This window comes from Bombina bombina, chromosome 4 (genome assembly GCF_027579735.1).
Source record: "Bombina bombina isolate aBomBom1 chromosome 4, aBomBom1.pri, whole genome shotgun sequence".
Lineage (NCBI taxonomy): Eukaryota > Metazoa > Chordata > Amphibia > Anura > Bombinatoridae > Bombina > Bombina bombina.
This window is the reverse complement of record NC_069502.1, coordinates 581,410,771-581,482,859: the sequence shown is the minus strand read 5'-3', so window position 1 is coordinate 581,482,859 and position 72,089 is coordinate 581,410,771. Positions and strand designations below refer to the sequence as shown.

Genomic DNA, 72,089 nt, shown 5'->3' with positions numbered 1-72,089 from the left:
TTCGTGAGAGGGCATCTGCCTTTTGTTTTTTTCCTGCTGGACGGTAAGTGATGAGAAAGTTGAAACGGGAAAAGAAAAGATTCCATTGGACCTGTCTAGCTGACAATGTTCTGGTGGATTTCAAATATTGCAGGTTTCTATGATCTGTGTAAATGAGTATTGTAATAGAAGTACCTTCGAGTAGGTGTCGCCAATGTTCTAGGGAGAGTTTTATGGCTAAGAGTTCTTTATCACCAATGGGGTAGTTTTGTTCAGCAGAATTTAAAGTCCTTGAATAAAAGGCCACTGGATGGAGAGGTTTTGTCATGTTTTCTCTCTGTGAGAGCACTGCACCTATAGCGAGGTTAGATGCATCTACCTCCAGTACAAACTGCAGATCAGGGTCAGGGAAACGAAGTATAGGTGCAGAAGTGAACTTTTGTTTGAAAAGTTGAAATACAGCTTGTGCTTCGTTAGTCCACCTGAATGATGTATTGGCTTTCGTGAGAGAAGTTAGAGGAAGAGCTAGTTTGGAGAAGTTTTTTTATAAATTTGCGGTAAAAATTTGCAAAACCCATAAAGGATTGGACTTGACGTTTAGTTTTAGGAGTGGGCCAATTTAACACTGCTTCAACCTTTTTGTTCTCCATACGGATACCAGAAGGGGAAATCTCATAACCGAGAAAGGATATGGATTGTGAGTTAAATAGGCATTTTTCAGCCTTAGCATACAGGTGATTACCTCTAAGCCTGGAAAGAACTTGTCTAACGTGTGAAATGTGTTCTTGATAAGATTTGGAGTAGATTAGAATATCATCCAAATAGATGACAATGAAGACGTCTAGTATATCTCTGAAGAGGTCGTTGATTAGATGCTGAAAAGTTGCGGGCGCATTACAGAGCCCAAAAGGCATGACAACCTACTCATCAACCACTCATCCCCAGATCTAATACGGATGAGGTTGTAGGCACCCCTTAAATCTAACTTGGTAAAGAATTTTGCGCCCTCTAACCTTTCTATTAGTTCTGGAATAAGCGGTAAGGGATATTGTTTTTTTACTGTAATTTTGTTTAATTGTCTATAGTCAACAATAGGCCTAAGTGTACCATCCTTATTCTTAACTAAAAATATTCCAGCGCTAGCTGGAGATGTGGAGGGGCGAATTAAACCTTTCCTTAGGTTTTCATCTAATTAAGACTTTAGATGTGCGAGTTCTGGGTTAGAAAGAGGATAGATATGCCCACTTGGGATCTCGGAACCTGGTATGATCTCAATAGGGCAATCATACTTTCTATGGGGCGGCAAGTTTTCAGATTCTGTTTTACTGAAGACGTCGGCAAAATCCTGATATACCTCAGGAATCTGTACAACCTGAGGGACTTCAGAGGTTTGTAAAACAGAAGCTGGAAAACAAGTAGTTAGACAAAAATTAGAATTAAAGGCAAGTGTTAAAGTTGACCAATCTACATGGGGATTATGGGACCGGAGCCAGTTTATGCCTAATACAATAGGTGAGATAGTGGAAGAAATGATGTTGAATGTGATGTATTCCCTCTGGTGGTCAGAAGATGTGACAAGTAGGGGAATTGTCTGGTATTCTACAGGACCTGTTGTAATAGGTTTACCATCTATCCCTCTCAATAAAACAGGAGACTTTTTTTGCACTAAAGGTATTTTATTTGTATGAGTGAATACACTATCAATGTATGAGGCTGTTGCTCCGGAGTCAATTATAGCGGAAGCGTTGACCCGCTGAGAGTCCCACTGTAAAAGAAGAGATAAGTTTAAGTAAGGAAGTGTTTGATCCTGAGTGGTACAACAAAAAGGTTGAGTGAGAGTCTTACCCTTATTTTGTTTCTGGAGGGAAGGACAGTCTCTGACAGTGTGATTCTCAGAAGCACAGCACAAACACAGGTTGTTGGACCTTCTCCTGATCTTCTCCTCAGGGGGGGGACCCTTTATAAAGCCTATATCCATAGGTTCGGGAGTACTTTTGCTTGTGGAAGGTACATGTTGTTTCTTAGGAAAATTCTCATGATAAGACCTCTCCTGCTGCCTCTCTCTAAGCCGTCTGTCTATAGTGATGCTAAGTGACATTAACTCTTCAAGAGTTTGGGGTAGTTCAGATCTGGACAGTTCATCCTTAATTCCATCTGAAAGACCTAGCCTAAACTGATTTCTCTGGGAGAGGTTGTTCCACTGTGAGTCTTTAGCCCACTTTTTAAACTCTGTAATGTAGTCTTCAACTACTCTTTTCTTTTGTTTCAAAGCTCTCATTGCATTTTCAGCGGTGAGCTGTTTGTAAGGGTCCTCGTAGAGCTGACCCATGGCATTAAAGAAATTCTTCAAAGAGTTTAATATATCATCATTATTCTCAAAATATGTGTTAGCCCAGGTACGCGGCTCACCCCTTAGATAGGAAATAACAGTAAGAACTCTTGCTCTATCATTAGGGTATGTATGGGGTTTGAGGGAAAACATAAGCAAACAGGCATTTTTGAAATCTCTATATTGAGACCTATCTCCACTAAATTTTTCTGGAGTACTGACCTGGGGCTCAAGTATGGGCACCCTTTTATCTACAACATCCCTAATATATGCCTTCATAGTGTCATTTTCAACCTTAAGGGCATTTAGAGCATCAGTTAATAAATCAACCCTCTGCGTAAGATTCTGCATATGGGTGTTCATCCCAGCTGGGTCCATGTTCATATGGCTTAGTATTATGTCAGGCACAACAAATTTTGGAATCTAGAAAATATGAACAGGTTCAGTAATATGGACCTCAACTGCTGGGAGAATACATATAAGTAAAGATTGTTTGCATGAGTGAAAAAAAGGAGTAACATAATGAACCTGGGCAACAATGTTAGACCAGAATCACAGAATGCAAGAATTTAATATACAGGAAATGTTTGCATTTGCATCCTATGGCTGCCACATGTGTCTGTAGAGGCACTGTGTAAAAATAGCAGCAGAGGTAAATACAAACTGGCCTGAGGAAAAAGTAAGCTAAAGGTAACAAAATATGTTATCAAATATGCTTCGGTAAAAATAATGAAATAGTTAACAAAATGAGAACACAGCAATGTAGCTATATGCGCACAAGGAAAATTAGCAAAAAAGAAACAGTACAGGTCAGCGTGTCAGATGAGATAAGACCTCCGTTGTAAACTTGGTCGGCATAACCCTAGGACAATATACAGACTGAGGCTGAATATGGCAGAGAAATAGAAGGCTTACCGGAGGGAATTATAGAGCAGTTCAAGCGGTAACAGTGTAAGCAAGCAGGGAATGGAGGCCTGCAGTACACAGCAGAGAGTCGCAGCTGGCGGATGACGTCACCGCGTTCCAGTCCGTCTAGGAAGTTAGATGTCAGGACAACAGAGCAGAGAAGCTACAAGGAATCTGGTAGTAGCTTAGAGGTAAAGGTAAGTCTCTCGAAGCTGAATCAGGAGAGCGAGCATAGAACAAATATCTGTAGAGAGTAGACATTCTTCAGACGAATTAGGGTTAGTTAATCCACTTCTTTTGGAGGAAATAAGGCAGTAGTGAACAGCGTTCCCACACACAGGAGGCTCACAGTAGATAAGTGGGAATCTACAATACTAAGCAATGAAAGAAGGCAAGGAGGAGCTTTAAATAGGGAGAGGAGATAGAAGCTGCAGGACTTAAAGGTACAGCACCAATGCACCAGAGTATAAGGATAAGTGTAATACCTGACACATATAGAGCTGCCTCAAGTGGTGGCGAAGAGTGTTACAACCAGTCCATTGTGAAAATCCCCAAAAAGTAAAAGAAACGGGTAAAGACTGGGATGTAAAATTACTCTAGTCCTAATGGCATTAAGAGCAACTCTAAGTAGTGCTACTAAGATGTCACCTTTTGAATTGATGACTGGTAGAAGAATGGTTCTACCTCAACATCTACTGTACCGTACATCAGACCAAAACTTGATAAATGCTGCCAAAGGAACATAGAAAAGTCTGCAACTGCCACTAAAACCTATTATGATCTCAAAACTTTCAAAAAGGAATATGAAATAAATGAAAAAGTTTATCTTTATAATTTTTGAAGAGATCAGGTTAAGGAGAAGAAATTTTGTCCATCATAGAAGGGTCCTTTTGTCATTACTGACAAATATCTCTAGTTGCCCATAAAATTAGGATACCTAAAAATCATACTTTTATGGATAAATGTGTCCATATTGATCAGTTGCGAGCGTGCCACCCTATATCCCAACTACAAGTCATAGAGGGTGAATGAAGTGTCATATCCCCAAATGCACTAAAGAAATATTGTAGTTAAAGAGGCCTAGCTAACAAGCATAAATATAAGGATCGAAAAATAAGGGATTCTCTTCATAGAAAACTGTCTATGATGCATGATGCCAAAACACTCACCAAGTACCACTGACTTGAAGCCAATTCAAATACATGTGTCCTATATTTATTTAAAATTGGAAGGGGGAATTATGTCAGGGTATCTGTGAAGTAACCTTAAATAAACTACAGATGTATCATAGAATCGAATATTTAATTTAGCTAATATCTACTATGAATTGATTTAGCTGCATTGCGAACAAACACTGGAATGGGTGATATCAACCCCTCCCTTTTGCTCTCAACTACAGACTTGTAGTACAAAAGAAATAGACAGGACTTCTAAAGAAAAACAAAGATTGGTCCCAAATTATGAGAGATAATGTCACATCTAAAGAGCCTTTGATCGCGGTCTCAGAAGAGAGATAACTTCTAATGAATTATTGTTGAATAGCCTTCCCAGATTGAAATCTCTAAATTAATTTAACCAAAGAAATTAATTGCTTAGATCACATTCTCCCTGTAAGGAACAGACGGTCCATCTGTAATAGGGGAATATACAAATGTACTCAGAGGATACAGCTGTTCTCATCCAAGTGTTAAATTGTCCCTGCTGAGACCTAATTCACATTCTCAGTTGAAAAGGCTGTTTGCTCAGATAAACAGCACATGAGAAACTAGGTCTCAGATAAAGGAATTGTGCCTAATTTCCATGTAGTTTAAGATACTCAAATGAACATATGTATTCAGACAACATATTAAATATGAAAACATGAATCTGGGAGATTGTCTATGCCTAAGAAGGGCAATATGGGAAGCTGAAAACCTAAGAATCAAGATTTCAACATGTCTTAACCTATGTATTTTTGAAAACGTAGAAGTCTTAAGGATTCGAAGTTTGGACAAATCATATATATAGTTTTCAAACATTAAATATATGCCTCAGACTATTAAATAATAGGTACAAATATATGGATATGAAATTGTCTGTTTGTATAATATTAAATGTGAATGTCTACTAAATGAAAAATATAAATAACATCATATGTTTTTATACACTCAGCAAAAGATGTACAGATATGCAATATTTATATTGATATGGGAAAGTAGTCCAATATAAATATAATTATGTGAAATGGCATCTGATTGCTGATCTCAAGGTATGTATGTGATATTAAGATGATAACTGAGATATTAATTAGATCCATGCTAAAAGTATTAAAATCCTTTTAAATACCCATATATTTTAAATGTATAAGAATTACTTTCTATTGTGGGAAGTGTATCATGTTTAATATTGATGAAATGCCCAGATTAAATAATATTAAGTGATCCTATACAAATTCCTATATAATTGTTTTCTGAGGCAAGAAATAGTGAATACACTAAATACACAATGTAAAAATATATATGAATCTATATTAAACTGTATAGCAGTGTTGAAAATGAAACTGTCTTGTCTGCTGCCCCCAATGGCCTTAATCTAGAATTACAACCAAAAGACATTTGGCTGTTAAAATTACATTTCCCAGTAGCCAATTAGAGAAGAGCGTGTATCCAAATCTATTGAATGATTAAGAGATGAGAAGGAGGAGTTTTGTCTCAGACAAAAACTCTTTGCACACAGAAAAAGGGATCTTGGTGTAAAAAATTAGGTGGGTGACTGTTTGCAATCCTGCTGTTGCCACTTTTGCTTATAAGAGAGACCAGTGTGTGAACACAGTTTTCTGTAAGACAAATACGTTGGGACACTCTTTGTGGATAAGAGACTATCAAGATTAATTCTCTTACAAATGTGCATAATTCCCCTAGAACATATGACGATAGACATATTTGGATATTAACTGAATTCTCAAACTAGCGATCTGATAAAGTATAAGAAACTGTTAAATATATATAATATTTAAATCAAAGGCATTCTAAGGCTATAGTTAGATTACAGCTGGTAAATTTAAAGAGCATACTTTGCATTTTAAGCTTGTGTTCATAGTCCTGTGTAGTTTAAAACATATTTAGTCATATTTATTTAGTCATATTTAATGCTAAGTAATTTATATTTGCAACTATATATTTTAGAATTTGCTTTATTGTAGCGAAATAAGATTTATCTCAGCTCAGATACATATGCATAGAAATGGGCTGTTAAAGTATCTTGTTATATTGTTTAACTAGGCACTGTTAAAGTTAGTGGTCCATATTCTGGTATTTTATTGTGATATTTTAATGTGATTCATTGTGAATAAGGTAAAGTTTAAAGGTATATTTTTTATGATCTTTGTATAGAATATTGTAAAATTTTATGTGTGTATTATTTGATTCATAATCTGGTTTGTATAAATATAATTCAATGTGTTTATAACCTTAACTAATCTTAAAGAATTTAGGAATAAATATTGATTTTAATTGTTTCGTATATATGCATTTTAATTGGAGGTTATTTTAAAGAATAATAATTAAATAAATTGTATTATAACCCTGCCATATACTGACATTTAAATGCACTCTAAATGATTCCTGCACTTTACATCCCCTATATGCACTTTTAATTAGTGTTCTATTTATATAGGTAGCCCTCAGTTTACGCCGGGGTTAGGTTCCAGAAGGAATGGTTGTAAATCGAAACCGTTGTAAATTGAAACCCAGTTTATAATGTAAGTCAATGGGAAGTGAAGGAGATAGGTTCCAGGCCCCTCTCAAAATTGTCATAAGTAAACCTAATATATTATTTTTAAAGCTTTGAAATGAAGACTTTAAATGCTAAACAGCATTATAAACCTAATAAAATAATCACACAACACAGAATATATAATTAAACTAAGTTAAATGAACAAAAACATTTGCTAAACAACATTATAAAATAAACACAACACAGACTTCACTTGCATTTTTCGGCAAACAGTTCTTTCTATGCATTCCAATCTGGACTGATTTATAGACAGGAAGATCTTGTTCCTTTGAAATCTGCTTGATAGCTCAAGTCTGGTTAAACTGATTAATTTCAGCTTGCTTGGCTTTGCTGCAACACAAGCGGACAGCTCCACCTAAAGGCTATTTTAATAAATGGCACAGTGTAGGTCTGTGTGAATAGCGCACAACTCACCACTCCAGATTAGAATGCTAGAGGGGGTGGAGATTCTGGTCTTCCTGTCGGCTCAATGGAGAGTGGGTAAGAATTGCAAACTCAGAAAGTCCCGTTATGCAGCCCCAAGACAAGTCTGCCAACTTATCAGGTAAATACAAAGTAATCCAGAGATAGGGCGCACCACAGAGACAGTCAGTTCATGTAGATAAAATCTTCAGTTTATTAGGCACAACGTAAAAAACATAAATAAGCTCACAGGCCCAACAGGCTCACAGGTAAAAAAACCACAGGTGTGTCAGTTAGTCTTGCAGACATGTTTTGTGAGCATGCTCACTTGTTCACTGCATGTAGAGCTAGCCTGACACACCTACACTTATACCTCAGATTTAAAGGTACAGTATGATTATAGTGTGGTATAATAGACATTGGGCCATATCATGTAAACAGGGCTTTTTAAACAGCTGCAACAAAAAATCTGGAATTAGCTCAAAATGATCTGTATATATATAGAAACAAAGGCAGTTATAAGATCCAACAATAACATTATTTTAGTATTTTACAACAACAATATGTTATTAACCTCTTAAGGACATATGACGGAATTTTTCTGTCATAAAACAATTGAGCAAACTGAAAGCTGTGTCCTTAAAGGGTTAAAGGTTATTTAGCTCTCCATAGTATACATGCCAATATCACATAGCAATTATAGTATACAGCCTCATTAAAAGGAGAAAAAAAAATTGAATGATAGTTAATATTTGAAAAACTTAATTTTTTAATTTTACAGTTTAAGGCTTTATGTAAATTTTGTTTTACTTGATACAAAATGTACAATTAGAGATTTAGTGAATTTGAAACTATGTGTTTCATTCAAAAGAACCAGCTAGTCAAAGGGGGGAGGAGCACACATAGGCCAAATGTAATTCCATATAGAAAAGAGACACAACCCTTAAGTAAATAGATCAAGATCCCTTCTCATATTCAACCCTTGGGGGTTACTAGTCTTAAGCGAGAAGATCCAAAAGACCTCTCGCTTGTTCAGTTTATCTTTCCTATTACCCCCTCTACTCCAATAGGACACATGATCAATCCCTTGCAGTATTAGACTTGACATGTCAGAGTCATGTAGACTCTTAAAATGTCTAGATATGAGAGTGTCAGATTATTCATCTTTCCCTGAACGTAAATGTTCCAAGAACCTGTCCTTAATAGGGCGCTTTGTTTTACCCACATATTGAACATTGCAAATATTGCATGTTAATAAATAAACAACATGGGTGGTGTTGCAATTGATGTAGAAATTTATCTTATGAACATTTTGTGTAGTACTTGAATGAAATGTGTCACCCTCTGAGATATGTTCACATGTCATACAATCCTTTCGTCTGCATCTATAGAAGCCCTTTTTTCCTCTTAGCCAGTTAGTATTAGTTTTATTCATCATATCAGATGGTGAAAGATGATTAACTATTGTTTTACCCCTTTTGTTGCACTATCTCCTTTAGAATTGGATCAGTGTATAGGATAGGAACACTTTCCCTTACTATATCACAGATTTTATAAAAGTCTGTGCTATAGGTAGTTATAAATTTAGGTGCAGTGGTCATAGATTGCCTGTTTTCTTTCTTTCTATATTTAAGGAAGTGCTCCATAGGTATATCCTTTACGCTTTCTTTAGCTGTATCCAAAATTTTGTCAGTGTAACCTCTTTGTTTCAATCTCTTGGTGATTAGCTTACTATTTTCCTCAAATTGTTCTTCATTAGTGCAGTTTCTCCTAGCTCGAATGTACTCTCCCTTCGGTATGCCCCTTAGTACATGTTTGGGGTGGCAAGATTTAAATGACAGGAGAGTGTTGCCTGCAGTAGGCTTCCTGTAAAGGCTGGTTTCAATTCTGTCTTCATTTCTATTGGCAGAAATTTTTAAATCTAAAAAGTTGATGGTTTCTGCACTATTCTCTCCTACAAATTTAATCCCATCTGTATTTTGATTCAAAAATTCACAGAAAGAGTCTGCTTCTGACGCACTACCCTCAAAAATAAAAAACAGGTCATCAATATACCTATAGAAATGCTTAATTTTACTCCTAAAGGGATTCCTCTCTCCAAAGACGTGGAACAGCTCCCACCACCCCATAAAGAGGTTGGCATAGGAGGGGGCAAACTTAGCCCCCATTGCTGTTCCACGTCTTTGGAGAAAGTATTCATTGCCAAACATAAAAAATGATGTGTCAAGAGATTTTCAATAGCAAAATAAAGATTTTAGTAGCTGAATCATATTCACTATAAGTGTCAAGAAAAAATTCTATGTCAACCATTCCTTTGCTGTTTTGAATACAGGTGTAAAGAGAGGTGACATCCACCACTAAAAACCTGAAGCTAGATTCCCACTTCACTTTGTCTAATTTGGTTAAAATTGCAGTTGTGTCTTGTATGTAAGTTAGAAGTCCCTTCACTAAGGGTTGTAGAAAAGTGTCTATCAGGTCACTAAGAGGTTCATTCAGGGAACCAATCCCGGCAATAATGGGACGCCCTGGGGGTGAGACTGGATTTTTGTGTATTTGGGGGAAATAATGGAAGATGGGGCAACAGGATGAGAAGGTATAAGTGCATCTTTAGTAGCAGCACTTATTATATTGTTATGCTTAGCAAAGAGAACAATACCCACCAATTAATTCTTGTACAGTTTTGTGGGATTAGTCTGTAATTTGCTATATACCTCTTTATCATCAAGTTGCCTCTTAGCCTCCACTATGTAGTCTGTTTTATTAAGGACGACTACATTACCCCCCTTATCTGAGGGTCTAATGAGAATTGACTCATCATCAGATAGACTTTTCAATGCATGTTTTTCACTAGATGTTAAATTAGAAAAATTGCTGGTTTTCTTTGAATTTTTTTCACTAAGTATTTTCACTAAGTATAAATGCACTGCTTCTCAATGCTTTTCAATAGCAGTCACATGACTTGAAAAAAAAGGTTGTTATTCTGAAACGGTGTAAATTGAACAGTTGTAAAACGAGGGCCACCTGTATATATATATATATATATATATATATATATATGTTCTGTTTCATTAAGGTGCTATGTAATATCGCTGATTCTATGCATCAGTAATACTCTGATATGCACCATTATGGTATAAACCTTGTATCTGTTTATGTACAAAACATAGGAAAAGAGAGAGAGAAGGCGGTCTTGCTGATAAAAAGTTCCTTTATTATTTAAAAAATCCATGCAGATTCAAAGTGCAGAAAGAGGTTGAAAGCACTAGACGGTTGACATGTTTCGGCTGTGGGCCGTAATCATAACTTATGTACAAAACATAACAATGGAAATATAACATCCTAAGGACAATATCAGTACTAATCAATTTGTACCCCAATTAATCTATCAAATTTAGGCTTTAAAAAGCACCATTTGCCATCAGTAAGGACAGAACTTGAGAAAGGCCATCAGCCGAAACACGTTGCTCTAATTTTTGCCCTGCCAGAGCATCCGTAGTGTATATGCTCCTTGCTATCATAGCGGACATTCGAAATTCACCGAGTGAAAGGTTCCAGCATACCAAAAGGAGTCCTGAGAGAGGGGCTAGCCGTAAAAGGTTTGCTGCATACCCAGAGTCTGCCACCTTAAAAAGGTAATCACCGATGTAGGACTGCATATGAAAGTTACGGTATAAGTACCTAATAACACCTGGATATTACAACTGCTTCCATACTTGTGACAAGGATGTCCTGTCTCACTACAGGAATTGTGGATTGTCTCCTTCATCTGTATATTTGCTTTTTGCTATAATCCTTGTACCCCAGATTGAATCTTATACCTTATCTGCCACGCTCTAACTTTGATCTCATTGTTTTATCTATGATCTTAACCCTATGTAATGGATCTATACATTAGGCCCTGTTGTTGAGGTTCTGTGTGTGCGGTAGCACATATGCATTTGTATTCTGCTTTCATCAGATATTTTATACCTTGAGCCGGTATTATATTGTAATACATGAATTCATGTTTTATTCTGTTTTATTTTGTTTAATTCATTTTTTAACTCGATTACAATAAATTGTTTTAAATATTTTTACATATTTTTACATATTCTTCACTCCTAACTATATTTTACTTCAACACTACAGTGAACCAGCTGTTTTAGCGCCCAGGCACAGAGATTTTTGTGTCTTCACACTTATTATCTCACTCACATGCTATAACTATTCCAGAAGGAATCCCAGGGGAATCTTCTACACCGGTGGCTTTGTTTCTCTGTAGTTACACTCAGCGTATTATATTTGACACCCATTGTTTGGTTTCTTAGATGGTGTTATTATGAGAGTACGTATACTTTGTAATGTATTTGTGTTTTGTGAAACAGTTAAAGGGACACTGAACACAAATTTTTTCTTTTGTGATTCAGATAGAGTATGCAATTGTAAGCAACTTTCTAATTCACTCCTATTATGAATTTTTCTTCGTTCCCTTGCTATCTTTATTTGAAAAAGAATGCATCTAAGCTTTTTTTCGGGGTTCAGAACTCTGGACAGCACTTTTTTTATTGGTGGATGAATTTATCCACCAATCAGCAAGAACAACCCAGGTTGTTCATCAAAAATGGCCCGGCATCTAAACTTACATTCTTGCATTTCAAATAAAGATACCAAGAGAATGAAGAAAATTTGATAATAGGAGTAAATTAGAAAGTTGCTTAAAATTGCATGCTCTATCTGAATCGCGAAAGAAAAAATTTGGGTTCAGTGTCCCTTTAAAACCCTTTGAGTGCTAATGACGGCTCTGAGCCATCACAGAGTTTCCCACTCTGGTGCTAATGACGGCTCAGAGCCGTCACTAGCACTCTCCCACCTTGAGGGAGATCTGGGGGCTCCCACCCGTTCCTACCCCGGCGATCATGCCTGTAGAGTGACAGGCATCACCGGGGCTTCCCGTTTTGTGTGGTGACGTCACGCGCAATAACGTGATGACGTCACCGCGCAACTTTATTTGTACTTAACAATGTTAAGTATAGGAGCAGGGGGCATGCTGCTTAGAAGCCCGTATCTCAGGCATCTAAGCAGCTACAGACCTCCAAGACCCACCATTGGAAAGGTAATCATCTAACCTTTCCAACAGTGTATAGAGAAAAAAAAAAAAGTAAAAAAAAAATTTGTTCAAAAAATAAAAAAAAATTAAAAAACATTAAAAAAGCTTAGCACACAGGTGGGGAAGTGCTTAGCACTCAAAGGGTTAATCACATCTCTGAGTACACGCTAAGCCGACGAACACTAATTTGAATTGTGCTCAAGTGATTGTGTTTACGATCGCGAAAAATATTTGCGCTCCACTCGTAATCTGGCCATTTATCTTTTAAATGTAGGCTTAGCATATAGGTCCATAAACCACAGATATGGCCTGTAGGCTTTTGTCTTGGCAGCCCTGCTTTAGATGATGATATTTAATTTGTGAACATTACACCATTTAAAAGTGTGGTGTGAAGTTTACTTTTATTTCGTTTTTTATTTCTATTCGGTTAAACAAAAACACAATCTGGTTTATTAACTTATGAGCATAGACAAGAACTTTAACATTGGCAAAAATGAATAGCAACCAAAATGTTACACTGAAAACAGACACAGTTTTCAACTGGTTAAATCTGAAAGAATTTAAAAAAAGAAGAAGCTGAGAATGTTTTTATTAATTGCAATAGTGATGTCAGATTGTCCTCATGCAAGAAATGTTTGCTACATTGTAAAATACAGAGATGTGTAACTTTTTTAAATGTTTGTTCATAAACATAAGATATTCCACTTTATGGGAAGGGACATGTAAATTATATTACTTCACCAGACAGCATTATTCTTAGCGTTCTAGAGCGTTTAAAACCTATTACAGATTAAGATGTAGATGATTTGCTTTGAATCACTGCAATCTGATTATTATTACCAAGCGCAGCAACGACACCACTAATCCACCTTAAGCGAGTAAAACAGGAAATAGAAGTCAGTAGAGATGTTCGGAGAGTAGTGTTTAGTCATTTGTCCGTACGTTCTAGATCAGTAAGCGTTCTCGGCAGGATCTTGGGGTAACATGCAGTGACCAGACATGGGGGGCAATATTACCCGTGTGTTTAGGAACTTTAATCTGGAAAATCGCGCTCATAGGGTTATAGGGGAAAAAAAAACAACCACAGCTCCGCTGCATCCGCGCACAAAGGATGCAATACAGGCGGTGATAAGCGGTGAGTTCTGACAAACTCTACACCCTGTATAATATATGTCAGTAATGTTATTGTCATTTGTAGTGTAGCGGCCACGTTCCCCTGGCAAGCAATGTGTGTGTCCTTTATCTGTCACATGGCGGCGGGTGAAGGGCACACATTTGTGCGTGCTAGATTTTTTTTTAAAGTTTTTAAGTCTTCTTACAACGTTAAACGCACAGGCCATGGCAGAAATGCAAAACTGATCGATTTAAACCTGTGACTGTAAACCTCAAGCTATAGTAAATGGTCAATATGAATGCACTAGTATAGTATAGTATTCGAATGCTTATGTAATATGATGTGTCTGTTAGTTTGATTCCCACCCGGAAGTATATTGCCATGTTTAACAATTGCTTGGTGCTTGCTGGGATTTGTAGTCATGTGGATTTACCACGCTAGGCTAGGCATTTTATATTGCTGAATGTAGTACAATAAATATATACACAATATATATATATATATATATATATATATATATATATATATATATATATATATATATATATATATATATAATGTGTGTGTGAAACTATTTTACCGTTCCTTTCCTACGTTAAATTACAGGTATATTCGTGTTTATGATCAAGCACTTAGCATCATGGCAGCTATAATAAACAACCAACATTACTTACATTTTTTATTATTAAAGTAGGAAAAACAGAACAAAAAGTATATTAAATGTAAATGGAGTGAAAGTTGGAACAGATGCACCCATCTAGGGCCCACGTCTATATTTTACCAGAATATTATTTATAATGATGTCTAATCTAGGCAGCGACTATACTATGAAAATTGAAAGCATACACCTGTTATTGGCAATGGATAGGATTGAAATACCACTGTGCAGGAGCTGTACTTAATTTTTTATATATATATATATATATATATATATATATATATATATATATATATATATATATATATATATATATACATGTTTGCAAACCAGTTCATTTAATTTAAATCTGCAAATTGTAGCTTTCTCACTGCTCCAGAGTACGCATACCTGCTGGAATTAAAGGACCACTAACCCCACCAAATAATGTTATATAATTCTGCACACAATGCAGAATTATATAACATTACCCTAGCGCCAGGTTTCTAAAGCAGAGTATTGCAAAGATATTTACCTACGAAAATCTATTTTTCAGAATGCCACTCTGGCTTTTTTCTTTTTTTTCTTTGTTCTCTTGGTATCTTTATTTTAAAAAGCTGGAAAGTAAGCTCAGGAGCTGGCCTATATTTTGTTTAGCACCTGGGTAGCGCTTGCTGATTGGATGGCTACATTAAGACACCAATCAGCAAACGCTATCCAGGTGCTGATTCAAAAATGGGTCGGCTTCTAAGATTATATTTTAGCTTTTTAAAATAAAGATACCAAGAGAACAAAGAAATTATGGATACTAGGAGTAAATTAGAAAGTTGCTTAAAATTGCATGCTCTGTCTGAATCATGAAAGTTTAATTTTGACTATACTCTCCCTTTAAAGTGATGGTAAACTTTCCACTTTTCATAATCAGATCCTGTATGTTAGTGATATTTTAGATGGATTTTAAAGGGATACTAAACCCAATTTTTTTATTTCATGATTTAGATAGAGCATGCAATTTTAAGCAACTTTCTAATTTACTTCTATTGTCAATTTTTATTTGTTCTCTTGCTATCTTTATTTAAAAATCACAAATGTAAAGTTTAAGAGCCGGACCATTTTTGGTTCAGAACCTGGGTATCGCATGCTGATTGGTGTTTATTCAGCACCTGGGTATCGCATGCTGATTGGTGTTTATTCAGCACCTGGGTATCGCTTGCTGTTTGGTGTTTAAATGTAGCCACCAATCAGCAAGGGCTACCCAGGTGCCGAACCAAAAATGGTCAGGCTCTTAAGCCTAGATTGCTGCTTTTTCAAATAAAGATACCAAGAGAACAAAGAAAAAATTATGATAGGAGTAAATTAGAAAGTTATTTAAAATTGCATGCTTTATCCGAATCATGAAAAAAAATGATTTTGTGTCCCTTTAATAAGTCTGTGTTGTGTTGCTGAGGTTCTCATGCATTGATGGCGTATTTTACTTATTGTTAAATGGAAAGTAAACATTAAACTTTTATGATTGAGCGCATGCAATTTTAAGCAACTTTCTAATTTACTTTGATTATCTAATGTGCTTAAAGGGCCAGTAAACCTAGGAAATAATGTTATATAATTCTCCACTATGTGCAGAATTATATAACATTAGCATAGCTCCAGATTTCTAAAGTGAAGGGTTAAATGAATATCACGCAAAGAAAACAGAACGCTGCTCCTGGCTCTACTGAGCGGGTCTGTTTTCTTCTGCTAAGCGCATCACAGGCACGCTGTCTATTCACAGCGCGCCCGATCGTGCTATTAAAATCAATGTAGCTCGCTCCTGCTCTGGTCTGGTAGCGGGAGCGAGTTACATTGATTTTAATAGCGCATTTGGGCCGGCAGTGATTAGACAGCGTGCCTGTGATGCGCTTAGCAGAAGAAAACAGACCCGCTCAGTAGAGCCAAGAGCGGTCTTCTGTTTTCGTTGCGTGATATCCATTTAACCCTTCACTTTAGAAATCTGGAGCTAAGCTAATGTTATATAATTCTGCACTATGTGCAGAATTATATAACATTATTTCCTATGTTTACAGGCCCTTTAATTCTCTTGGTATCCTTTTGCTGAACAGCATACCTAGGTAGGCTCAGAAACAGCAGTGCACTTCTGTGAGCTAGCTGATTATTGCTGGCGGCAAAAATATGCCTGTAAAAATATGCCTGTTGCCATTAACTTGCCGAATGTATTCAGCTGGCTCCATGTATTGCATTTCTGCTCCTTCAGTAAAGGATACAAAGAGAACAGAGTAAATTTGATAATAGAAGTAAATTTAAAAGTTGTTTAAAATTGTATGCTCTGTCTGAATTGTGAAAGAACATTTATGAGTTTCATGCCCCTTTAATATAATAAAAATTAAACTTGGAACAACAAGGGCAAAGTTGTAGATGTAGAACCAAACAGGAGGCCGTACAAAATAATAACACCTATATGACCCTGCAGATGTTCATTTTACTACCTTTTTGTTTTGTTAGAAAATCCGTACATTCAGGAAAAAATTAACAAAAAAGATGACATTCTTCTGTCATACCTGAAAGAAGTTTATGTTGATTCCTCTGACCCACCAGTGGAGGTAAGTGCATCCATAGGAACTTTTTATACTGAATAAAAAGAAAACACACAGCTACCAATATACCTTTAGCGTAAATGGACACTAAACACCTTGATATTTGAATATAAAATGGTGCAAACTTACCCTAAAACAATTTTGTTACAAATGTTATAAAACACTTTTGCCGTACATACTTCATGTAGTTTTAGCTTTAAATTTTTTTTTATATTTTTCAAAGCAGGAAATGCGCCTTGCTTACTTCTTAAGGCTAACCCTGCTACACAACTTTCCCTAACTAGCTTTAAAAGACAACTAAAAACAATTCACTAACTTATTGACCAATGTGGGTGGAGTTTGGCTACTGAAAAATAACAAGGTGTTAATTTTGTTTAGACTTGACTGATATGGTATTCTATATCAAGACAGCAGAAATGTCTTGTAATTACAGGGTGTTTAGATGTTTTATTGCCTGCAGTTTCATTTAGCCACATGCCCACATCAGGAATCAGTGCAAACCCAAAGCTTTTAGCTAAATGTCTGCATCAGACCCATGACCCAGATGACCCTCTCAGTGCCACATAACAACATCAAATCTCAGATTACACTCTGGTCATCAGATCAGAGCCTTCACCCTGCAGCTGCTCTTTTAGCCCTGCAGCCCCTTTGTCAATCACATACACTCATACGATCAGAACCTTCACCCTGCAGCCCCTTTGTCAATCACATACCCTCATCAGATCAGAACCTTCACCCTGCAGCCCCTTTGTCAATCACATACCCTCATCAGATCAGAACCTTCACCCTGCAGCTGCTCTTTTAGCCCTGCAGCCCCTTTGTCAATCACATACCCTCATCAGATCAGAGCCTTCACCCTGCAGCCCCTTTGTCAATCACATACCCTCATCAGATCAGAACCTTCACCCTGCAGCTGCTCTTTTAGCCCTGCAGCCCCTTTGTCAATCACATACCCTCATCAGATCAGAGCCTTCACCCTGCAGCCCCTTTGTCAATCACATAGCCACATCAGACCAGATCCCTGACCCTACACATAAGGGTACGGGGATAATACCGGTTATTTGCAGAACCATGGATGGCCCTGCCATTCCTTTGCCAGCAGTATATTCACATCAGATTAGAACCCTAGTTCTACAGCTCGTCTGCTGCTACATGCCCATATCTGGCCTCAGATCAGACCCAAGGCTCAGAAGATCTTTACACCACATGCCCACATCATATTTCAGAGCAGACACCAAGGCCCAGGTTCCCCTCTATAAACCATATTCCCTTAAATGTATAACTAGTTTAGAGGAATTATCGAACAGAAGCATTGAAAAAGTCAACCAGAGTTGATTAGTTCTCCTGATTAAAAATAAATAAATACATCAAGTAGAAATGCAAATGTGCAAGTGTTCATTAACTGCACAATTTCATGTATATTTTCATACTTATCACAAAACTGAATTTACAGTTTCACATTTTGGTTACATGTCAGGGCGGCAGATCTTATGACAAAACATTTTATTTTCTCAACGTTGAAATCCCAGTAATTAAATCCTAATAGTTCTTGGACCCCAGCAGGACATTAGCATACAGAATCCATAAGCAGCCTACAAAGCATCCGCTTGCAGGCCACTTTGTCTTTAGCTAGTCAGAGCAGTATAGTATACATACAGCTCAAACCAGGACACAATTATGGCTTAGATATTAACTGAGTTTAACTGTACAAAATAGAATAAAGATCATAACGAGCCATTATAGTAAAACAAATCACATGCTCTAATTCATTAGAACATGCAGATTTAAGACTAGAAATTTATGCACCTTTATGTGTTTAACCCCCACATAGTGAAGTACAGGTCCTGAGAGGAAACTGCCACTGATCCAACCAGCAGCACCAGTTACACAGCAGGGTTGTGTGTGATTGGGTCAGTTGCAGTTTCCGATTGGAACCAGCAGTGCTCTGTGGTGCTTTTGCTATTTGTTTAACCCATTAAAATTACATGCTGTAACAAAGAGAATGTAATTATAATAGAAATGTGTCTTCAAAAATACATATCTAAATAGATTATTTTTTCCAAGTAGGCAATCAAGATAGAACTATGTTACATTGTTGTACTCTATCTGGCAGTATTGTTCCGTAGTATTTCATGGCATGGACTGGACTTTCAGAGGCTAAAATAACGGAGGCAATCAAATATCTTTTAGTATATGGCACAGCGAAAAATTGAAGACCAAATACAAAATAAACACTGGTAAAACATAAAAAAATATCTGAGACACAATATAAATACCCCAGATTGATTTATTAGATTTATACAAAAGCAGCAGGGTTGCCAAGAGTGCAAAGTCCATTCATGGGGCATATTTACCAGCACTCTGCCGAAATCTTCCCAAAGGAGAGAACAAGGTTCCTTGTGCCTAAATGAAAAGGATGAGCTTCCTTTCATCCTCTCTGTCTTATGCAAGAAACATCATATCTAGCAAAGTAAGTTTAGACTAATACTGATCCAGGGCTTTGGAAATTATAGAAGGTGGCTCAGAATGAATGATATGCTCCTAGTCTCAGAGATACAGTTAATATATATTTCCAGACCATTGCCTCTAAGCAGCTTTAAAACAAAACATCTACCATTTCACTGCCAAATCTAACTAACTAGGAATCGTTGCACTGTGCTGTGAGCACATCCAGAACATTGCAACCTGCAGTATTGACATCACGCCTCGAAGAAGCCTCCAGCTATCAGCTTTGGTAGTAAACACATGGGACTATAAAAAAGTTATAAGGGTTTAAAAAGAGAGTTTTAACGAGATATATACACGTCTGAATATGTATATATATATATATATATATATATATATATATATATATACATACTGTATATGTCAGGGTGGGTTTGATTTAAATCACCAGTCAGAAGCCATGATTTATTTAAATTATGGTTTTCTACATAATAGTTTCTCTTTTTAGAATAATAACTTTCCAGATTATTTTTTTTTTTTTTTGATACCCAAATGTTGAAACACTTGAAAGTGATGCAGCATAGCTGTAAAAAGCTGACTAGAAAATATCACCTGAACATCTCTATGTAAAAAAGAAAGATATTTTACCTCACAAATTTCTCAGTAGCCACATCCCATTGTAAAAAGACTTTAAGCAGAAAATCAGTATGTCTGTCCCGTGCACACTCATCTTATTTCCCTTATTAGTTTAAAGGGAAAGTAAAGTCATAATTAGATATTCATAATTTAGACAGAGCATACCATTTTAAACAACTTCTTTCTTTTGTTATCCTTTGCTGAAAGGCTTATCTAGGTAAGCTCAGGGGCAGCACAGATCCTAGGTTCTAGCTGCTGATTGGTTGGCTGAATATATAAATACCGATTGTCATTGGCTCACCCATGTGTTCAGTTAGAAACAAGTAGTGCATTGCTGCTCCTTCAACAAATGATACCAAGAGAATGAAACAAATTTGATAATAGAAGTAAACTGGAAAGTTGTTTAAAATTGTATGTTCTACTTAAATCATGGAAGAAATGTTTTGGGTTTCAAGTCACTTTAAGGAAGTTTACTATGAAATCTCATGAGAGTTAAGTGAAATCTAATGAGATCACAGTAAAAGAGTTCATAACCTCAGCACTGCTGATGCTGATTGGCTGCTGTTCATTTCTTCTTCTTTTTTTTTTTTTTTACCTGTATCTGGGAGCAGCTGAGCATAACGTTTTACACAGAACTTACTCTGCTGAGCTGAGGGAGTTGTGAGGTAAAATATCTTCCTTTTTTACATAGAGATGCTCAGGTGATATTTTCCTGTCAGCTTTTTACAGTTATACTGCATCAGTTTCAAGTGATTTAGCATATGAGTATTATGTCCCTTTAATAATAACAATTTAAATAGTTTTATTTAACTAAAAAAAAAAATTCCCTTAATAATAACAATAACATTATACAGGGAGTGCAGAATTATTAGGCAAATGAGTAGGGCTGCAACTAACGATTATTTTCATAATCGATTAATCGGCCGATTATTTTTTCGATTAATCGACTAATCGGATAAAAAGAGAATCAATAATAGTTTTCTATGTTTTAAATAAAATCCACATAATGAGTGTTACAAATATAAACTTAAGACTAAAACTTTACATTAACACAACCGTTTCTTCAATTTTTAAGCAGCAGAGCACAGTTTTATAATTAAACAAAACAAAACCACAAACTGTTTTAAGAGGTAGAACTAGAAAGAGTTAGACTATCACTGTTAATAACATTCTGTTATTCACTCTTTCAGAAACTTTGCATTGAAATGCAAAAATCTCAACATGTCCACATGCTTCTTGCTAAGGCTGGTTCTCTGTTTGCAGCTATATTTCCTGCAGCAGAGAAAAGGCTCAATAATGTAACCCTTGACTTCATTCTAACATAAAAATATCTTGAATATCTATATGCAATGGTAAATAACCAGCTATAAGGTTAGGGGAAATATCTAGTCCGCGCTAAAAATAACGAATATATACTTTTAAAGGTTGAATCTGGTACATATTATCACAATTTATTAAAAAAAAAAAAGAAAAAAAAAAGCGCTAAGGACTGTATATCAATAACAGAACAAAGCCTTACACATTTATTTATACAGTACATATAATCAGCAATAGCAAGCAATACGCTAATAATTGTGCAAACAGAATAGTGCACAACAATTTAAATGTCTGTGAAAAGAAAGCAAAGACAGGCGCAGCCCAATTCAAGTGTAGTATTCTTTAATTCAGTGTAAGTGCACACATACAAATGGCTACTTACAAGAGGCACAAATAAAATCTGCATATAAAGGTATCTTTACATCCAAACTGTGTTATGATATAACATACAGCTATGAAACAAACTCAGATCAAGCAAATCTGATTGATTTTGGGTCAATGTATTAGTTAGAGTCACCCCCGTGTCTAATTCGTTGAGTGTCGCCAAAGCAGATTGGTCAGAATGGTCCAAAGTGATGGGTAATGTTGGTGTGATTCTGGGTGTGTTTTTTAAAAAATACCTTTTTAGGGTCAGGTTTCTAATATATTTTTGTATATCTATGTAAGTCTGAAATTTATTTGGGGCTTTTTTGGGGGCAAAATTGAGGCCTTTCGCCAAAAGATTAATTTCTTTATTGCCCAATGGTACAGTGGAAAGATTGAATATATTAGCTTTATTTTTATCTATCTCATTCTTTTTGTGTTTGAGAAGTTGGATCTTTCTCCCCCCTCTACATCCCCGCTTGCTCTTCTTCTTTTGCCTGGCAAAAGCCTTGGGTTTTCTATTGTGTTTTCGTGTGTCTGGTTTCGAAATCTTCCTGTTGGGGAAGTGGCGAGATCTAAAAAATGCAATTGGTGGCTTCTATTACCTTGATTGGATGTATTATGTGTTGAATGTGTGAACTTAGGTTTCGCCCCCTGTATTTGCCAGTTGGGCTTTAGAACTGTATTTGAGTTGCCATTTCCTAAGTGCTCCAAAGTATTGAATCTATTTGTGGTTGGAATGTTGAATCTAGATTCTTTAAGATATGGTGGAGTAAAGCAGCTGGAATTATTTCTGCTTCGCCAGGATTCCTTCCTGGCAGTGTGGAAGCCTGTATTTGTAGTATGATGTGTAATGTGGTTTCCTGTGTTGGAATTTCTCCTAAAATTGCCATTTTTATTATCACGATAATGATTGTTGTTAAATTGATGATTATCATTTCTGTGTTCTGTGTTACCACCTGTATGGGGGACTGAAAGGGGCCTATTGACAGTGTTAATGTTTTGATTTCTTTTACTATTTGATGGGTGTGAGCTTGTATTAAAACTCTGTTGTCCATTGTGTTGTATAGTTTGTTGATGGCCTTTATTGTGATTTTCAGTTGAGTGTCTATTGTAGTTTTCATTCTGTTGGGTCTGGTATGTATTGCGATTTATGTGTGGATTTCTAGTGTAATGATTGAGAGGTCTTTGTTCACATATGTCATTTCTAGTATCATTCTCAGATATGGTATGAGTGATTTCTTTTGTTTTATAAGTGTGGACCCTATCATTTTGATAGTCTTCCATGTCTCTGCAAAGTTTTTTATATTTTGCACTCATTAGGTCAGACCCATATTTATTATTTCTTTCTTGAATACTATCATTGAGTTTCTTCCAATGATCAATATTCTGAAAGTTCTGAATTTTAGGGAACAATTTATCTAGATCTAATTTAATTTTGTCCAGTTTATATTCTCTATATTTGATGAGGATTTTAATTAAGGTGAGTGAGCAGTCATGGAACGCTTTGTCCCACTCCGTGCTAAATTCTACCTCCTCTAGTTCGAAGGCTGGTTTCTTATACAACCTAAGTCCCCTGGGGACTATGTCATGTAAGACATAGTTATCAAGCAACACTAGGTCCTGCCATTCTCTGGTATCATTATTTAGTAGTTTCTCTAGGTCTTTAAATAAGGCATTTGGGTCAAAGTTTTCAGAATTAGTTGAAACAATGTTAGTCTGATTAAGTAAATTCAGTGCCCTCTTTCTCAGATGTCTATCCGGGCAGTCACCGAATTCAAAATTATTCATGGCTGCCTGGAGGTGTCTAACTGCAATGTAGTTGATTATTGAGTATCTAAGAGATGCCAATGATATGATATATGAGGAAAACTGAACACCCGTGTGAAATATGTGAAAAACAGATAAGTTTCTATATGTACCTGTTAGCAATTTGAACTTCAATATGAGCTACCTGGGCTTTTCCCCCTATTTGTATTTAGTATGGCACCAATAAGTTGGAATCTGCAAATTATATACTTGTATGAAAACAGCTGAATGAGGGAATACTGAATTAAAAAGGCTTATTCCTACCTAAGTGTTGGTTTCAGTTGGCACTATACAGTGATAATAACAACAAGACTTATGTGCAACCCTCTGTTAAGATGAAAATAGATTAAAATTGTTCAAAGTTAGTTGAAGTAAATAAAAATGTAAATAACAAATACAACATGAAATGACGAATAATCGCCACTACAAAGGAATATGCACCTTATTAGATCCTGTTCTTAGGTACTAGTACGTGACTAAAAGCAGGGTACTCACTGAGCGATGCAGCAGTTGTGTACTAAAGGAGCGATTAGGCTCTGTGAGCAGTGACCGCAGCACAAACAAACCAAAATATCAGGGATGCTGGATCACTGCGCTATACACAAGCTCCTGACAAACGGTCCCGACAGAGCAGGTTGAATATACGAGTATCGGTATATTCAAAATACACAGGTATGTGACAATTAGGATATGCAAGTGGTGACCGCAGTACAAGGAACCAAAAACTTAGAAAAGAGAAAAACGCTGGATTATTGGTACATTTACACTAAACGTAAATTCTCAACGAGCGGTTCCAACAAAACAGAACAGATATGCAAGTGTTAATATAATCAAATTACAAAGGTATAATAGATACGCTGAAAGAAGAAATGTGTTATATTGAAGGCATAACAAACTTGCCACAATTAAAGTTCGTGATGGACAATGTCTGCCAGTATATACATAAAGTTCAGTCACTTGGCATTTAGAGGTATACTCCCAGGGAGATGTAGCAGCCCCAAAGGACTAGGAAAAAGTTAGTGTAGAAACCTAAGTTCACACATTCAACACATAATACATCCAATCAAGGTAATAGAAGCCACCAATTGCATTTTTTAGATCTCGCCACTTCCCCAACAGGAAGATTTCGAAACCAGACACACGAAAACACAATAGAAAACCCAAGGCTTTTGCCAGGCAAAAGAAGAAGAGCAAGCGGGGATGTAGAGGGGGGAGAAAGATCCAACTTCTCAAACACAAAAAGAATGAGATAGATAAAAATAAAGCTAATATATTCAATCTTTCCACTGTACCATTGGGCAATAAAGAAATTAATCTTTTGGCGAAAGGCCTCAATTTTGCCCCCAAAAAAGCCCCAAATAAATTTCAGACTTACATAGATATACAAAAATATATTAGAAACCTGACCCTAAAAAGGTATTTTTTAAAAAACACACCCAGAATCACACCAACATTACCCATCACTTTGGACCATTCTGACCAATCTGCTTTGGCGACACTCAACGAATTAGACACGGGGGTGACTCTAACTAATACATTGACCCAAAATCAATCAGATTTGCTTGATCTGAGTTTGTTTCATAGCTGTATGTTATATCATAACACAGTTTGGATGTAAAGATACCTTTATATGCAGATTTTATTTGTGCCTCTTGTAAGTAGCCATTTGTATGTGTGCACTTACACTGAATTAAAGAATACTACACTTGAATTGGGCTGCGCCTGTCTTTGCTTTCTTTTCACAGACTACTACCTGCTGGAGGTGTTTGGAGAATACACCCCCCTTTGTCTCAGGCAGCGCTCATCACTACAGTGACACAGGAAGCAGACTATCACTGACACCTGCAACACGCTATTACAGTGGATCTACTTCCTGCTCAACAGAGCAACCGGCTTTTTCACAGCTCACAGACTTAACCCAGGAACGTAAGCGCCCCTCTGCTTTTCAGTTTCTCTGTTTTTCTACAACAATTTAAATAACTCCCATCAATCTAGGGGCAATGTGCAAATAACAAGCTCAGCACTATATCATGCAAAGCATAGTTCCAAATCACCAAATTTAATATAAAAAATCCAAATGATGACTATTATATCTGGGTTGCACATAAGCCAGGGCACACAATACCATGTGCAGGAGTTCATTGGAGTGAAGCAGCTGGTGTTGCACACAGACCAACTAATTGCAAACCAACTAATCGATTAATCGATTATGAGATTCGTTGACAACTATTTTCATAATCGATTATTATCGATTATGACGATTAGTTGTTGCAGCTCTACAAATTAGTATTTTGACCACATCATCGTCTTTATGCATGTTGTCTTACTCCAAGCTGTATAGGCTCGAAAGCCTACTACCAATTAAGCATATTAGGTGATGTGCATCTCTGTAATGAAAAGGGGTGTGGTCTAATGACATCAACACCCTATATCAGATGTGCATAATTATTAGGCAACTTCCTTTCCTTTGGCAAAATGGGTCAAAAGAAGGACTTGACAGGCTCAGAAAAGTAAAAAATAGTGAGATATCTTGCAGAGGGATGCAGCACTCTTAAAATTGCAAAGCTTCTGAAGCGTGATCATCGAACAATCAATCGTTTCATTCAAAATAGTCAACAGGGTCGCAAGAAGCGTGTGGAAAAACCAAGGCGCAAAATAACTGCCCATGAACTGAGAAAAGTCAAGCGTGCAGCTGCCAAGATGCCACTTGCCACCAGTTTGGCCATATTTCAGAGCTGCAACATCACTGGAGTGCCCAAAAGCACAAGGTGTGCAATACTCAGAGACATGGCCAAGGTAAGAAAGGCTGAAAGACGACCACCACTGAACAAGACACACAAGCTGAAACATCAAGACTGGGACAAGAAATATCTCAAGACTGATTTTTATAAGGTTTTATGGACTGATGAAATGAGAGTGAGTCTTGATGGGCCAGATGGATGGGCCCGTGGCTGGATTGGTAAAGGGCAGAGAGCTCCAGTCCGACTCAGACGCCAGCAAGGTGGAGGTGGAGTACTGGTTTGGGCTGGTATCATCAAAGATGAGCTTGTGGGGCCTTTTCGGGTTGAGGATGGAGTCAAGCTCAACTCTCAGTCCTACTGCCAGTTTCTGGAAGACACCTTCTTCAAGCAGTGGTACAGGAAGAAGTCTGCATCCTTCAAGAAAAACATGATTTTCATGCAGGCAATGCTCCATCACACGCGTCCAAGTACTCCACAGCGTGGCTGGCAAGAAAGGGTATAAAAGAAGAAAATCTAATGACATGGCCTCCTTGTTCACCTGATCTGAACCCCATTGAGAACCTGTGGTCCATCATCAAATGTGAGATTTACAAGGAGGGAAAACAGTACACCTCTCTGAACAGTGTCTGGGAGGCTGTGGTTGCTGCTGCACGCAATGTTGATGGTGAACAGATCAAAACACTGACAGAATCCATGGATGGCAGGCTTTTGAGTGTCCTTGCAAAGAAAGGTGGCTATATTGGTCACTGATTTGTTTTTGTTTTGTTTTTGAATGTCAGAAATGTATATTTGTGAATGTTGAGATGTTATATTGGTTTCACTGGTAAAAATAAATAATTGAAATGGGTATATATTTGTTTTTTATTAAGTTGCCTAATAATTATGCACAGTAATAGTCACCTGCACACACAGATATCCCCCTAAAATAGCTATAACTAAAAACAAACTAAAAACTACTTCCAAAACTATTCAGCTTTGATATTAATGAGTTTTTTGGGTTCATTGAGAACATGGTTGTTGTTCAATAATAAAATTAATCCTCAAAAATACAACTTGCCTAATAATTCTGCACTCCCTGTAGGTTTCACATTGATTTTTAATTACAGATTAGTCAGAGGCGCTAGTGTTTACACCTAAGCTACGTTCTCAGAAATCGCACTCCTCCCAAGTGTGATGACATTGGTGTATATCGAAAAAGAGTATTTACAACGGGTGCTAGAAAGCTAAGGTGGTAGGCTATCATTTTTTATTGATATCTAGAAAACAGATATGTAGGTGTGTTAGTCTCGAAGTGGGGAAGCCGTTATAAAATGAGTGTATATATCTCTCAAGATTAAAAATGTGGTTGTCTATACATAATATCTTATTTGTATATATAAACAAATATATTCCTCTATGCAGTTCTCAAATTAAGATCAACAAAATATTTCTCAGAAAAATATTTATCTATACAAATATATTTTATTTATAAAACCAATGCATTTCCGCTTTGCGGATCTGAATGTGGTGATCAACAATAAAAGTTCTCAGAAAAAGTCTTGATTCATAGGTACCTTACGTGAACATAAAATAGTGTCCGTTTATGACAACTCACTGTTATGTGTGGCGTTTAGCCTCCTTGTGTCTGAACAGAAATCAGATATTATCCTTATATAACTGAGATGACTCACTGTTAATTCTTGCATTCAGTGTGTAGCCTTCTTGTATGTTCAGAAGTGTTATCCTCTTGTGGCAGAGAAGATTCCCTGTTGCAGTATAGTACCTTTAAGAATCCTATGTAACTTGAGATTAGCAGCGTGTGCCTCCTGATGCAGATTCACAGCCTCTGATATAAGGAACAGGCAGCTCTTAAAAGATAATGTGTAACATAAATTTGTCAGCGTGTCTCTCTTGCAACAGATTTACAGTCTGTGCTATAGAGAGCAGAGCGCTGCAGATCTCTAAAATTTTTATAGATGTAATTTTTATGTGTATCTTGAGATTGGCAGCGTGTGCCTCCTGATGCATATTCACAGCCTCTGATATAAGGAACAGGCAGCTCTTAAAAGATAATGTGTAACATAAATTTGTCAGCGTGTCTCTCTTGCAACAGATTTACAGTCTGTGCTATAGAGAGCAGAGCGCTGCAGATCTCTAAAATTTTTATAGATGTAATTTTTATGTGTAACTTGAGATTGGCAGCGTGTGCCTCCTGATGCATATTCACAGCCTCTGATGTAAGGAACAGGCAGCTGCAGATCCTAAAAATCATATTTAACATAAAGTTGTCAGTGTGTCTCTGCTGCAACAGATTCAGTCTGTGCTATAGAGAGCAAAGAGCTGCAGATCTCTAAAATTTTTATTCACAGTATCTGTTACAAACAGATACTGTGGCGTCTATTTATCAAGCTGTCAACTTACCTGCATTCGACGGCACCAATGCGCTCGCCTAAGATCGCCTAACATCGCTGCCGCGGACCTGAATACGTTCTCCAAAATGATAAAAAAAAGCTGTCAAAAGCCAAGTACGGTACGATGAGCAGCAGACTGTTGTTAACTAACAGTCATCGATCTTGCTGCTCCTCGGCTTTTTCCCAGCTTTATTGGTACCCTGTCACTAAACACCCACACTATACTGTTTACCCCCTATCCTGCCGCTCCCGGAGGCCACCGCAACTCTAATAAATGTATTAACCCCTAAACCGCCGCTCCCGGAGCCCGCCGCAACTCTAATAAATGTATTAACCCCTAAACAGCCGCTCCCGGACCCCGCCGCAACTAAAGTGTTTAACCCCTAAACCTCTGCTCCCGGAGCCCACCGCCACCTACATTATACTTATTAACCCCTAATCTTCCGCTCCCTACACCGCCACCACCTACATTATACTTAGTAACCCCTAATCTTCCGCCTCCTACACCGCCACCACCTACATTATATTTATTAACCCCTAATCTGCCCCCCTACACTGCCACCACTATATTAAATTTAAACCCCTAAACCTAAGTCTAACCCTAACACCCCCTAACGTAAATATAATTTAAATAAATCTAAATAAATATTCCTAGCATTAAATAAATTATTCCTATTTAAAACTAAATACTTACCTATAAAATAAACCCTAAGATAGCTACAATATAACTAATAGTTACATTGTATCTAGCTTAGGGTTTATTTTTATTTTACAGGCAAGTTTGTATTTATTTTAACTAGGTAGAATAGTTACTAAATAGTTATTAACTATTTAATAGCTACCTAGTTAAAATTACACCTAACACTACACTATAATTAAATTAATTCCCTAAATTAACTACAATTAAATAAAATTATCTAAAGTACAAAAAAAACAAAACACTAAATTACAGAAAATAATAAAAAAATTACAAGATTTTTAAACTAATTACACCTAATCTAATCCCCCTAACAAAATAAAAAAGCCCCTCCAAATAAAAAAAATCCCTGCCCTACACTAAATTACAAATAGCCCTTAAAAGGGCCTTTTGCGGGGCATTGCCCAAAGTAATCAGCTCTTTTACCTGTAAAAAAAAATTACAACCCCCCCCCAACATTAAAACCCACCACCCACACAACCAACCCTACTCTAAAACCCACCCAATCCCCCCCTTAAAAAAACCTAACACTAACCCCTTGAAGATCACCCTACCGTGAGAAGTCTTCACCCAACCGGGCCAAAGTCCTCACCGAAGCTGGACGAAGTCTTCATCCAAGCCGAGCAGAAGAGGTCCTCCAGACGGGCAGAAGTCTTCATCCAAGCCGGGCAGAAGAGGTCCTCCAGACGGGCAGAAGTCTTCATCCAGACTGCATCTTCTATCTTCATCCATCCGGCGCGGAGCGGGTCCATCTTCAAGACATCTGACGCGGAGCATCCTCTTCATCCAGAGTCTTCTTGAACAGTGACGGGTCCTTTAAGTGACGTCATCCAAGATGGCGTCCCTTCAATTCCGATTGGCTGATAGAATTCTATCAGCCAATCGGAATTAAGGTAGGAAAAATCCTATTGGTTGATGCAATCAGCCAATAGGATTGAACTTCAATCCTATTGGCTGTTCCGATCTGCCAATAGAATGCGAGCTCAATCCTATTGGCTGATTGGATCCGCCAATAGGATTGAGCTTCAATCCTATTGGCTGATTGCATCAACCAATAGAATTTTTTCTACCTTAATTCCGAATGGCTGATAGAATTCTATCAGCCAATCGGAATTGAAGGGACGCCATCTTGGATGACGTCACTTAAAGGACCCGTCATTGTTCAAGAAGACTCCGGATGAAGAGGATGCTCCGCGTCGGATGTCTTTAAGATGGACCCGCTCCGCGCTGGATGGATGAAGATAGAAGATGCCGTCTGGATGAAGACTTCTGCCCGTCTGGAGGACCTCTTCTGCCCGGCTTGGATGAAGACTTCTGCCTGTCTGGAGGACCACTTCGCCCGGCTTCGTTGAGGACTTCGGCCCGGTTGGGTGAAGACGTCTCACGGTAGGGTGATCTTCAAGGGATTAATGTTAGGTTTTTTTAAGGGGGGATTGGGTGGGTTTTAGAGTAAGGTTGGTTGTGTGGGTGGTGGGTTTTAATGTTGGGGGGGGTTGTAATTTTTTTTACAGGTAAAAGAGCTGATTACTTTGGGGCAATGCCCTGCAAAAGGCCCTTTTAAGGGCTATTTGTAATTTAGTGTAGGGTAGGGCTTTTTTTTTTATTTTGGGGGGGGGGGGCTTTTTTATTTTGTTAGGGGGATTAGATAAGGTGTAATTAGTTTAAAAATCTTGTAATTTTTTATTTTCTGTAATTTAGTAGGGTTTTTTTTGTACTTTAGATAATTTAATTGTAGTTAATTTAGGGAATTAATTTAATTATAGTGTAGTGTTAGGTGTAATTGTAACTTAAGTTAGGTTTTATTTTACAGGTAACTTTGTATTTATTTTAGCTAGGTAGTTATTAAATAGCTAATAACTATTTAGTAACTATTTTACCTAGTTAAAATAAATAAAAACTTGCCTGTAAAATTAAAATAAACCATAAGATAGCTACAATGTAACTATTAGTTATATTGTAGCTATCTTAGGGTTTATTTTATAGGTAAGTATTTAGTTTTAAATAGGAATAATTTAGCTAATGCTAGGAATATTTATTTAGATTGATTTAAATTATATTTAAGTTAGGGAGGGTTAGGGTTAGGTTTAGGGGTTAATAAATTTAATATAGTGGCAGCGGTGTAGGGGGGGGGCAGATTAGTAGTTAATAAATTTAATATAGTGGCGGCGGTGTAGGGGGGCAGATTAGGGGTTAATAAATTTAATATAGTGGCGGCGGTGAAAGGGGGGGCAGATAAGGGGTTAATAAATATAATGTAGGTGGCGGTGGGCTCTGGGAGCGGCGGTTTAGGGGTTAATAAGTTTATTAGAGTGACGGTGGGCTCCGGGAGCGGCGGTTTAGGGGTTAATAAGTATAATGTAGTTGGGGGCGGTGTAGGGGGGCAGATTAGGGGTGTTTAGACTCGGGGTACATGTTAGGGTGTTAGATGTAAACGTTCCCATAGTAATCAATGGGATATCGGGCAGCAGCGAACATAAGCTTTTGCTGCTTTCAGACTCCCATTGATTCCTATGGCATCCGCCGCCTCCAGGGCGGCGGATTGAAAACCAGGTACGCTGGGGGGGAATATTGCCGAGCGTACCTGGTAGACATTTGAAAACTAGCAAAAGTAGTCCGATTGTGCCGAATTTGCATTCGGAACATCTGTAATGACGTATGCATCGATCTGTGTCGAACTGAGTCCGGCGGATCGTATGTTACGTCACAAAATTCTACTTTTGCCGGTCTGTAGGGTTTGATAACTAAGGGGAATCAGGCTCGCCACAAATACGCTGCGGAATTCCAGCGTATTTGCGGTTGACGGCTTGATAAATAGATGCCTGTGAATCAGCAGCAGAAGACACACACTGCCATTCTCAAGTTACACAGGATCTATAAAGATTTTAAAGATCTGCAGCTCATTGCTCTCTATAGCAACAGGGAGTCTACTCTGAAACAAGTGGATAACACTTCTGCACATAAAAGGAGGCTAAACGCCAAACGCAAAAATTAACAGTGAGTCATCTCAGTTATATAAGGATAATATGCGATTTCTGTTCAGACACAAGAAGGCTAAACGCCACACATAACAGTGAGTTGTCATAAACGGACACTATTTTATGTTCACATAAGGTACCTATGAATCAAGACTGGTTTTATCTGAGATATTATTATACCACTAAGGGAGACGTCCCTACTTTTTCTGAGAACTTTTATTGTTGATCACCACATTAAGATTTAAAAAGCGGAATTGCATTGTTTTTACAAATAAAATACATTTGTATAGATAAATATTTTTCTGATAAATATTTTATTGTTGATCTTAATTTGAGAACCGCATAGCGGAATATATTGGTTTATATATACAAATAATCTATTATGTATAGACAACCACATTTTTAATCTTGAAAAAGATATACAATCATTTTATAACGGCTTCCCCACTTTGAGACTAACACACCTACATATCTCTTCACGTTTACTGCTTGCCCCTCCCTCCTCACACTTAGATCCTTATGCAAATCTATTTGAGTCCAAATAATCTTATATTCATTGATCTTTTTGAAACATAGTAAGGGATTGATTCTGCGCACATAAAATTGCAGGTGAAAAATGGCATTAATGGGACAGTAAAGTCAAAATTAAACTTTTCATGATTTAGAAAGAACATTCAATTTTAAAAAATTTCCAATGAACCTCCATCTAATGTGCTTTTTTCTCTTGGTATCCATTGTTGAAAAGCATACCTAGGCAGGCCCAGTAGAGCATTTGCTGTCCTTCAACAAAGAAAACCAAGAGAATGAACCAAAATTGATAAAAATAAGTAAATAGGTTAAGTATTGATTAATTAACTCTAAGCAAATGGATTTTTAATAGAAATTTGTTTGTAATTACACTATAGTCTAATATAATATTAGTGTAATTTAACTCTGCTAGTTCTTAAATTTCTATATCCAATGTTTTATCTTTCTTTATCTTATTATTCTTTTTTTCCAGAATTTTTATCTTATTCATTTTTTTGTGTAAATAATAAATTGTTCAAAACATTATGGAAATTCAGTCTGGTCCTCCCTCTCCATGCCGTTTTTTTTTTTTTTTAAATACTAACATTGGAATATAGAACTTTGGAACAAAACACATAATAAAATCATCAATAAATAACCCTTTAGTGGCTGCTCCAACTTAGGCCGGTTCTCTACTTACCAAGAGAAAATGAAAAAGAAGGGTGGGCGTTAGAGACGGGGGGGGGGGGGAGGTAAGAAGGAAGCAAAAATGAAAAGTTATATTTTTTCATGTGACCTATATAAGTGACCACAGTCTGCTCGCAATAGAGCTTCCAACATACTCACAATAGAGCTTCCAACTGTTTGCAAAAATGCACCTTTCATGGGAGAACTTCAATAAACTAGTGCCATTTATAAAGATATGTGGCTAATCTATTATTAATATCTACTCTGGCATCATACTTTTCTATTAAAATCTGAGGTTGTATTGTAGCAGTTTAGCTTTCTTTATTCCTACCAAGCACCATAGCACCTGGGTTTGTGAATCTTGAAGCTGTCGCCTACCACCTGCAACCCAGTTTTGCTGGCTGCGGTTGTAGCAGGTAGCCTACTGCATCTGTGCTAAGCTGATTCTTGGCATTAGAAATGCTTGGTGGAATGCATTAAATAGTAAACTGTATCTTCCTAGTTCTCTGCAGGGAGCCCAGTAATGTGCACAATTGCAGCACTATATCAGCTTTATAAGTCCCCTTAGGGCCAGCCTGCTTTGGGACCCAGCAATGAGCTTGATGCACCTGATTAAGGGTTCCTCACAATGCTAGTCAGCCTGTAGGCCCTGTATTGTGGTTGATTGCTGCTCTATTTCTTTTACTGGGCCCTTTTTATATTGCTGCTGCAATAAAAGAGTTACTGGCGTAGCTTTACTTAAATGCCGTGCAGCTGATCTATCATTACTGTAATGATATAGCAGGGACCTTTTTTACTTTTTTTGATTGGACAGCAAACAACCAAGATAATTCTCATTAAAAAGCATTTATGTAAAGCCCACAGGTGTCATCTGAGACACTTCTATTTTTATATACACATGTGTATATAAAAATAGAAGTGTCTCAGATGACACCTGTGGGCTTTACATAAATGCTTTTTAATGTCATTTCTGGGGGAAGTAACCCCTTCTTCATGATACACCATGTGGTTGTCCATATATTTCTGTCTAAATAACAGCTGTTTTGTCCTATATTGTTTGCAGACAATGATTTCACTTCATAAAAAACAAACCCCCAAAAAACATAATTTGTTACCTGTGTTGCTTTTATTTGTGAATTGCTCTGTAATCCTTTGTCCTCAAAGATCCCTGTTTGAGACCCATTAAAGTTTGCTCTCCTGTAGGCATCTTGAATCAGTTTGCATGTCCATGAACAGATCTCTTGCTGTTTTGAGTAAAAAATAAACATAAAAGATTCCCGTTGCATTTGTCAATTAGCATGCTGTTTTCACAAGGACACCGAAACGTTTATGTGCCTGCAATCATTTTTCATTCCTAAAATATACTTTTTGTAAACATATTTCCTAATAATTTCCTTTACGTTCTGCTTACATTTTATTATTTCTCAGTTTCAAGAGGAAACACATTTTCAAAACTTTGATATAAACAAAGCAAACAACCTTAATTTTTATACTAAAATGTAAATACAATTAATGTAAGGAAATACAATGTAATCTGTTAAGTGAGTGCTTCAAAAGGCTATTTCTTTACTTGGTATTTGTCTCAAAGATGTAGGAATTAAGACAGCTAATTTGTGAAATCTAACTTTTTCTATTTACTCGGCAACAAGTTTACTTTTCTAAAGCAAATTTAAAGCGGTGTTGTTGGAAAGCATAGGGACACTGAATATTATAGCATTTGTATGTAATTTGGCTTCTTCAGTTGCATTACAAAAATATTCTTCTAATTTTATGTAGAAAACATAAACCCCTCACATTAATCTTCAATTCCAAAGATAAAATACAGAGATAGGGAGCACATTGGAAAGGTTCAAGGGAATCTATACAAATATAGCTTAAAGGGACATTAAACCCAAACATTTTCTTTCATGATTCAGATAGAGAATACAATTTTAAACAACATCAGTGCCTGCTCCCAGATAACTTCACGTGCATGAGCACAGTGTTATCTATATAAAACACATGAACTAACACCATCTAGTGGTGAAAAACTGTTAAAATGCATTCTGAAAAGAGGTGGCCTTCAAAGTCTAAGAAATTAGCATATGAACCTCCTAGGTTAAGCTTTCAACTAAGAATACCAAGAGAACAAAGCAAAATTGGTGATTAAAGTAAATTGGAAAATTGTTTAAAATTACATGCCCTATCTGAATCATGAAAGTTTATTTTGGACTAGACTGTCCCTTTAAGTAAAACTTAACAATTTATTTAGGTATGAAAACGGATATAAAAGCAATAACAAAAGGGAACCCTGATGTTTAAAAATAATGTCCAAATAAAGAAAAAATGTCTTAAAAAAATGGAAGTCCGAAAAAGTAAAATGTGATTAAATGAGTGTCCAAAAAGAAAAAGCAAAATGTCCTGATGTGATAATCCAAACATTTACAGTATATACGGATGTATCCCACCCTCAAAAATGTGTAGGGAATCGGAGATGTGAAAATGGGTGTGTAGAGTGTCCAATAATAATTATCTGTGTATTCCAAAAAGTGATATCTCTATATATGTAGAAAAAACCCAATAAGAAGAAATATAACATGGTATCTACACATTAGCCCACTAAAAGACAAGGCTTACCAAGTGTCCTAGAAACTAGAGAGCATAAAAATAATCAATTGATGGGTTTCGGCCATAGACAGGGGCCTTTTTCAAGAGTGTTGACATTGGACACTGTACACACCCATTTTCACATCTCCCTACACATTGTTTGGGGTAAGATACATCCCTATATACATTTTTGGGTTACCATATTTTTAGATTATTACATCGGGACATTTTGCTTTTTCTTTTTAGACACACTCTTTATGACATTTTACTTATTGGGACTTCCATTTTTTGGTCATTATTTGTTTTTTTTGGACATTATTTTTAAACATCAGGGTACCCTTTTGTTAATGCTTTTATATCTTTTTTTCATACCTTAATAAATTATTACATTTTACTTAAAGGGACATAAAACCCAACATTTTTCTTTCACGATTCAGATAGAGAATAACATTTTAAACAACTTTCCAATTTACTTCTATCGTTTAATTTGCTTCCTTCTCTTATTATCCTTTGCTGAAAGGTTTATCTAGGCAAGCTCAGAAGCAGCAGAGAACCTAGGTTCTAGCTGTTGATTGGTGGCTGCATTTATATACCGATTGTCATTGGCTCACCCATGTGTTCAGTTAGAAACCATTTGTGCATTACTGCACCTTGAGCAAATGATACCAAGAGAATGAAACAAATTAGATAATAGAAGTAAATTAGAAAGTTGTTTAAAATTGAATTATTTATCTGAATCGTGAAAGAAAAAAATTGGGTTTCATGTCCCTTTAAGCTGTATAAGTATAGATTCACTTTAGCCTTTTCTATGCGCTCCCTATATCTGTATTTTTTCTTCAGTTTTTAGGTCTTAGGGGGCTTTCATTTGTAGGTGCTATAATATATATTTTCCATTTATATACATTCACTTTCAATTCCCCTGCAGTGCTTTTGTCGCCTGTGGTCTCTAGTTCATACCATTTGTGTTTTGGCTCATTCTAAATTGATTATTAAAAAAGCTGCAAATCTTGTATTTCTTTACAAAATATTTAACAAATATTTTATTCATTAGTGTGTGTGTGTGTGTATATATGTATATATATTCTTACTTTTTAGTTCTCTTGGGCATTAGATCTGTTCAAGTATTGGTGACCTGTTCAGTTACTTCTACAATTACAGAGCTGGTTGCAGTTATTGACCAAATAATTACGTTTTATAGGTTTGTATTGAATATTTTGAATAGTTCTGTTGTCATAACTGCATAGGTTAATTAGTCCCTCTGTTGTTATAACCAAATAAAACCATTGAAAAAAAGTTGCGTAGCAGTCCATCAGAAAAAAAAATCACAAAATACTTTATTTAAATCAGCATGTTAAAAAATGTAGGCAGACTACAGAACAAAGGGTAAGAGATCAAAGTCTGACCGGTTTCGGCCACAAAGACCGTAGTCATAGACATAAAACCATTCCTGAATGAAAAACGCACTTGTCTTTACCAAACAAGCTTGCCATGAGTTCTTGTATTTTTGTACGTTAGGCCCCTAGGTAAAATAAGAAATATCTTTCAATCTCTTTTTCTCTCTCTCCACAAACACACACACACACATGCAAACATTATATATATATATATATATATATATATATATATATATATATATATATATATATATATATATATATATATATATTTGTGTATATATGCATACATACATGTATGTAATAAGATAAAATATTGTATTTGACTGCTGTGAAGCCTAGAAAGGATTGAGCTGCCCAAAGCTATATTTTAGGTGTGGTTGGTGGTGTAAGGTACCCATGGTGTCTTCACTTTAGTGTGACCATTTGGTTTGAAATATATTCTTATTTCATCAAGGTATCCACTTTATTTCAATATTAGTCCTCAGGAATCTGTAATAGAATTCAACTAAAGTATATTCTGCTCTAATGCTGAAAATGGATCATATGACATTTACTTTGATTTTTCTCTGCTCAAGTATGAATACCTTAAAGGGGCAGTAAACTTACAACTAATGTTATATAATTTTGCACATAGTGCAGAATTATATAACATTAGCTTACCGGGCACATTTATACTTTAAAGGATTGCAGAGAAATTGTAACTAAAACCTCCTTTTACCAGAACGCCGCTCCTTGCTCTACTGAGCGGGTCTGGATTTTAAACAGCGCATCGCAGCAACATTGTGTGCTCGGTCGTGCCATTAAAGTGACTGTAGCTCGCTCCCGCTACTAGACCAGAGCAGGAGCGAGCTACATTAATTTTAATGGTGCGACGGGGCACACAGTGTTGCCGAGATTCGCTGTGTAAAAACCAGACCCGCTCAGTAGAGCAAGGAGTGGCATTCTGGTAAAAGGAGGTTTTAGTTACAATTTCTCTGCAATCCTTTAAAGTATAAATGTTCCGGTAAGCTAATGTTATATAATTCTGCACTATGTGCAGAATTATATAACACTAGTCCTAAAGCCCGTATACACGGGCCATTTTTTGCAGTACAGCGGTCCCACCCCTTGCTCAATCTCTATCCCCCCTCTCTTTTGCTCTCTCTTTCTCCCCTCTCTTTTGCTCTCTCTTTCTCCCCTCTCTCTTGCTCTCTCTTTCTCCCCTCTCTCTTGCTCTCTCTTTCCCCCCTCTCTTTTACTCTCTCTCTCTCTCTCTCTCTCTCTCTCTCTCTCTCCCCTCTCTTTTGCTCTCTCTCTCCCCCCTCTCTTTTGCTCTCTCTCTCTCTCCCCTCTCTTTTGCTCTCTCTCTCCCCCCTCTCTTTTGCTCTCTCTCTCCCCTCTCTCTTTTGCTCTCTCTCCCCTCTCTCTTTTACTCTCTCTCTCTCTCCCCCTCTTTTGCTCTCTCTCCCCCTCTTTTGCTCTCTCTCCCCCTCTTTTGCTCTCTCTCCCCCTCTTTTGCTCTCTCTCCCCCTCTTTTGCTGTCTCTCTCCCTCTTTTGCTGTCTCTCTCCTTCTCGTTTGCTCTCTCTCTCCCCCTCTTTTGCTGTCTCTCTCCCTCTCTATTGCTCTCTCTCTCTTCCCCCCTCTCGTTTGCTCTCCCTTCTCTATTTTGCTGTCTCTCTCCCCCCTCTCTTTTGCCGTCACTCTCCCCCCTCTTTTGCTGTCTCTCTCCCCCTCTCTCTTTTGCTGTCTCTCTCCCCCTCTCTCTTTTGCTGTCTCTCTCCCCCTCTCTCTTTTGCTGTCTCTCTCCCCCTCTCTCTTTTGCTGTCTCTCTCCCCCTCTCTCTTTTGCTGTCTCTCTCCCCCTCTCTCTTTTGCTGTCTCTCTCCCCCTCTCTCTTTTGCTGTCTCTCTCCCCCTCTCTTTTGCTGTCTCTCTCCCTCTTTTGCTGTCTCTCTCCTTCTCGTTTGCTCTCTCTCTCCCCCTCTTTTGCTGTCTCTCTCCCTCTCTATTGCTCTCTCTCTCTTCCCCCCTCTCGTTTGCTCTCCCTTCTCTATTTTGCTGTCTCTCTCCCCCCTCTCTTTTGCCGTCACTCTCCCCCCTCTTTTGCTGTCTCTCTCCCCCTCTCTCTTTTGCTGTCTCTCTCCCCCTCTCTCTTTTGCTGTCTCTCTCCCCCTCTCTCTTTTGCTGTCTCTCTCCCCCTCTCTCTTTTGCTGTCTCTCTTTCCCCCTCTTTTGCTCTCTCTCTCCCTCTTTTGCTCTCTCTCTCCCTCTTTTGCTCTCTCTCTCCCTCTTTTGCTCTCTCTCTCCCTCTTTTGCTCTCTCTCTCCCTCTTTTGCTCTCTCTCTCCCTCTTTTGCTCTCTCTCTCCCTCTTTTGCTCTCTCTCTCCCTCTTTTGCTCTCTCTCTCCCTCTTTTGCTCTCTCTCTCCCTCTTTTGCTCTCTCTCTCCCTCTCTTTTGCTCTCTCCCCCCTCTCTCTTTTGCTCTCTCCCCCTCTTTTGCTGTCTCTCTCCCTCTCTTTTGCTCTCTCTCTTCCCCCCTCTCGTTTGCTCTCCCTCCTCTATTTTGCTGTCTCTCTCCCCCTCTCTCTTTTGCTGTCTCTCTCCCCTCTCTCTTTTGCTGTCTCTCTCCCCCTCTCTATCCCCCCTCTTCTGCTCTCTCTATCCCCCCTCTTTAGAGCTCTCTGTCTCTTAGCAGCCCCGCCTACGTTGCACCTGCCCGGCCACGCCCACTCCACCACACGACGCCAGGTGTGTTTGTCCTCACACGCAGTCTCTACTGCGCATGACAGCTTCGGACAAACACACTTTGCCTTTTATTATATAGGATTAGTTTGTAAGTTTACTGCCCCTTTGAAGGAATTTGAATTTCAACATTTTTCTTTCATGATTTAGATGAAGCATTCACATCTATTATCAGATTGTCTTCATTATCTTGCCATCCTTTGTTGAAAAGCAGGTAGATATGCTCAGGAGCATTCACATGTCCATAGCACTATATGCCACACTGTCATAAAATTTGTGCAAAAAGTGTACCTTTAGAGGTACAGAAGCTTGTCACTGGGGCTGTACCTTTTAACATGGATACATATTGGTTTTTGCAGTTTCAAAGACAAATATGTACCTTTTGGTGACTTAAAAATGGTGCAAAGTGGGCCTTTTAAGGGTACTGCCCCAGTGACAACCCTTTGTACGTCATGACGGCAAATTTTTACTCAATACAGCGTATTAAAAATGCCAAAATGCTGTTCCGTCACATTTATTACATACAAAACTCTCACCAACGCCGCTCCCCACTACCTATCCTCTCTATTAAACAAGTATACGCCAGCCTGCCCTCTAAGATCCAACAATGACCTGCTCCTTGCATCTTCGACTATCACCTCTTCCCATGCTAAACTGCAGGACTTCTGTCGTGCAGCACCTACCCTCTTGAATACTCTCCCTCGTGCTGTCAGGATTTGCCCTAATCTTTCTTCCTTTAAATGCTCCCTGAAGACTTTTTTGTTCAGAAAAGCCTAATAACCAACTCAGTAATACATTAATTTAAATTATCTAACCTTTTCCTCATCTAGCTCTGCATTAACATCTTTCTTAATCTTGCAGTCCTCACCTCCTGTTTCTCAACCTCCTACCCTTCTAAATTGTAAGTTCCCACGGGAATAGGGCCCTCAATTCCTCCTGTATGTTTGTAAAATGTTGTTTTGTCTCTTATAAATTTGATATCATTGTTTTATTTAAATAAATTGTACCCATGGACAGCGCTGCAGAATATGTTGGCGCTTCATAAATAACGAATAATAATAATAATTTATTGAATAACTTTAAAAAAATTAGGCTACATTGTGCTCTTGCTTAGAAAGATAAGTATATAAGTATTTGTCTAGCTTTAAATAATTATAATAATAATAAAAAAAACGTACAGTAGCCATTTTTTTTAAAAGCTGGTTCTTTAAAAACAGTTCTTGATTATTTTATATAGTTTTTACAATGACATTTTTTTCTTTGTAACTTAAGTTAATATATTTGCTTTATGTGTAAAAGTTATCATTTTGATGCTCTAAATATAAACATTAGAATGTAAATGAAGTGCTTGTGTGCTGTTTAGAACCAGCGACACAGCGTCAGTGAAGATATAAAATAAAGTATTTTTTGTTGTTTTGTCCACCTCTTGCATATAACCAATAACCATTAAACATGAACTATTTTGCTGTACAACCTGTTGAATTCATTTTGGGTGATTGGTAATTATGTGTTGGTTGAATAATTGATATAACTCTGGATAACTTTATGTAGCCTAAGTATAAAATAACCGTTTACCATCTTGGGAAATAATAATGCTCAGGTGCCCAAATATATATGCACCTGCAGGGTTTGGCAGCCTTCAACCACCCATTCCCCTGAACCTTTTGGTCACACAAATGATTGTACCTTTGGGGATTAAATGGCACAGACATTGACCCTTTGACAGTTGGAAACATATTTGTACCTTATTTACCCCTAAAGGGTACATATTAGTTCCTTAAGGTGTAATTATGACCCATTGAAGGTACAAACACAGCAGTTGTACCCTAAGTGTTCACAAACGGACCCCAACCGTACCCTTGTTTCTGACAACCGTTTTGTAAGAATACTTTCAATTATTTTATACAGTGTTCTCCCCGGGACATTTTTAATGAGTGCACCACTTGACTAATTTAACTGACCACCCAACTAAAATTGTAGCCAATATTAAGCTAAAATTAGCTAGTATTAAAAAATGTCAAGGCTTATTGCACAGATTATCATTAAATACATTTATGTTAATTTGTCCCTTGAATGGCAGAAAATGTTATAATTTTATCTCTGCCCCACCTGGCTGCTTCATAATTCTACCCCCTTGGCAAAATTTTCTTCGGAGAACACTGTTATACATTTGCAAGAGCACTAGATGGCAGCAGTGTTTGCTGCCATATAGTGACCCAGGCATGTGCACGCTACTGACCTACATATGCTCTTCAACAAAGAGTAACATGAGAACAAATTTCATAATAGAAGTAAATTGTAAAATCTTTTTTTTTTTTTTTTTTTTAATTGTTTGCTCTTACTGAATCCAAAAGGAAACTTTTATTTTTTTTAATCTTTTTTGTATGGTTATTTGATTTTTTTTTCCTCCTAATTCTCTTTATTAGGTAAGGAAAGATATCCCACCTGAACAAGAAGAACGCAGACTTCCGAAACAAACCTTGAAGATAAATGCTTTAGCCATTTTGGATGTGGAAAATATTCCTAAAGGAAAAATTTCTATACCAGAGGTTTTGACCGCCCTTAACAATCACAAACATTCTCCAGAAACTTGGACAGCAGAAAAAATAGCAGAGGAATATTCTCTAAATCTGCCTGACTCCAAGGCTTTACTAGAATTTTTTATGCCTTTTGATGTGAAGATTATTGCAAAAAAGAACAAGGAAATGACTGAAACCTAAAGTTTGCTGCTTATGTGTACATTTTTGTACTGGTATTATTATATTTTAAGAATGTACCTTCCTTGATTGTATTTCTAGTTTATTATACTTTGCTCTAAAAATAAAAAGCTATATCAAATAGTTCAAATGTCATAAAAGCATATCAATAGTTTAAAACCCTGGGTACATCTGTCAATTCAGACAAATTTTGATCCTTGAAACATTGAACATTGCTGGGCTGGTGGATTACAAATGCGGCAGTTGTAAAGTGTGATTAAACTGAACACTAAAATATATGCATTTATTGTAAGCATTCTGTTTTTATTATTATTAGTAGTAGTGCTAGTACTATCATCATCATTATTATTATTATTTACAAAGGACCAACCTATGCTATAGTCTGTGCAACGTTAACGTGTAACAGAAATTAGAAACCTGACAGAGCCTACACTTATTATGAGAACTTGCAGCTACTTCTGTTCTTTAGTATTAACATACTTGGTATGATATTGAATAGTAGTGTATATATAAAAAATGATTTTGAAAGCACAGCAGCAGGTCTTAGAAAAATAAAGAAAATCAATGAAGAAAACATATGGTATCCGAAACACATAAAGGGCCAAGAACCTGAATAAAATAAAATTACCAGTAAGCCAAAAAAACAAACAAAAAAGAAACATTAATCGGATATGGTTTGTTAATATCTATGATGCAATTAAGTTATTCAGGATGCATTTGGGAAATGTTGGAATATATGACATTGATCCCATATCTAAAGGGTAATATTCTGGGTAAACTTGTGATTATAGAAAAATGTAAATATTAAAAAGATTTTGGCATCCACCCAAATTAAAATATTTATGCCCCATTAATATTTCTGTTACAATGATATTATAAATGCAACAGAACTATGTGCATTGGAAATAGATTGATCGAAAGGAAAAAAAATGCTTTGATTTATGTATAATAGGAAACAAAAATATAAACCTTTCACAGTTGTGCATCTGAATAGCTGAACTGTGCCACTGAATGTAGTTCTTCCTTAAAATATGTATGTGTTCAAAGAGAGAAGTCAAAATTACGTACTGGGGGTATATATAAAATATATGTTTATCATAATTAAGAAAAAAAAAATCACAATAAAAGCTAATGAATAAATAGCTGAAACTAGAAGAGGGTACAAATGCCACGTTGCAAGTACCAAGTCACATGCCATCTTTTCTACATCCATGTACTCTGTTGCAACAGCCATAGGGGCCGATTTATCAATGTCTGGCGGACATGTTATGTTGTAGCGTATCATGTCCGCCAGACATCGATGAATGCCGACAGCTTTAACATTGCACAAGCAGTTCTAGTGAACTGCTTGTGCAATGCCGCCGCCTGCAGCAGGGGGTGTCAATCAACCCAATAGTATGCGATCGGGCGCATTAATGTCCGCAGCCTCAGAGGCGGCAGACAAGTTAAGGAGCAGCTGTCTTAAGACAGCTGCTTTTTAACTCCTGTTTCTGTCGAGCCTGAAGGCTCGCGCAGAAATGGGTATTCACGGCCATTCGGCCCTTGATAATTGGTCCCCATAGTGTGTGGTGTGAAGGACTGAAAGGTAACTTAGCAACCAGGGTGAGGATATAGGTTTGTGTCTGCCACATACAGACAAGCCTGACAGTTGCACTAACATGTGGGGCCCAGCTTGCTCAGTGTAGCAAGTACCTTCAGTGAAAAGCTCTGGCACAAAAATCATTTTTGTCCTTTCAAACACAGTGAACTGGCAAAAACATTCCTGGGAACTTAAATAGCATTTCTTAACTCATGATTGGTGTAAATAAAACTATAGAAACTCATCTTCCTTAGCTATGAATGGATTAGCAGCCAGGAAACAAGGAATTGAGTTAGCTTACCCAATTAGCAGCCTCAGCATATGCCAGCCACAGTAAGATATGACTAGTTAGAAACTTGATGTCTTATTGGGCAGTCCAGGAATCAGTTAGGAGAATGTCTGCCAGCCCAGACAAATAGGCAAGCACCTACCCTAAATGGGATATAAACTAACTTTGCCATATTCGAGAAAACACCAAATACTACAAATGTACAAACTGCCAGGAGAGGCAGCTTTGCTGGGTTTTATTGCTTTAATAGAGTTGCATGTACTCTGTTTATGGTAATAAAGATAACACTTCTCTTTCATGTGATATTATCAGTTAAACTATGTTAAAAATATTTATTTAAAAAGCTTATTTTCCATTTCTAATACATTTTCTTCTGAAATCAAGAACACTGCAGCATATTAATTTCGGAATACGTAAAGGATGGCACTAAAAGCTTGAAGTACCCACAAAATAATATGAATACTCAAAAAACTAAATTTATTGATAGTACACAAAAATGTGAATATCTTAATGGAACGTCTCCCAAAGTAAAAACAATGAAATACACAAGACTAAAAGAATGTCACCTTAAAAAAAAGTGTGGGGGGAATCTATTGCAGAAAAAAATAGAGATTTTACTTTGAAACAATCATGTATAATAAAAAATGATCAATATTAAAAATGTATATAGAAATATATAAAATAAATAAATACATTTTTTGTACTTAGTGATGAATATTCCGGACACCTTTATATCCATATAGATTCAGACAATACAAGCATGATGCGTTAATCACAGATATTCATAAAGAAATATCGAAATACGGGAGCCTAGGAGACCGTCCCTATGTGAGGTTGCTAAAATAAAGTGCAAAACCCGTAGTTGGGAGGATTGTGATCACTGCAGCTATTGCTGTTCATGCATCACATGGGATTTTTCTTGCTATCTGCTTGACTCCAATCTGAACTTTTCCCAGTACAAAAAATGGTCTTAGTACTTGTATTGTGATCACTCAGAACTTTAAAAACACTAATTGGGAGCTGAGAATCACCTATGAACAGGATTGGAATTAACCCCAATGTGTGTAATTTGTACATCGCTAATACTATGAGGCCTATTTATCATAGGTCTTGCGGACCTGATCCAACAGTGCGGATCAGGTCCGCAAGACCTCGCTGAATGCGGAGAGCAATACGCTCTCCGTATTCAACATTGCACCAGCAGCTCACAAGAGCTGCTGGTGCAACGCCGCCCCCTGCAGACTCGCTGCCAATTGGCCGCCAGCAGGGAGGTGTCAATCAACCCGATCGTACTCGATTGGGTTGAATTGTGGCGATTCCTGTCCGCCTGCTCAGAGCAGGCGGACAGGGTTATGGAGCAGCGGTCTTTAGACCACTGCTATATAACTGCTGTTTCTGGCAAGCCTGCAGGCTCGCCAGAAACACGGGGCATAGATAGGGCCCTATATGTTATTCTACAGCAAAACAACAGAAATGTCTTATAATTACAGAGGGCTAGATTGCGAGTGGTGCGCAAATTATTGCTCATGCATTAACTGTGCTAGAATTAAGATTTTTGTGCGCTTCCAATACAGCGCACATTACAAGTTAACCTAACTTTGAATATCACAACCACGTTAACGTATTCCCCCATAGATTTCAATAGAGCTCGAGAAGTGGAAAAAAAAAACTACACCCTACTCACATGCAAACGTAATTGCCTTTTCTCAAGTGCGCAAACCAGACATGAAATATTAATATTTCACATCCCAATGTTCTTCACATAGCAGAATATGTTCTATTTATTTATAAATACATATTTCTAAATGATAATATATAGGTACAGATATATATCGGAATATCTATTTAAAAATACATGGAACATATTCCCCTATGTTAAGAACATTGTAATGGGAAATATTTACAGTAAACACATAGTTAAACACTTTATTAAAATATGAATATTGCATAAAAAAAAGATTCTTTATGTTTTCAGCTACTTAACTGCTTATTTTTATATATATATATATATATATTCATATCTATTTATGTGTTTATATTTGTTTTACTGTATATTTACTGTACATATTTAACATTACAATGTAAATATGTATATAAATTATTAAAAATTAATAAACATACTGAAAAATATATATATATATATATGGGAGATGGAACTAGCGCCTACTCTAAGCCCCTGGCTCGGGGGAGGGGTATACCTAGTGACCACCAATAGAAGTCAAGTAAGAAAGGGGACCCCCCCAAGCGCCTACCAAACCGGAGGCAAAATGGGAAAGCACTGTAAGTTTACTACAGTTGAAATTTAATAACAGTTTAAAAACATACAGTATATATCATGGATCCATGAGATAAAATAACAGATAAAAACAGTTCAAATTATACAAACAATGTGCAAAATGTCGACAACAAATAATCAGCAACAGATATTCAACGGTCCTAGACTGAGATTGCACGGGACTGGGTAATGGGTGTTAAACCATATAAAATCAAATAACTAGTGTCCAAAAGTGTTCAATAGTGCGAAAAATCCAAAATTCAAAATCCAGAATATTACATAAAATTAAAAATAAAAATATAAAAATCCTGAGTCAATGTGATGAAAACATGTGTGTCTTTAAAAATAGTGAGTTGTAATTCTGTGGCGAACAAGACAAAAAATGAAAAAATATGCAGTGTAGGCAAAATGAAAAAAATAGTAAAAATAGTCACCCAAACCTAAATGGATATTCCTTGTAGTGATCCCACAGTGTAAATAATCCTTGAGGGTGGGAGAGGAGGAGAAGTAGTGTCCACAGGAGTGAAAAAACGGACTAAAAGACTGAACCAGATTGGCCCAAAAAAACGATATCCACCTAAAATACAAAGAAAAATATGGTGCAGGTAACTTCACACAATTGTACATAAAAGGGAATAGGCTTACCAATACTCAGTCGACGCGTTTCGGCCCCAGTAAGGCCTTTATCAAGACTGAGTTTATTTAGGAGAATGTGTCCTTATAAAGGGTATTGTAGCCAATAATCAGATTGAATTTTTGCACCAAAACTTTAAGCTCCGCCCACTTCCTGTTGACTGCATTGTGGGTATGGGCATTGTATTCATAGTAAGGGCATTTTCTCCAATACTATTCCTATATTGGTCCTGTATTCTGCATTGTGGGTATGGGCATTGTATTCATAGTAAGGGCATTTTCTCCAATACTATTCCTATATTGGTCCTGTATTAGTCCTAACCAACTAATCTGTGTTAGCTTAGATAAGGGAAGTAGTCTACCTGATATCTGTTACATGTGTATAGTTACTTAATACCAAGGTTAGTACCGGATGTTGACTTCCGGTTGGTAAGGACACTGATGTCACTTCCGGTGTATCTGCATATAGTATAGCAGAATTTAGCAAAATTCTAAAATACCCAACTTATTGTGCCAGGATATGGCTATAGTGATTCATCTGTCATAATGAGATTGGATAATTATTTTAGAGAGTAATTATGCTATATGAAGTGTTGACAATTGCCCACGGAGTGTTATTTCCGATAACGGCAAAATGTGACGTCATTTCCGGTTCCGGAATGTCCCCGGAATTGTACTTCCGGTTTCGCTAAATTGTAAAGTTGTTTCCCGGTCCGTTCTTAAGGATAGACATGACAGGCTAAAATGATACAGGGTAGTAGTATGGGACAAACATATCAGTTCCGGACTACATAGGAGAGGACATAATCATCTTGTATCTATTAGAAACAGACAGACCTTACTTTAGGATAAACGTGACAGGCTAAGATGATACATGTATGGGACAAACATGTCAGTTCCGGACTATACAGAAAAGGACATAATCATCTTGTGTCTATTAGAAACAGACAGACATAACATGTATCTAATAAAAAATTATATAATGATTTTTAAAATTCACTTGTGTGTATCGATTGTAGCTCGCTTGCAAGCTGTATATACAAATAGGTGTGAATAAAAATATGGCTACTTGAGTGGGTTACTATAGAAACAAGGGAGATGGCTACTTGGATAGCATAACAAATCAGATACAAATAGATAGAGATAGAAATAAATGGTAATCAGATAAACATTCAGATTAATAGCTTATACAAATAGCTTATAAAAATAAGTGGGCTTATAATAGCTCATAAAGCCTCATTTCGGGTAATTACACATATTATATAGAATTGATCAATGTAGATAGGTGGTCGAATATTTTAATCCCCAAAATTGTGACGTCACTACCATGTTTGGGGTGGAATTTAGTTAGTTGCTGAAATTTGCAACTGGGGCCGTGGATCACATTAGATCCATATCTAAACCACATTGGATGCTAGAGAAATACGCATCTAGGCAAATTTAGATAGTTGAACTATGATCAGATATGGCCGAAGAACGGCATTGACTAGGTCTTGGCGTCACGACAACTCATATGACCCTATTGGTGGTGATTAATGAACTGTCTCTTGATTAAACATGGAGATAATAGGGAGCTAGCTTATAGACTCATAAGCCTTAATCAAACTTTGTGGAGATAAAATAATTGATGGTATGGCACTAGAGGGGACTGGTGTGTATCTCGGAGATATAATAAGACAGTGGTCGTAAATATATACATGAAACCGTGACCTTGCACATTGTATGTGTATTGCAGAGTATGCCCCTCAGGGTCTTCGAATCTAAAGACGTAAAATCATATAAGCTATATCGCCTTAGCGGCTATATACATAGATAAGTTATCTAGTATACTACATAACGATATTCCTTAGTGGGAATAGTTATTTATGGAAAGTGTAGGGCTCTAGTTATTCTAGTAATGGGCACATACGACTTTAGTGGGCTGCAAAGAGCTGCAATTAACGGAAGGTTTATCTAGAGTATACCTTAATTCGATGTTTCATCGATTATAACTGATCATGATACACTGGTGTTTCTGGGGGTTTTGACGAGAGGGCATTTATGAGGCAGGATTTATGTGATTTTAAACAGATGGGAAAAGTCCTCTTTATTATTCAGTCCCTTAGGATGGAGGCAGTCAAGGGTAAAGATCCATTTGGATTCTGTAATGAGTAATTTTTTCTCAAAATCACCTCCTCTCCATCCTTTGTTGACTTTCTGAATGCCCATGAAGGACAGATCTTTAATGTTTTAGGGTGAAATGCTTGTACAATGATGTTTCCATGCTGCACTTCTCAATTTGCAACAGATGTTCTCGTATCCTATCTCTTAAAAGCCTTGACGTTTGGCCCACATATTGTAGGCCACATGGGCATTGTAGCATATATACAATCCCTTTATCTTGGCATCGTATCATGTCATGGATCTTGTGTGTTGCTCCTGTATTATGGCATTTAAATGTTGCAGACTTAGTTCCACACTTGCAGGCTTTGCAGGACGGACAGGGGAAGAATCCTCTGATCTTCTTCCCAAATACATCTTTTACTCCAGCTTTCTCTTTTTTAAGAATACTGGGTGCAATCCTATTCCTCAGATTTTTAGTTTTCCTATATATGAACCTAGGTTTGGGAGGTAATTTCTCACCAATAAGTTCATCCTCTTTCAGAAGAGCCCAGTGTTTATTGAAGATGTTCTCAATAATATCCTTATTCTGACTGTATTCGGTGATCATTGGTATATCGAGGAAATCGTTCTTCTCCTCTTTAGCTTTCGCATTGTATTTAATCAGATCTGTGCGTTCAATCTTCTCTACTTCGGATATTTTCTGGTCCAACATCCATTCGGTGTATCCTCTCTCTAGGAATTTTGATTTAATCACTTGGGACTGCTCTTCCCACTTTTCTTGGTGTGAGCAATTTTTCCTCATTCTCAATAACTGCCCCTTCGGTATGTTACTCTTCCAGTTGTTATGGTGGCAGCTCATCATGTGAATATAGTTGTTGCTATCCACATCCTTGAAGTATGTGGAGGTTTCTATCTCTCCTTTGTTGATCTTTATCTTTAGGTCTAGGAAGGTTATTTCCTCAGTGCTCCACTGGTACGTGAATTTCAAGTTGTTTGAGTTGTTATTCATCACTTCGATCGTGAAGTCCAAATCCTCCTTAGTCCCCTTCCATACCATCAGGATGTCGTCTATGTAGCGCCGGTAGAGGACCAGGTCCGCGCTCGCTGGGCAGGATTCCCAGAAGATATGTTCCCACCTCCCCATATAGAGGTTTGCGTAACTTGGCGCGAACCTGGTCCCCATAGCCGTGCCACAGACTTGTTGATAATAGTTTCCATTATCGTAGAAGTAGTTGTGATTTAGAATGAATCTGATACTTTCCAGTATAAATTCCATTTGGTCTGTTGGCATTTCAGCATCTTTTGTGAGAAAGAATTCTACCGCTTCTATCCCCTGTTCGTGTGGGATACTGGTGTACAGGGATGCTACGTCACATGTAACCATGATGAATCCTTCTTCCCAAACGAATTCTTCCAACAGATTTAACACTTGGGTTGAATCTTTGAGGTAAGATGGAAGTAGTCTTACATATTTTTGTAAATTTAGATCGACATATTCAGACAAATTGCTGCTTAGGGAGCCAATACCGGATATTATTGGTCTCCCTGGTGGATTTTGAAGAGATTTGTGAATCTTCGGAAGGTGATACATCACTGGAGTAATGGGATAGTTGACTTTGATATAATTAAATTCTTTCTCATTCAGAATTCCCAGTTCTTTAGCTCCATTCAACATATTCACTAGTTCCTTATTGTATGTTTCCACTGGATTTGTTCGTAGTCTCTTATAGGTGTTACGGTCACCAAGAATCCGTTCATTTTCTCTTCTGTAGTCACTGTCGTTTAGGATGACGATGCCTCCACCTTTATCTGCTGGCTTAATTACTATCTCATGATTTTTCTTCAGATTTGTAATCGTTCTGATTTGTTGGTTCGTGAGATTATGTTTCTTGATCCTCAATCTTTTTGGTTGGATATCCCTTATTTCTTTACATACGATGGTCTCGAAGGCTTCAATTGCTGATCCTTTGCTGTTGGTCGGATAGAACATTGATTTGGGTTTTAGCCCAGTATGTCTATAGGGGTCTCCTTCTTCTATGATAGTCTGTTTCTTTGATACCCAAGTATGGTGATTTGGCAAAAAACCTCTTGAGGGTGAGTTTTCTAGTGAATTCTTTCACATTGATGAAGGTCTGAAATTTATCAAGGCTCCTAGTGGGTGCAAATGAGAGCCCGAATTTGAGAATCGTTATCTCATCACTTGTCAGTGTATGGTTACTCAAATTAAAGATGCCATCAGTGTTCTTCTGATTTTCTGTATCGATTACACCTGTGTCAGATTTTTTCTTCTTCTTTATTTTGACCCCTCCTCTACTTCCTCTATGGGTCTTCTTCCTGTTCTGGAGGACGTGGGTTCTTCCCATTCCACGGTCTTCTGTGATCTCGGTAACTTCTCTCTGATGTGGTTGTGGTCCAACCCTAAAAAAGAGGAGGAAGATGATTCTGCTCCATTGGTAGCGTGATTAAGGTAATTATTCCTTGATTCTATCCTTGCTGCACGTTGTTGAGTATTCCACTCATCTCTTGTGCTCATGTCTCTTGGAGATTCTCCAGATTGATTATTATTGGGTTTCATCAATCCTCCTTTCCATGTGGGGGTCTTTAATGTATCTCTGTTGTCATGGTCATAATTAGTCTCACGTCTTGTTCTAAAATCCTCTGAATAGGAATCTGTTCTGTTGTATTCATATGGCCTTTCATAACCTCCTCGTCTTCCTTGATATGAGCTATCCACATCATAGTCATTTCTTGGTTGGTCAAAATAATTCCTCCTTGGTTGGTCGAAGTGATTTCTTCGTCTGTGTGGATATGGTAGTGCCCATTCATGGGTCTGGTTCCTCCTATTTTGCCAAAAAACTCTTCTTCTCTCTGGAGAATATTCTTCTCTCCATCTTACATTCGGATTAGTATCCTGATCCCAATTGTCAGGATATATTGTATGATTATAATTGCCCCTGGGTCTTTCCCAATATCCCCTCTTATAGGGAGTTGGTTGTGTATGTCTATTCCGATCATATTGTTGTCTGTGATAGTCTCTGGGGGCACTGTGTGTATCATGACCATTTTTCTTTTTGTAATGATCAAGTCTATTAGGGTGTGTTTTATATTCTTGATCGTATACCGAATCCTGACACTTAGGTGTGGTTTTAGAGGTACCTTCCCTAGTGTTAATCTGTGGTGTGGTATCCTCCCTCCTAGTGTCTGATTCACTCTGTTCTTTCGTATCTACATCCCTACTTGCTCTACTTTCTAATTCTCTAAGTAGTTTCCTGTTTTTTTTCGAAATTACATCCTCTCTTACCTTCTTAACCTTTTTGATTAGATTCTCTTTTTTTGTCAGAGATCTCTTTGGATTCATGTCCTAGGCTCTCTAGGTTTAATAGAATCACTTCATTTATCTTTATCTCACAATCCATCTCTAGAGTTAAGGTCTCCCTATATTCTATAATCAATTTCATCAATTGTCTTGATGTATTGATTAGCACCAATCTCCATTTCTCAGATATACCATCTGAGAGAGGGAATGCACACTCTTTGTGAGTGATGAGTCCCTTGGGTATGATATCTAATTCAAGACATTTTTTAAGGAACAACATTTCTGCCTTGAATTTTACTTCTGAGGTTAACAATTTCTCCAGGTCTTTAAATATAGATTGAATGTCTAAGGTATCATCATCATCTATTATAGGATTAGCTTTTGTAGTTGAGTGTACTTCTATAGATATGTCTTGTCTAAGGTAAGCTAAGCTCTCCATCTGGGGGATGTGATAATGTTAGATATCAATAGCACGGGAAAAGCAAAGGTATTTAAACCAAAACTAGATAGTGGGAAACAGCAGACAAATGAGTGAGAGTGGCGGCTAGAGCCTACTAGGTGTAAGAGAACGATTAATGGGAGATGGAACTAGCGCCTACTCTAAGCCCCTGGCTCGGGGGAGGGGTATACCTAGTGACCACCAATAGAAGTCAAGTAAGAAAGGGGACCCCCCAAGCGCCTACCAAACCGGTGGCAAAAGGGGAAAGCAAAATGGGAAAGCACTGTAAGTTTACTACAGTTGAAATTTAATAACAGTTTAAAAACATACAGTATATATCATGGATCCATGAGATAAAATAACAGATAAAAACAGTTCAAATTATACAAACAATGTGCAAAATGTCGACAACAAATAATCAGCAACAGATATTCAACGGTCCTAGACTGAGATTGCACGGGACTGGGTAATGGGTGTTAAACCATATAAAATCAAATAACTAGTGTCCAAAAGTGTTCAATAGTGCGAAAAATCCAAAATTCTAATTCCAGAATATTACATAAAATTAAAAATAAAAATAAAAATATAAAAATCCAGAGTCAATGTGATGAAAACATGTGTGTCTTTAAAAATAGTGAGTTGTAATTCTGTGGCGAACAAGACAAAAAATGAAAAAATATGCAGTGTAGGCAAAATGAAAAAAATAGTAAAAATAGTCACCCAAACCTAAATGGATATTCCTTGTAGTGATCCCACAGTGTAGATAATCATTGAGGGTGGGAGAGGAGGAGAAGTAGTGTCCACAGGAGTGAAAAAACGGACTAAAAGACTGAACCAGATTGGCCCAAAAAAACGATATCCACCTAAAATACAAAGAAAAATAGGGTGCAGGTAACTTCACACAATTGTACATAAAAGGGAAGCCAGGGGCTTAGAGTAGGCGCTAGTTCCATCTCCCATTAATCCTTCTCTTACACCTAGTAGGCGCTAGTTCCATCTCCCATTAATCGTTCTCTTACACCTAGTAGGCTCTAGCCGCCACTCTCACTCATTTGTCTGCTGTTTCCCACTATCTAGTTTTGGTTTAAATACCTTTGCTTTTCCCGTGCTATTGATATCTAACATTATCACATCCCCCAGATGGAGAGCTTAGCTTACCTTAGACAAGACATATCTATAGAAGTACACTCAACTACAAAAGCTAATCCTATAATAGATGATGATGATACCTTAGACATTCAATCTATATTTAAAGACCTGGAGAAATTGTTAACCTCAGAAGTAAAATTCAAGGCAGAAATTTTGTTCCTTAAAAAATGTCTTGAATTAGATATCATACCCAAGGGACTCATCACTCACAAAGAGTGTGCATTCCCTCTCCCAGATGGTATATCTGAGAAATGGAGATTGGTGCTAATCAATACATCAAGACAATTGATGAAATTGATTATAGAATATAGGGAGACCTTAACTCTAGAGATGGATCGTGAGATAAAGATAAATGAAGAGATTCTATTAAACCTAGAGAGCCTAGGACATGAATCCAAAGAGATCTCTGACAAAAAAGAGAATCTAATCAAAAAGGTTAAGAAGGTAAGAGAGGATGTAATTTCGAAAAAAAAACAGGAAACTACTTAGAGAATTAGAAAGTAGAGCAAGTAGGGATGTAGATACGAAAGAACAGAGTGTATCACAGACAACAATATGATCGGAATAGACATACACAACCAACTCCCTATAAGAGGGGATATTGGGAAAGACCCAGGGGCAATTATAATCATACAAGATATCCTGACAATTGGGATCAGGATACTAATCCGAATTTAAGATGGAGAGAAGAATATTCTCCAGAGAGAAGAAGAGTTTTTTGGCAAAATAGGAGGAACCAGACCCATGAATGGGCACTACCATATCCACACAGACGAAGAAATCACTTCGACCAACCAAGGAGGAATTATTTTGACCAACCAAGAAATGACTATGATGTGGATAGCTCATATCAAGGAAGACGAGGAGGTTATAAAAGGCCATATGAATACAACAGAACAGATTCCTATTCAGAGGATTTTAGAACAAGACGTGAGACTAATTATGACCATGACAACAGAGATACATTAAAGACCCCCACATGGAAAGGAGGATTGATGAAACCCAATAATAATCAATCTGGAGAATCTCCAAGAGACATGAGCACAAGAGATGAGTGGAATACTCAACAACGTGCAGCAAGGATAGAATCAAGGAATAATTACCTTAATCACGCTACCAATGGAGCAGAATCATCTTCCTCCTCTTTTTTAGGGTTGGACCACAACCACATCAGAGAGAAGTTACCGAGATCACAGAAGACCGTGGAATGGGAAGAACCCACGTCCTCCAGAACAGGAAGAAGACCCATAGAGGAAGTAGAGGAGGGGTCAAAATAAAGAAGATGAAAAAATCTGACACAGGTGTAATCAATACAGAAAATCAGAAGAACACTGATGGCATCTTTAATTTGAGTAACCATACACTGACAAGTGATGAGATAACGATTCTCAAATTCGGGCTCTCATTTGCACCCACTAGGAGCCTTGATAAATTTCAGACCTTCATCAATGTGAAAGAATTCACTAGAAAACTCACCCTCAAGAGGTTTTTTGCCAAATCACCATACTTGGGTATCAAAGAAACAGACTATCATAGAAGAAGGAGACCCCTATAGACATACTGGGCTAAAACCCAAATCAATGTTCTATCCGACCAACAGCAAAGGATCAGCAATTGAAGCCTTCGAGACCATCGTATGTAAAGAAATAAGGGATATCCAACCAAAAAGATTGAGGATCAAGAAACATAATCTCACGAACCAACAAATCAGAACGATTACAAATCTGAAGAAAAATCATGAGATAGTAATTAAGCCAGCAGATAAAGGTGGAGGCATCGTCATCCTAAACGACAGTGACTACAGAAGAGAAAATGAACGGATTCTTGGTGACCGTAACACCTATAAGAGACTACCAACAAATCCAGTGGAAACATACAATAAGGAACTAGTGAATATGTTGAATGGAGCTAAAGAACTGGGAATTCTGAATGAGAAAGAATTTAATTATATCAAAGTCAACTATCCCATTACTCCAGTGATGTATCACCTTCCGAAGATTCACAAATCTCTTCAAAATCCACCAGGGAGACCAATAATATCCGGCATTGGCTCCCTAAGCAGCAATTTGTCTGAATATGTCGATCTAAATTTACAAAAATATGTAAGACTACTTCCATCTTACCTCAAAGATTCAACCCAAGTGTTAAATCTGTTGGAAGAATTCGTTTGGGAAGAAGGATTCATCATGGTTACATGTGACGTAGCATCCCTGTACACCAGTATCCCACACGAACAGGGGATAGAAGCGGTAGAATTCTTTCTCACAAAAGATGCTGAAATGCCAACAGACCAAATGGAATTTATACTGGAAAGTATCAGATTCATTCTAAATCACAACTACTTCTACGATAATGGAAACTATTATCAACAAGTCTGTGGCACGGCTATGGGGACCAGGTTCGCGCCAAGTTACGCAAACCTCTATATGGGGAGGTGGGAACATATCATCTGGGAATCCTGCCCAGCGAGCGCTGACCTAGTCCTCTACCGGCGCTACATAGACGACATCCTGATGGTATGGAAGGGGACTAAGGAGGATTTGGACTTCACGATCGAAGTGATGAATAACAACTCAAACAACTTGAAATTCACGTACCAGTGGAGCACTGAGGAAATAACCTAGACCTAAAGATAAAGATCAACAAAGGAGAGATAGAAACCTCCACATACTTCAAGGATGTGGATAGCAACAACTATATTCACATGATGAGCTGCCACCATAACAACTGGAAGAGTAACATACCGAAGGGGCAGTTATTGAGAATGAGGAAAAATTGCTCACACCAAGAAAAGTGGGAAGAGCAGTCCCAAGTGATTAAATCAAAATTCCTAGAGAGAGGATACACCGAATGGATGTTGGACCAGAAAATATCCGAAGTAGAGAAGATTGAACGCACAGATCTGATTAAATACAATGCGAAAGCTAAAGAGGAGAAGAACGATTTCCTCGATATACCAATGATCACCGAATACAGTCAGAATAAGGATATTATTGAGAACATCTTCAATAAACACTGGGCTCTTCTGAAAGAGGATGAACTTATTGGTGAGAAATTACCTCCCAAACCTAGGTTCATATATAGGAAAACTAAAAATCTGAGGAATAGGATTGCACCCAGTATTCTTAAAAAAGAGAAAGCTGGAGTAAAAGATGTATTTGGGAAGAAGATCAGAGGATTCTTCCCCTGTCCGTCCTGCAAAGCCTGCAAGTGTGGAACTAAGTCTGCAACATTTAAATGCCATAATACAGGAGCAACACACAAGATCCATGACATGATACGATGCCAAGATAAAGGGATTGTATATATGCTACAATGCCCATGTGGCCTACAATATGTGGGCCAAACGTCAAGGCTTTTAAGAGATAGGATACGAGAACATCTGTTGCAAATTGAGAAGTGCAGCATGGAAACATCATTGTACAAGCATTTCACCCTAAAACATAATGGAAACATTAAAGATCTGTCCTTCATGGGCATTCAGAAAGTCAACAAAGGATGGAGAGGAGGTGATTTTGAGAAAAAATTACTCATTACAGAATCCAAATGGATCTTTACCCTTGACTGCCTCCATCCTAAGGGACTGAATAATAAAGAGGACTTTTCCCATCTGTTTAAAATCACATAAATCCTGCCTCATAAATGCCCTCTTGTCAAAACCCCCAGAAACACCAGTGTATCATGATCAGTTATCATCGATGAAACATCGAATTAAGGTATACTCTAGATAAACCTTCCGTTAATTGCAGCTCTTTGCAGCCCACTAAAGTCGTATGTGCCCATTACTAGAATAACTAGAGCCCTACACTTTCCATAAATAACTATTCCCACTAAGGAATATCGTTATGTAGTATACTAGATAACTTATCTATGTATATAGCCGCTAAGGCGATATAGCTTATATGATTTTACGTCTTTAGATTCGAAGACCCTGAGGGGCATACTCTGCAATACACATACAATGTGCAAGGTCACGGTTTCATGTATATATTTACGACCACTGTCTTATTATATCTCCGAGATACACACCAGTACCCTCTAGTGCCATACCATCAATTATTTTATCTCCACAAAGTTTGATTAAGGCTTATGAGTCTATAAGCTAGCTCCCTATTATCTCCATGTTTAATCAAGAGACAGTTCATTAATCACCACCAATAGGGTCATATGAGTTGTCGTGACGCCAAGACCTAGTCAATGCCGTTCTTCGGCCATATCTGATCATAGTTCAACTATCTAAATTTGCCTAGATGCGTATTTCTCTAGCATCCAATGTGGTTTAGATATGGATCTAATGTGATCCACGGCCCCAGTTGCAAATTTCAGCAACTAACTAAATTCCACCCCAAACATGGTAGTGACGTCACGATTTTGGGGATTAAAATATTCGACCACCTATCTACATTGATCAATTCTATATAATATGTGTAATTACCCGAAATGAGGCTTTATGAGCTATTATAAGCCCACTTATTTTTATAAGCTATTTGTATAAGCTATTAATCTGAATGTTTATCTGATTACCATTTATTTCTATCTCTATCTATTTGTATCTGATTTGTTATGTTATCCAAGTAGCCATCTCCCTTGTTTCTATAGTAACCCACTCAAGTAGCCATATTTTTATTCACACCTATTTGTATATACAGCTTGCAAGCGAGCTACAATCGATACACAGAAGTGAATTTTAAAAATCATTATATAATTTTTTATTAGATACATGTTATGTCTGTCTGTTTCTAATAGACACAAGATGATTATGTCCTTTTCTGTATAGTCCGGAACTGACATGTTTGTCCCATACATGTATCATCTTAGCCTGTCACGTTTATCCTAAAGTAAGGTCTGTCTGTTTCTAATAGATACAAGATTATTATGTCCTCTCCTATGTAGTCCGGAACTGATATGTTTGTCCCATACTACTACCCTGTATCATTTTAGCCTGTCACGTCTATCCTTAAGAACGGACCGGAAACAACTTTACAATTTAGCGAAACCGGAAGTACAATTCTGGGGACATTCCGGAACCAGAAATGACGTCACATTTTGCCGTTATCGGAAATAACACTCCGTGGGCAATTGTCAACACTTCATATAGCATAATTACTCTCTAAAATAATTATCCAATCTCATTATGACAGATGAATCACTATAGCCATATCCTGGCACAATAAGTTGGGTATTTTAGAATTTTGCTAAATTCTGCTATACTATATGCAGATACACCGGAAGTGACATCAGTGTCCTTACCAACCGGAAGTCAACATCCGGTACTAACCTTGGTATTAAGTAACTATACACATGTAACAGATATCAGGTAGACTACTTCCCTTATCTAAGCTAACACAGATTAGTTGGTTAGGACTAATATAGGACCAATATAGGAATAGTATTGGAGAAAATGCCCTTACTATGAATACAATGCCCATACCCACAATGCAGAATACAGGACCAATATAGGAATAGTATTGGAGAAAATGCCCTTACTATGAATACAATGCCCATACCCACAATGCAGTCAACAGGAAGTGGGCGGAGCTTAAAGTTTTGGCGCAAAAATTCAATCTGATTATTGGCTACAATACCCTTTATAAGGACACATTCTCCTAAATAAACTCAGTCTTGATAAAGGCCTTACTGGGGCCGAAATGCGTCGACTGAGCATTGGTAAGCCTATTCCCTTTTATGTACAATTGTGTGAAGTTACCTGCACCATATTTTTCTTTGTATTTTAGGTGGATATCGTTTTTTTGGGCCAATCTGGTTCAGTCTTTTAGTCCGTTTTTTCACTCCTGTGGACACTACTTCTCCTCCTCTCCCACCCTCAAGGATTATCTACACTGTGGGATCACTACAAGGAATATCCATTTAGGTTTGGGTGACTATTTTTACTATTTTTTTCATTTTGCCTACACTGCATATTTTTTCATTTTTTGTCTTGTTCGCCACAGAATTACAACTCACTATTTTTAAAGACACACATGTTTTCATCACATTGACTCTGGATTTTATATTTTTATTTTTATTTTTAATTTTATGTAATATTCTGGATTTTGAATTTTGGATTTTTCGCACTATTGAACACTTTTGGACACTAGTTATTTGATTTTATACGGTTTAACACCCATTACCCAGTCCCGTGCAATCTCAGTCTAGGACCGTTGAATATCTGTTGCTGATTATTTGTTGTCGACATTTTGCACATTGTTTGTATAATTTGAACTATTTTTATCTGTTATTTTATCTCATGGATCCATGATATATACTGTATGTTTTTAAACTGTTATTAAATTTCAACTGTAGTAAACTTACAGTGCTTTCCCATTTTGCTTTCCCCTTTTGCCTCCGGTTTGGTAGGCGCTTGGGGGGTCCCCTTTCTTACTTGTAAAATATATATAGATATATTCTATGGATTATTTAAAATATTTTACAGTATGTTTAATAATTTTTAGTTTATATTCATTTTTATTAATGTTTTATATGTAATATTTCAATAATACACCTTAAGAATACTAAGCTCTCATGTGCACTAACCCAACCCCGTTAAGATCTAAATTGAGAAACGTGATGCACAAAGCTCATATTTTATATTCCCATGTTATTCACATACAGCTAGATTACAAGTTTTGAGCGCTATAGGGAAATTAACGGCCGCCACAAAAATGGAGGTATTTAACCTCCCTATAGCGCTGCGATTACAGATTTTGTAAAACCTGGCTTGCGCGGGTGATATGGTGGTGTTGAGCTCCATACCTCACCCAAATACAAGCAGTGTTTTGACGTGCTCGTGCACAATTTCCCCATGGACATCAATGGGGAGAGTCAGCTAAAAAAAGCCTAACACCTGCGATCGCGGAAACAAAAGCTCTGTAACGCAGCCCCATTGATGTCTATGGGGAAAGAAAAAGTTACGTTTAAACCTAACACCCTAACATAAAAACCATGTCTAAACACCCCTAATCTGCTGCCCCTAACATAGCCGCAACCTACATAATGTTATTAACCCCTAACATTGCCGCAACCTACATAATGTTATTAACCCCTAATCTGCTGCCCCTAACATTGCTGCCACCTAAATAAAACTATTAACCTCTAATCTGCCGCTCCCGATATCGCCTCCGCCTACATTACAGTTATTAACCCCTAATCTCCCACCCCCAATGTCGCCGCCACTACTATACTAAAGTTATTAACCCCTAAACCTCTGGCCTCCCACATCACTAACACTAAATAAATATATTAACTCTTAAACCTAACCCTAACGTAAACCTAAGCATAACGCTAACGTAACCCTAAGGTTTGTATTTATTTTAAAGGGACAGTCTACACCAGAATTTTATTGTTTTAAAAGATAGATAATCCCTTTATTACCCATTTACCAGTTTTGCATAACCAACACAGTTATATTAATATACTTTTTACCTCTGTGATTATCTTGTATCTAAGCCTCTGCAAACTGCCCTTTATTTCAGTTCTTTTGACAGACTTGCAGTTTAGCCAATCAGTGCCTGCTCCCAGATTACTTCTTGCGCACGAGCACAGTGTTATCTATATGAAACACATGAACTAACACCCTCTAGTGGTGAAAAACTGTTAAAATGCATTCTGAAAAGAGGTGGCCTTCAAGGTCTAAGAAATTAGCCTATGAACCTCCTAGATTAAGCTTTCAACTAAGAATACTAAGAGAACAAAGCAAAACTAGGTAGACTAGTTAGTAAATAGTTATTAACTATTTAATAACTACCTAGTTAAAATAAATACAAAGTTACCTGTAAAATAAAACCTAACCTGCCTTACACTAAAACCTAACATTACAATAAAATAAATTAAATTAATAAAAACATAATTTATGCTTACCTGATAAAATTATTTCTCTTGTGATGTATCGAGTCCACGGATTCATCCTTACTTGTGGGATATTCTCCTCCCCTACAGGAAGTGGCAGAGAGAGCACCCACAGCAGAGCTGTCTATATAGCTCCCCCCTTAGCTCCACCCCCCAGTCATTTGACCGAAGGCTAGGAAGAAAAAGGAGAAACTATAGGGTGCAGTGGTGACTGAAAGTTTAAAAATAAAAATATATATGCCTGTCTTAATAAACAGGGAGGGCCGTGGACTCGATACATCACAAGAGAAGTAAATTTATCAGGTAAGCATAAATTATGTTTTCTATTGTAAGATGTATCGCGTTCACGGATTCATCCTTACTTGTGGGATACCAATACCAAAGCTTTAGGACACGGATGAAGGGAGGGACAAGACAGGGACCTTAAACGAAAGGCACCACTGCTTGTAGAACCTTTCTCCCAAAAATAGCCTCCGAAGAAGCAAAAGTATCAAATTTGTAAAATTTGGAAAAAGTATGAAGCGAAGACCAAGTCGCTGCATTACAAATCTGTTCAACAGAAGCCTCATTTTTAAAAGCCCATGTGGAAGCCACAGCTCTAGAAGAATGAGCAGTAATTCTTTCAGGAGGCTGCTGTCCAGCAGTCTCATAGGCCAAACGGATGATGCTTATTAGCCAAAAGGAAAGAGAGGTAGCTGTAGCCCTTTGACCTCTCCGCTTACCAGAATAAACAACAAACAATGAAGATGTTTGACGGAAATCTTTAGTTGCTTGTAAGTAGAACTTTAAAGCACAAACCACATCAAGATTGTGCAATAGACGTTCCTTCTTTGAAGAAGGATTAGGACACAGAGAAGGAACAACAATCTCTTGATTGATATTCTTATTCTTATATTCGGTAAAACGTGGCTGCTAGCTTCTGTGAATATAGTTGTCACTAGTATGGAACAAAGAACTGGGGAAAGAGTAACAGGTCAAGCAAAAACAAACATTTAACAGGTCTCCAACTGCAGGACCTCCAAACTGAAAAAAAAAACATTGTGGCAAATGATAAAAATTCAACATTCAACATGGTAGGGGGATGTTGACCCTCCACCGGTCTTGGGCTGTTTTAAACTATAAAATGTCTCAAAACATTATCTGGAGAATAGGGCCATGTGTAGTTATCAGCCCATTGCATTCAAAGAACCTTAAAACATCCCGGTAGCTTTCAATTAAGGCTACATTATAGTCCCTTTCTCTTTTTCCTGTAGTGCCCCATAATTATTTTCATTGCAGTCAACAGTTTTCTCTTTAGGGGTTATCAGGGTATTTCAAGTCCCACTGCCTCTGCTTTCCTTTGTTTTTTGCCATTTATAATTGACCTTGTGCCATTTTGTCTGATCTGCTAGGTGTTCTGAAGTACTTCTGTTTAAATGTGATTACTCTGATGGGGGTATTGGTGGTGTCTCTAGGCCTAAAACTTTGCAGATTTCCGGGATATCCTCCGGCTCTTTTATGGTTATCAGCTTGGAGTCCTTTGTTATGATGAGGGCAAAGGGGAATCCACACTTATACTGAATCTGCTGTTTCCGTTGGAGTGTTGTTAGGGGTCTGAAGGCCCCTCTCTGTTGCAGAGTCCTTAAACTCAGGTCCTGGTAAAATTGTACCACATTGCCCTGGAACTTAAAGGTGGGGTTCTTTCTAGATGCCTGCAAGATCTTTTCCTTGTCTGGGAAGAAAGTCAACCTTATCACCACATCTCGGGGTGGAAGCCTATTCTTCAGTTTAGCCTTCAGTGCACGGTGTGCTCTCTCTATTTGGAAAATACAGTCAGCTGGTGTGCCTGTAATTTGGTCACTTCCTCAGGTACTCCTTGTAGTTGGATGTTGTTCCTCCTACTCCTATTCTCCAGATCTTCTAGTTTTTCTTGAAGTTCTAGTAGGGTTTGTTGTTCAAAGGAGACTGTTTAAGTGACTTCATCCATATGTTCTACCATAGTGTCTTTTTGATCTTCTAGGACTTCAAGTCTATTTCCCATGTCGGCTAGGTCCGATTTAATCTCAGATAGGCTGCTGGTAACCGATTTGTGTATGGAATCAGTCTTTTCCCAGAGTTTTTCAAAATTGTCAGCGATATCTTTTTTAGAAACTAATGTTTGCAGGTCTGCCTTTGTAAGAGCAGTGTTATCATCAGGCGTCTATTGAGATTCATTATCTGATTCTTCTTCTATGTTGTTTTCTTTGGTAGTCCTACCAGACTGGGGAGGGTTGAAGAAAGTGGACATTGTTGCAGATGTCAAAGATTTATCTCCCTTTACTGATCTCCGTGAAGCCATGTCCCAGTTTCTGATTCGCCGCTCCTCGTTGATTTACTCCGTAAATGAATCACCTCTTGGTTAGACTTAGGTATAAGTGGTGCATATAAAGTTATCTCCTGTCTGATACAGCACCTAGGAGCCTATATGAAATCAGAGAAACACTTCAGAACTTAATCGCTGTGTTGGCACAATATTTTACAGCAAAGAGCAGTTATAGGGTTTGCTACATCATCTGGGCTTAGGGTAGAGGTGTGTGTTCACATATCTTATGAGGAGGAGGTTATCAATTCCCCCTATTCCTGTAGTTTGTATAACTACATGTTAGCCTATGTAGTTAAGGACACTTTCAGAGAGAGTTCCTGCAGTACTTGGTGGATGGGCAGGTTTCTCCAGTTAATCGATAGCTATATCTGAGAGGTCAGGGTAATAATAAAGGACCGTACTCCCCCCCACTCGGGACAGCTGGAGAATCAGTGCAGTCTAATAAATCTGGGCTTGGAGTTTTATCTTTGGCCGTCACTAAAGGTCCTTATGACTCACAGTATGTATGTGCTACTGAAATGGCTGTTTGCGTTTGAGATATTGCCCCTAATATTTATTTGCAGGGATTATTGTGTCTGCTGGTTGATGCTGCAAGTTGGGAGAAGAGGAGCAGCCATATCTGTTTCAGCACAGGTTTCAGGCAGTCTCTTTATTATTTGGTCCCCTGATTTGCCCAATTAATGTTATTTCAATGTTTTCAAAGCGCAGTCACTATGAGCAATGCAAGGTCTTAATAGCTGTTATTAACACGTTTGGAAAGGTCTGTGATGGGGTCTCACTTTATTTTTAGACTTATATTAGGATGGGGCATAATTCGGAGGATGAGCTGTAGTAGCTGGTGAAATTAGCCTCTATCGTTTCTTATTGAATATAATGTCTAGTGATCCTCTTTGTGCTTAAAGTCTTTACCCCTCAGAAGACCCCATACATCCCTGTATTGAGAGTTATTTGAGACTAGTATGTTAGGTGCTCTGCTTCTTTCGTGTGCATGTCGTGTTAGGTTTTTTTAAGGGTTTATTGGGTGGGTTTTATTTTTAGCTTAGAGTTTGGGCAATGTAAAAGAGCTAAATGCCCTTTTAAGGGCAATGCCAATCCAAATGCCCTTTTCATGGCAATGGTTAGCTTAGGTTTATTTATTAGGGGGGGTTTATTTGGGGGGTTTGGTTGGGTGGGTGGGTGGGTGGTGGGTTTTACTGTTGGGGGCTGGTTGTATTTTTTTAACAGATAAAAGAGCTGATTTATTTGGGGCAATGCTCGCAAAAGGCTCTTTTAAGGAATGGAAGGAATCCACTACCTACAGCAAATGTGTTGGGAGAGATGGACTGAACATGAACGTGTATGAAATGGTCTTTAAACGTTTTTTCTCGCAACTTAAAAGGTGGCCAGCTTTTATCAAAATACTCAAGACTGTTCTGAAAGGAAAACCTATGCATATGAAAATAACAGCAAATTTAATGTACAGTGCATTGAAAACATCTTATTTTAATTTGTATTAGGCATAATATTAACGTTTAATCATATGTCGGATTCCCCCTGTGTACTTAGTCCTGCTTTGCAAACTTTTACATAGCAGAGAGCTCACATTATTTATTATATTCCCCTTAGCACTCAAAAAGTTATCAAAATAGCTATCATATCTAAGTCTCAACCCCAATATAAGGGCGTGGGTCACACGAAACAAAAGATCCTTACATACAGACTATCTGTGACTATTAAATCTCCCAAGAGAGCATAAGGGATTGGAGTTCTGATGATCTTACTTGTGAGTCCAGTGCAATTATTTTAAAAAGGCTGGGTATTCCCATATTGCTCTGCGGCCACCACATATCGCACCTGCCAACACTTTCATTCTATTGATGTGCATTTTGTGTGACATGGTAACATGCACATTATGAACGTGTTTGTGGAGTATCCTGGATACACTCATGGCTACCATATTCTCAGGCACTTGTCTGTGTGGCCACAGTTGAAGGCCACAAAGTGCCATCATGAATGGATCAGTGTTCAGTACTAATGCACAGCACGCATACATACATTTACAATGGACAGTACAGAATTGGAGGCCCTTTTTAAATACACTGACATATGTGTGTACTAAATATGTTCCAGGTTCCATGTTCCATGATTCTTGATAAAGCCCAGAAGGGTGAAACGCGTTGAATGGGACCTGCTACACTATACTAAACTTAATTTACCACTGTCACAAAGCTGTGTGACCCTGCAACTTTAAACTTTTCTCCTGACCCTGTAAGTTAAAATCTACCTTTGGTAACTTCAGGGAACACGGTGTTACTGCTAAACACTGACCAAAGATCTCTTCAAACCTCAAGAAGTCTGAGGGAACCCAGATGAAAGTAATATTTGGGCTATAAGAAGAAAGGAAAACAAAAAAGGTTAACTACATCACCAGAACGGATCATCACCCCTGACCTCTGAATCAAAGAGAAGGTCAGGTGACTTATCAGAAGCACCAGGATCCAACAGTCTGTGAATCCCTCACAGTGAAGAATATCAGCGGTTGCAACCAGGACAGATTAAGGTACCTCTACACTAATTTGCACTGCGGTTTTTAAATCACGCAAACTGAACTTTAAAGACATCAAGGTATTCATATGCTAAATTAACCATTTCCATTAACCACGATTGTTTTGGCACTAAAATCAGAATAACGGCTGTTTTTTGCCTTTTAACTATCCAGCACACCTGAGCCAATTATATGTCCAAGGAGAGTAACTGTGTAACTTTATAACGGTATTTGTTACCAAAGAACTGCAAAGCTGTTACGCTAAATTTCTAATCACAGTTGTATCGAAGCCGTTATGCTCACCTTCTAATTACAGTTGAATAAATTTGAACATTAGCGCTGAATCTATTTGCTTTTAATATATTAAGACTGATACATTTGTGCCTTTTAAATATTCAATTCACCAATTTGTTGCTTACCATATGTTGTCTATAGAATTAACTCTTTTATACCTGGAATTCTAGGCTTTATAAATATATGGTTCTAGTCTGTTTATATAAGTGTTGTATAAGGGAGACGTCCCTTTATTAATTAGGAATAGCATTTGCTGTTGTTTTTATGTGTTATAAGAATTTTTAAATAAACAAGCTTGTATAATACATTAGTTAGATTGGCATCATAATTTCCAAGCTTTTATTAGCGCTGCTAAATAAACCCCATTTTTTCCTCTAAATATGTTCCAACCAAGCTTTATTTTGATCTTCAAATGTCTCTAATGTTCTCTACATCAATAAGCACACGGCCATGCAATGTTCCTTGTCACGTCTGCGGCAGCACAGCTGCGCAGGGATTCTGTAGGCTCCGTGCACTGACAATAGAAGTTTGAGCATGACACGGCAAGAGAGGTATTTCAACACTCTGCGCACCAAAAGTCCACTCAATCACTGACAGCACAGTAGGCCGATGGCGGGGTCAGCAACAACAGTGGTGGGGTCTTCACAGGGAAACTCCAAACATAGGACACTGACATTGGCAAACCTGAAGAGTGTTGACTTCATCTTCATGGAACTAAAGTCCTTCAGAGGGTAAGCATACTCTATTTATGTGTTTCACATGCATGCTACTGTGTTAATGACCATGACAGAGGGAGACATTTGGACAGAGGAATTGAGCCCAGGATTTTAGAAACTTGGTGCTTTGTATTGGAAGATGTAGTCTTGCATTCATTTTTACATGTACAGTGGGTATTGAAAAGAATCACCGCCCTTGAAAATAATCACATTTTGTTGCTTTGCAGCCTGAAATAAAGACAGACACACTTTGTGTTTATCCAGTTATATTTACTCAGTGCAACTTTTAACATCAAAGTGAAAGATATAACACCAACATGTCAGACAAAAATAAAGACAATTCAAAAACTGAATCACTGAGTTGGAAAAATGATCACCCCCTTGTGTCAGTATTTTGTTGAACCACCTTTTGCTTTAATTACAGCCTTTAGTCTGTTGGGATATGTCTCTACTAACTTTGCACATCTAGACTGTGCAATATTTGCCCACTCTTCTTTGCACAACTGTTCCTGTTATGTTACATTTGATGGTGACTGTTTGTGGACTGCAGTCTTCAAGTCATGCCACAGATATTCAATGGGGTTTAAGTCAGGGCTCTGACTAGGCCATGCAAGGACATTGACCTTTTTCTCCTTCAACCGGACAGATAGCTCATTGTGCTAATGCACTGTTACAGAGATTTGTGGCAACCAAAGGGTTGCAGGTTCAATCCCGGCAAGGTCCACTCAGTCTTTCATCCTTCCGAGGTCGGTAAAATGAGTACCATTAATTTGGCTAATAATAATACCTGTTATCAGTGCCGCGAGTCGATTAAGTTCAAGGTTGTGCGCTATACAAGCTGTGTGCTTTGGGTCATTGTCATGTTGTAAGGTAAACCTTCTTCCAATTGACAACTTCCTGGCAGAGGGCAGTAGATTTTTCTCTGTAGGTATGGTGTTATTTGGATGATGAGCTGTATTGGATTTCCTCCAGACATGTCATATGGTGGTGAGGCCAAATAATTCAATTTTAGTCTCATCTGACTACAACACCTTTATCCATGTGGCCTCAGAATCTCCTAGGTGTGTTACGGCAAAGCTCAGTGGTGGCTGCACGTGGCCTGTCTTGAGGAGTGACTTTTTTCTTGCAACCCTCCCATAGAAGCCACATTTGTGAAAAAAATGTGATTTTGTTGTCACATGCACACAATGACCACTCTTTGTCATAAATTCCTGCAACTGCTTCAGAGTTGCTGCAGGCCTCTTGGTAGCCTCTCTGACCAGTTTCCTCCTGGCTCTTTCATCTAGTTTGGACCGATGTCCTGATCCAAAGAGGGTCTGTGTTGTATCAAATACCTTCCACTTCTTAATAATAGACTTCACTGTGCATCTAGGCATTGATAAAGCCTTTGATATTTTCTTGTATCCATCTCCTGACTTGTGCCTATCTACAACTTTATCCCGGAGATCTTTTGACAGTAGCTGGCCACCCATAGTTGATTTTTTGCTTCAGTTGCACTACCAGGGACTGAGATGCTCCAGGAAAGCTCTTTTCATGCTGAGCGTATCAATACGCCCACAGCTGATAACAGTTGAGTTCAAATGGCTTTGTTTATGCCATTGAGAAGGTGATTAGCTACACCTGATTGAGTTTACAAGTAATTTTAGGAGGGGGTGATCCTTTTTCCAACTCAGTGATTCTGTTTTTGAATTGTCTTAATTTTTGTCTGAAATGTTGGTGTTATATCTTTCACTTGGATGTTATAAGTTGCACTGAATAATTACAACTGGATAAAATAAAACTGTGTCTGTCTTTATTTCAGACTGCAAAGCAACAAAATGGGATTATTTTCAATGGGGGTGATTCTTTTCTTTTTTTTTATATCTTTATTTGTGATCCAACAGTGTAAATAAGTTAATCAAATCATATTTGCATTTTCATTGCACCTCGCAGGGTGTCTAAATAAATCAAAACAAATAAGAAAAGATGTATTCATAACAATATATAAGAATCAAGTATATCAGTCTCGTGTTCCTTAGACTATAGTACAAATACGATATATATGACAAACCACTCCTTATTATACTGTTGGGGTATTTTAAAAATAAATAAAACAAAGAAAACAAAACCGGAAATAAAACAGAACAAAACAAAACAAAAAAAAAAAACAAAAAAAGGGAAAAGAGGCCTTCTCTCCTAACCCTCCAATCTACCTCTCTGTAATTGGAGACCCACATTGGAGGAAATTCATCCAGCAATACCAAATCTGCAAAACATTTAGAACTCAGAAAGTGAGAAAGAATGTTTTTTTGGACCGTAAGGGGGTAGGACTTAATTACTGGAAGCCAGCTGTAAATAAATTTAGAAATTTTCTTTTCTGAAGAAAGTTGTTTATGGAAAGATTCAAATATTATATGTGACTGGACTTCTTTAAGAAAAGTAACAAAGGAGGGAGCTGTATGCGCCAGCCAATTCTTAGTTATCAGATATCTCGCTGTCAGTATACTAATCTTAAGGGGATATTGATGCCAAAGCTAGAGCATCATCTATCCCAAGAAAAATGATCTGCTCCACTGTGAGTTGAGCTGATAATTTAAATAGATGATTGAACCAATACTGAACTTTCTGCCAAAACTGAAATATTTTGGGACAATACCAGAAAATATGTAATATATTAGCTTTGGGACAATGGCAACGGTTACAAATAAAGAGCTGACTAGGGAAAAAACGCAACATCTTAAGGGGCGATAAATAATAATTATTAATAAGTTTGACATGTGATTCTTTCCAACTCATAGGGATAACACAATTATCTATAGAGGCAAAGCTCTGCTTAATCATGTCCACATCAACCCTAGGCAAAAAACCTGACCAAATATTACACAATTTATCAAATAAGGGCAGACTTTGTTTAGCCAACATAAGATCATACATCAAGGAAATTGAAGTATTACCTGTTATTTATTTATTGTTACAACTATTAATCTCTGCCCAATTATCAGTTAACTCAGCGGTACAATTATTATTATTATTATTATTATCGGTTATTTGTAGAGCGCCAACAGATTCCGCAGCGCTAATTCATTGTGGATAATAAATGACGGATCTGAAGATAAGCAAATTATTTCTAGGTAGTCCGAATTGTTGAAAAAGAACATCTTGTGGTAGGATTTCCAAATTCTCTGAAAGAACTTAAAACACATATTTAAGCCAATGTCAAGATAAACAGTCACTCCCTCACTAAAACTCCAGGCTTGTGCTGATGCTGTTACCTTTGTGATCATTAAAAGTTCCTTATGTCACCCAGCACACCAATATATGGATTCTGTTAAGCGATATAATAAGTCCTTAGACTCCAAACATCCATGCTGACCTCAGATATTATGGGAGATACAAGCAAATACAGGATGTGTAACCAAGCTGCTCACCTGACCTCGTCCTTCCGACTTGTATGTGATCAGGGACTCCGCTCACCTTGTCTCCTAATCTGAGTGTCCAAAGCACTCGAATGTGAGAATCGCCTTGTCTTCCTCTGTTTCTTCTCTGGCATGCGATGAATCCGGTCTGTTCCTCACTGCGTTGCGTTGCGCTCTATGCGCATGGCGTCACACGCTCGGATCCCAGGTAGCTTGATTCCCAGATAGCTGTGATCGGTAATCAGCCCAAGATGACTTCTTTTACTCTGCTTCTCAGTCCCGTAGTTCCAAGGATCAAGCTGTGTGGGGTAATGTAACAGGAAAAAATGGAGAAACACAGCGATCCTTAAGAAAAAAAACCCTACTATTTATTCCTCCAGGTAAGAA

General features: G+C 37.6%; 1 protein-coding gene across 1 annotated transcript; it reads left to right on the top strand.

Moving 5' to 3' along the window:
* Nucleotides 1-13,360: 13,360 nt before the first annotated feature.
* On the top strand, nucleotides 13,361-43,082 carry NDUFAF4 (NADH:ubiquinone oxidoreductase complex assembly factor 4). Its single transcript, XM_053710559.1, has 3 exons — nucleotides 13,361-13,611; nucleotides 16,727-16,824; nucleotides 42,514-43,082. Exons 1-3 carry the CDS (start codon nucleotides 13,476-13,478, stop codon nucleotides 42,805-42,807), a joined length of 528 nt encoding a protein of 175 aa, XP_053566534.1. The 5' UTR covers nucleotides 13,361-13,475; the 3' UTR covers nucleotides 42,808-43,082.
* Nucleotides 43,083-72,089: the final 29,007 nt, after the last annotated feature.

Coding starts and splice junctions, on each gene's coding strand:
- NDUFAF4 (XM_053710559.1), top strand. CDS start 13,476: ATGGGGGGCAATATTACCCGTGTGTTTAGGAACTTTAATCTGGAAAAT. Junction 13,612..16,726: donor AATACAGGCGGTGATAAGCG/GTGAGTTCTGAC, acceptor TTGTTTTGTTAG/AAAATCCGTACATTCAGGAA. Junction 16,825..42,513: donor CCTCTGACCCACCAGTGGAG/GTAAGTGCATCC, acceptor TCTCTTTATTAG/GTAAGGAAAGATATCCCACC.